At 32.7% G+C, this 72089-nt stretch overlaps 6 protein-coding genes and 1 long non-coding RNA gene across 9 annotated transcripts in view; 2 read left to right on the top strand and 5 right to left on the bottom strand.

Annotated features, from left to right (window-relative positions):
- Positions 1-18925: 18925 nt before the first annotated feature.
- On the top strand, positions 18926-20681 carry LOC122595009. The gene is made up of 3 exons (XM_043767291.1): positions 18926-19774; positions 19891-20448; positions 20580-20681. The coding sequence occupies exons 1-3, from the start codon at positions 18959-18961 to the stop codon at positions 20679-20681; spliced, it is 1476 nt and encodes a 491-aa protein (XP_043623226.1). The 5' UTR covers positions 18926-18958.
- A 2839-nt stretch (positions 20682-23520) lies between these two features.
- LOC122584980 (ABC transporter G family member 15-like) lies at positions 23521-31135 on the bottom strand. The gene is made up of 9 exons (XM_043757074.1): positions 30858-31135; positions 26873-26952; positions 26241-26705; positions 25921-26043; positions 25702-25836; positions 25328-25612; positions 24326-24598; positions 24075-24182; positions 23521-23988 (listed from the first exon to the last, which is right to left on the bottom strand). The coding sequence occupies exons 1-9, from the start codon at positions 31117-31119 to the stop codon at positions 23632-23634; spliced, it is 2088 nt and encodes a 695-aa protein (XP_043613009.1). The 5' UTR covers positions 31120-31135; the 3' UTR covers positions 23521-23631.
- Positions 31136-33768: 2633 nt separating this feature from the next.
- Positions 33769-34302, bottom strand: LOC122594998. The gene has a single exon (XM_043767281.1). The coding sequence runs from the start codon at positions 34300-34302 to the stop codon at positions 33769-33771; it is 534 nt and encodes a 177-aa protein (XP_043623216.1).
- A 7490-nt stretch (positions 34303-41792) lies between these two features.
- On the bottom strand, positions 41793-46464 carry LOC122600335 (ABC transporter G family member 15-like). Of its 2 annotated transcripts, none has more exons than XM_043773047.1 (9): positions 46102-46464; positions 45513-45592; positions 44963-45427; positions 44574-44696; positions 43356-43487; positions 42979-43263; positions 42603-42875; positions 42419-42526; positions 41793-42262 (listed from the first exon to the last, which is right to left on the bottom strand). In XM_043773047.1, exons 1-9 carry the CDS (start codon positions 46376-46378, stop codon positions 41912-41914), a joined length of 2094 nt encoding a protein of 697 aa, XP_043628982.1. In that variant the 5' UTR covers positions 46379-46464; the 3' UTR covers positions 41793-41911. The 2 variants fall into 2 exon arrangements, with proteins under 2 accessions (XP_043628982.1, XP_043628989.1); XM_043773054.1 differs by having other exon boundaries at positions 44966-45427.
- Positions 46465-47651: 1187 nt separating this feature from the next.
- LOC122610062 (exosome complex component RRP45A-like) lies at positions 47652-52035 on the bottom strand. 2 transcript variants are annotated; one of them, XM_043783046.1, is made up of 11 exons: positions 51912-52035; positions 51592-51740; positions 51306-51515; positions 50716-50811; positions 50504-50618; positions 49788-49868; positions 49487-49675; positions 49070-49305; positions 48456-48514; positions 48132-48364; positions 47652-48049 (listed from the first exon to the last, which is right to left on the bottom strand). In XM_043783046.1, the coding sequence occupies exons 2-10, from the start codon at positions 51726-51728 to the stop codon at positions 48174-48176; spliced, it is 1314 nt and encodes a 437-aa protein (XP_043638981.1). In that variant the 5' UTR covers positions 51729-51740; positions 51912-52035; the 3' UTR covers positions 47652-48049; positions 48132-48173. The 2 variants fall into 2 exon arrangements, with proteins under 2 accessions (XP_043638981.1, XP_043638987.1); XM_043783052.1 differs by having other exon boundaries at positions 48156-48364.
- Positions 52036-67666: 15631 nt separating this feature from the next.
- LOC122599235 lies at positions 67667-68268 on the bottom strand. Its single transcript, XR_006323894.1, has 2 exons — positions 68206-68268; positions 67667-68094 (listed from the first exon to the last, which is right to left on the bottom strand). It is a non-coding gene; the product is annotated as an uncharacterized LOC122599235 (long non-coding RNA).
- LOC122599224 overlaps positions 68001-72089 on the top strand; it is a 4604-nt gene continuing 515 nt past the window's right edge. Inside the window, exons 1-9 of the mRNA XM_043771696.1 lie at positions 68001-68585; positions 68738-68844; positions 68936-68998; positions 69080-69169; positions 69253-69418; positions 69488-69674; positions 69896-70707; positions 71025-71585; positions 71707-71772. Of these exons, the coding sequence (XP_043627631.1) occupies positions 68001-68585; positions 68738-68844; positions 68936-68998; positions 69080-69169; positions 69253-69418; positions 69488-69674; positions 69896-70707; positions 71025-71585; positions 71707-71772 (2637 nt within the window). The remainder of the gene's footprint in view (positions 68586-68737; positions 68845-68935; positions 68999-69079; positions 69170-69252; positions 69419-69487; positions 69675-69895; positions 70708-71024; positions 71586-71706; positions 71773-72089) is intronic.

The following is a 72089-nucleotide window of genomic DNA, read 5'->3' as shown; positions in this document are numbered from 1 at the left end:
TAGCGAAAGTACGTTTCAAAGAACTTATTTAGAACATTTCTAAGACGGTTGTTACAGTAAAGATTGAAACTTCCGTGGTGAAAGTAAAAAGTATAAAAAATATACTATTACTAAAAAAATATTATAGTTTAGTGTTAAAAGTGTAAAGATTGAAAGTTTTGTGGTGAAAATAAGTAGAATAAAAAGTATTATAGTTTAATGTTAAAAATGTAAAGATTGAAACTTATGTGGTGAAAATAAAAAAAATAAAAAAATATACTATTTTTTACACGTTTTTCTAGACTTTGTTTTAATATATATATATATATTATAATTTCGGTTTTTTGAATAAAATACGAAAATCTTCAAACATGGAACAATACCCACAGAAAATACTTTTAAATAAATTTAAATACTTAAGTTTTGCTTCTAGAAACAAATACTTGTCTCTTCTAATCAAATTAAATTTGTGAAAACATGTTCAATATACCATGTACAGTCATATGGGGAGAGATCCCCTCAAGTTACTCCAACTTGATAGGTAAAGTTAAGAGGATTTTGATCATTGATTTAAAATCAAAAGTTAGGATTCAAGAATGATTATTGAATGTTGACCTTTAATCTTAAATCAAGGGTTGAGATCTTCTTAACTTGACCCCTCAAGTTACTATAACTTGAGGGAACCCTTACCCCAGTCATATTACCTTTCGTCAATATAAAAATGTTTTAAATCTTTAACAAGTGTCTTGTGTCTAAGCTAAGATCTTTTTAGAAATTAAACTTGGAACAATAAATACAATAAGGGACTTTGTCCATAAATTCAAGATGACTAGGTTTAGGTTTAATAATAGATAAATTATAAATTTGAGATGATTTATATGCTTAGCATGTTATTTAATTATTTGTTATTCGTTATATAATTATTAGAAACTACTAATAACATGATGTTATTCGCAACCATAACTTTTCCTTATAAATATGTAAAAAAAAATCTCATAACTCTTTAAGAATTAAATACCATCATATTTATAAAACCACTTATATAATTATATCGGGTATATTTTTCTCATGAACTTATTATATTTTTAACCAAAAATATTATAATAAGTTGTGAAACTTTCATTACGTAGAAAAAAATCATGTAATTCACATATACCTCTCGGTTTACATTTGACGTCACCACTGCATCCTCTTGATGATGTCATACCAATTAGTTTCTTTTTCTTTTTTTATATAATCATGTGGCTGGTAACCTTATCTTACACTCCTCACTTCATTCTTCCACTACATATATACTACTTCAGCTGCCCAAAACCAAGTTAGTTCATTGCAGCGGCAACACGAACCGAAGGAGGATGAGGTTTTCGGGCGAGACTACACTAACAAATGAAGGGAAGGACCCGGTGCCACCACGAGGCGGGGTCATAAAACAGATTGTTAATGATATAGTTACTTCTTGTGGTGGTGGAAAAAACAACTAATTAATTAATGGCTAGTCCTACTAGCTAGCTAGTTGTCTACTTCATTACTTGTAAAATATGTACTCGCGCGTATCATGGAATAATATGGTAAACCATATATGTAACTAGATCTGGTATCTACTGATTTCAGGTTCTAGATTTGTGTGTTCTAGCACACGCTCTTGTATAGTAATTCTACTTTGGTTTCATGTTAAATAGCCTTTGTGAATATATTATTAGCTAGCTAGTTTTTATCTTTATTAAACCTCGCTTATTAATTTCTAGCTCGATCTTCTACATTTTAATTTTTGTCCCTTTCATTTTTAACCATCAACGAAGAGCTGAGGTATAGTGTTCGATCAATTCAGACATTATGTCTTCTTACAAAGAGGTTCCAAACTTGAAACTTAATTTCCTAGTAAAGATTGATTGAGGATGATCAGAGAAATGGTCAAGATGATTCCCCAAGACTATGTTGATCATCGATCTTTGTTAAACGGATTCGTCAGCCTAGGTATCTGATCGAACAAAACCTTTTTTTTTTAATATATCGATTTAACTACTGTCTATTCTTATATATATAATTATTTTGAAAGGGGAGATGATCGATGATAACTTTTTAGCTAGCAAGCTTAGAATAAGATCTATCACCGATCGATCTCTAACAGCCTCCATGGTGCCAATGTGAAGGCTAGCTAGCTCTTTCGCATCGGGATCCAGAGGTGAATTAAACGCAACTGGATCTATGACGTGAAAGTCGTCATGAACATGTATATCAAAGTGAATGGGTTCACATCCAGCTTTTAGCTAGCTGTTTATAACAAGTGTATTGTAATTATAAAGTATATGGTTATAAAGTTGAGCTTTCAATATGAATGATTAGAGGTAATAATGTTCGATGTGAAGGTCAGTATGAAAGTTAATGTTACATTTTAAACCGATGTAAAGATTGAATACTGTATGGTGATCATATAGCTTAGAAATAGATCTATAGCTTATAGATTGCCGTTAAAAGAAGAAAAATTAATTGTATATTCTAATACACTTGGATCGTATGCGACATTTGGATTTCATGGCAGAAATATATTTTTGTTTGAGTTTTTGTTGTGATTACTTGAAGATTAGGATCATTGTTATTCTAATTAAAGTGTTTATCATTTTTATGTAAATTAAGCTTTTTACATTAATATATTCGATAAATTGTCAACAGGGGTTAGATATTATAAAACAAGTATTAAAGTAAAACAAATAAGACAAGATCTTGACCTTTAGATCATTGGTAAACTGATGCACAAAGATTCACGAAGCTATTGGTGTACGATGATTTTCATGATACACGGTGATCTTCAGTGAAAAAAAACATGTTGTTTTATTTGTTTTATTTTAATACTTGTTTTATTTTACCTTAACCATGTCAATATATGTTTTATTCATAGTACATTATTGATTATTACTTATGAGTCATATGTCTGGCGGCGATGGTAGTATCTATGCAGGGTGGTGGTGGCAACCAAGGTTGCGGAACTTGGGAATCAAGATTGGATAGGCGTGGGGGAGATAGATTTTTTTAAAAATCGGATCGGTGAATAGTGAGTTTTTTATGTCTAAAATAATAGTTTTTGAAATTATATATAACAAAAAGATAAAAATATATATAAAACTTCAAACTTAAACATAACTTGATTTTTCAACTTAAACATAATTGTTTAAAAACAGTAAAAACTAAACAAAAAAAAAAAATGGTTTTACTTTGGTTGACCGATCCGATCCAGCCGAGTCTTGATCAATCCGGCCAAGTCTTGACCAAGTTGACCCGAGTCTTACACCTTGACCGATTTTCAGACCGAGTCTTAAAGTAATGAATAAAGGAAAAGTGTATTTTTGGTAGTTTGGAGTTGTAATTTCAGATTTGGGGAGGGGTTTCCTCTTTTCTATAAGAGTAAAAAAAAAGGGTAATGGAGGGAACCATATCCCGGTACCATAACTGGATACCCATCGACTCACCCTGTATGAGTCATATGATGCCGGTACAATACATCCATCCTAATCCCCATATGATCTGGTAACCCCGAAGGACCGAACCCGCGTATTTAAACTTCATATGTGAGTCTAGACTTCATTGGTAACGGCTACTTTAAAGGAATTATCAAGTGTTTTCATTACCACTGGGTTAACTCGTTGTTGGCCTTAATTTTCTACAAGAGTATAGATATAAATTTATTTATGGAATTTATAACTTAGATACTACAAATACAAAAAGTGTAATACAAATTGTTCAATAATTTCAAACATACACATATAATTATTTGTTATTGTTTATATATATATATATATATATGAAAAGTAAGTATGAGGCTGTTATGTACCCAACTTGGGTGAAAAACCCATCACATACTAACATTTTTATATTTTAAATAAATACATGGCCCCCCATGATTTTTACCTTTTAAAAAAAGGTATGTGAGAGGTTTTTCACCCAACTTGGGTGCCTAACAGCCTCATATTCCCTTCCCCCATATATATATATATATATATATTGATATACCAAACTTATGTGCTACTAGCATATATTACATGGTCGTTGAGCATTAGTTCAATAGCTAAAAGGCCATCCTCTCATTCAAGAGATATTGTGTCCAAGCCTTAGGAGGATATAAGAAGTCCTTTTATGATGGTTTGGCTTAAGTATACCAGGTTCAAGCCTGAGGGAGTAGCCGGGTAGGGTTTACCCCTATTAATCATCGTGCTTTCAGGCGGATTAGTAGGGGTTTTTTCCTCATTGGTTATTCGAAATAAACATTTTTACTTCGAGAGAGCTCTCTAGCGCGAACCCGGTTAAGACAACGTATACTAGACCTCCCGCTGTCAAATCACAACACGACGTTTTCAGTGAAATTCACCTTTTTTTATAGAGAAAAAAACATATATTACCTATCTTTTCTTATTCTTAAATCACTAATCACCTTTTTTTTTCTTTTCTAAACAATAACATGCTATTATCCGATTCAGATTTTAAGTTTTAAACAAATTTACCTTAAAGCATGATTAAGAAACCTTTAAGTCCTCTTACTCATTAACATACTTTAATTATCTGAAAATGATTCTAACATGTTAATTAGATATAATAATAATAATATTAATATAAAAGAAATCATAAATTTTTTTTTTTATAAAGTAGCCTAATTATTCTTTTAATAATTTGATCATGACATGTGTATAAATTAATGGATAAAATTAAGAAAGAAAATAAGTGGATAACACATGTCATGTTTCAAGGTTATTAAGATAATTACTAGATTATTTTTTAAATAATAGGAGAATGATTAATCGTTCTAATTCATTAGCCTAAAAATTCTCATAATTTATTGGATGGTGACATGTGAAAATTTAAGGGGAAAGATTAGAAAAGAGATTAAGTGAAATCCACTTGTCACATTCATAAAGTTAATTTTAAGAAGATTTTTAGACTAATGTTTAGGAGGATCAATCATTTCATAACTATGTCATCATGACAATTAGTGGAATCAACAGATGGGATTAGGAGAGACAATGAGTAGATTACACTTGTCTTGATTTTAAGATTTTTAGGAGAATTATTAGACTATTTATTAGAAGAATTTATTATTTCTTTTTCCATAATAATAATAGGGGATAACATATGTGTTTATTGAAGCATATATCATATATGCTAGCTTCCCTTCTCACAAATCATTTAAAAAATATTAAACATTAAATCATGTGATTAAAATCAATGTTTAAATTTTTAGAAAATTGTGAAGAGAAAACATTTGTGATACATGCTGCTAGAAACATATTCATTTTTTCCAAATAATAATGCTCACAAAAGCCCACCATTATATATGAATCAAGAAAAGTTTTACTATTTATATATATATATATATATATATATTTTCATGCTTTATTTCATTCCTTTCGTTAACATACTTTAAACATATTATAAAATGATTAAAATCTATAAAGATACAGCATTAAAGCATCATATATTGGCGTATCTGTTTTTACTTTTTAGCCTTATCTGTAACAATAAGATGAAAATTGGAACATGTTCCATTTTGTTTTCTAGCCTTTCTTGTGGATCTATTAGTGAATATAAATTTTTTTCTAGGTACTTGTGAATTGTGATATTAAACGTTGCGAAAATAATCCGTACTGTAGATTTTACATAAACTTAGGTACTGCCGTTATAAAAAAAGTTACAAGTTAAACATTTGAATTTGATAAACATACATAGTCCCCTAAATTTTATATAACCTCCTCATGAATTTTATATAATCACCCCTACTTATCTAAAAATAGGTACGTCATATTTTACCTAACATTTTCCCTTAATCATTTCTAGCTACTCTTTTCCAATCTTTTTGAGATTTTGAGAGAGAAAGTTCCCCTCTAAATAAATTATAGATATACAGATGTCGTGGATTCCTCCACTCATGGCTATTTGTAGATGGGTCAAACGTGTCCCTCTTTTGTTTGAGACCTACTATTCCAATTAATAGTATCCAATCATATTTATTGTGAGCAATTTCACTTTTGACCAATGAGATAGACAGAATTCAATATTTTTAAGGTTATGACATGTATTTTATTGTAGGAATCATAACAAAAACTACATAATAAAAAAAATAGAAATGCTAGAAAATATAATAAATGTTGTAAAACAACGATCTAATAGTTAACAAATGTAGATATATAATAACAATAGAGACTAAAAAGAACAAGGATAGATATATAGAATAAAAGAATGATTTTCTATTCGCATTAGAATACTCTTGATTACAACAATTATATATAGAGTTATAAAAGTCTATACATTAAGTACAATAATAATGATAGAATATGAGGAGCTTGGGAGGTAGAAATGTGGATAGCCACACAATAAGTATTTCATAACACTTCCTCTTGGCTATCCACGGGTCAAAAGAATATGCCTCGTTAAAACCTTACTAGGGAAAACCCAATGGGACAAAAGCCTAGTGAAGGAAAAAGAGTACATAATTCTTCGATACGCTTGAGATGTTGCCTCATTAAAAACCTTGCTAGGAAAACCCAATGGGACAAAACCATGTTCAAGGGAAAAAGAATGCAACGCGTATTTTCTCCCCCTGATGATCACATCACTTAAGCTCTTTGAGTCAATAATATCACGAACGAGCTTCCTTTGATATACAACTTCAAATGTTCAAAACAACCATGTTGCATTATCTTCATGTTGATATGCCGATTAACTTATAATATATGATACAGTTGATGCCAACATATATAAAGGCATGTCCGTTTGTAATCGATCATCCTGCATTATCAAAACAGACTAAAACCTCTTTGATAGGTTAGTATAATTATAATTTTATCGCCTCCAGGGTAATAAAATATATGTTTTACCCACTAATATATTATCATGGGATAAGATCTCTATCTTTACTGAAGGAACGAAAAATAATACATTGGAATATATGTTAATAGTGATTCGATGCTACTCAAATAAAGTATTTAATCAAAAATGTATCTCCTTCTTTAAAGAATGAAAGTGATTTTTATCAATACCAAATGACCATATATATAAAGTATTTAGTATACTCAATAAATACATATGACACACAAATATATTTTTCTCATCATATAAATTCGTGTTGAGTAACTTTTCATCATTAGAATGTTCGATTTCTTTTTTTCAAGATTTTTCATCTCACAATTTCAAAATAAATTTGCCATAGAGATCTTTTGCGCTCATAACATATTCAAGTATTGTATTTCTTTAATATCCTTGAGCAAACAAATTTCGTAACTCCAAATTAGATATTCAAAAAGACTTTACCAAATGTCTCTTATAGATTATATTTACTACATGTTGTTCTCAAGAACCTTTCAAACATGTTTGAAGCAGCTTTGGGTATTTAGACATGCTCTATGCATTTTATATACTTCAAGTAATATTGCAATTTAAAGAACAACGCATACTCTATGCATTATATATAACATCTCCAAAGCTCAAAATAATCCATAAGACACAGTTTCATATTATTTTATATTGCCAGAATTATAAGATATCAATATTATTGCATCCACCAGGTGAGAATAAAACTCATCGGAATCAAGTCAATATCTTGTACGAAAAATCCTCATTCCACAACAAATTTCACAATGACCAACTTATATCCATTATGGACAACCATTATAAATGTATTCGTAAATGCACCATCTTGGTTGTTGAATACTTAGAAGATTACGCAATATGTACCATACATGTGGTTTTGTCATTTATTTTTCACACTCATCAATTATATCATAAAACGCTACACTTTCAGGTATACGAACATGAGGTCTAACTTTTGCGTCTTTTTCTTTTCGCCAATCATATATATCTTAGAACTTTATTTTCATGCATGACTTCGAGATCCTCATATTTATCCATAGTACTTAGTGTTATATCAAAATTCGAAATCATTATCGACGTCGATTTCACTTATTCGATCGATTCCATAACTCTCTAGACATGATATTGTTTATTGAGATCTCAATGTTTAATATTCACTTTTTCAGGTACCTGGGGTTTCTCTAAAATTTTCATATCTAGTTTCATCAATAATCTTTAATGGGGTCTTTCATACCTCGAATTTGACCATCTTATTTTCTTGCTCCTTTTTTTTCGAGGATTTTTATTTGGAATCGACTTATGTACTATGCTTCAAACATATGTATACTCATTATCAATCGGAGCTTTAGCAGCTGTATATAATTTGATCACTCTCTTTTTGACCAGTCAACATATCTGACAATTACTAAATGTAATATATGAATTATCCCATGAACATCATATTCATTTATTTGATGTGAGGATCTTTAATAATTCATCTTTTGCTTATTTCAACTTTTAAGCTGCTTTTCATATCTCCCCAATGTTGAGAATATCTCCCCCTAATGTTGGGAAAATTAAATAAAGTCAATGAGAAACATAAACCATAAACAAATATCCCAATGATGGCTTTATTGACCACATTCGTCTCTATCAAGTTTTAACTCATACCCAAAGCAGTTATACTACTGTCTAGTTAGTCAGACAGTTTCGAACTGAATCAAAACATGAGCCTACACACTTTCAAGGCACGCTTATTTCCCAACATTATTTCCAACATTCTTTGAGGTCTCACATTTGTGCGTTGTGGTGGAGTAACTACAAATACCTCACAACCCATGACTCTTATATGAGACATACTTGGTTTCTAACCATAAACCAATTTCAATGGGGAGGAAATACGATAAACTATTGGCATGATGCGAATTCATATTCTTCATGCATGTTAAATAACATGGCCCCAAAATATTTTGTTCTCAAATGATCATTATAGAATTAATCATTATTACCAATACAATATGGAACATTCTTGCAATCCTATTAGATGAGCAATTATTTACGCAAACTTCATATTGCGATTTTAGTAACCATTTAGACGATGCATCGATTTTAAAAACTAAATAGTCTTTTGACGATGTATAGGACTAAATACATCTCATTTGTTCCATAAAACTAAGGGATTCTATCCCTTTTTAGCTAAAAATAATATACTTCCTTGTAGAGCAAACATTCTTATATTCGATAATCAATTGAAATTTTTCATATTTCGCATCATCATTAATCCGGTGTGGTCCAACCGGTTATGCCATATTTATATATCGCAAAATATTTTTCTCTAGTCTATTTTAGACTTCATGTAATTTTTTAAACCCGTATGTATCGCAAAATATTTTTCTCTAGCTCCTCTAGAGCTTTCACATATATTTATATACTCAAATAAATGTTGAATTGACCTACAACCATATAAAGCAATCATACCATGCAAATTGCACATATTTATTTCATACGACACTTAAGTGACATGAAGAAAACATTTCATACAATATCGTGTAATTCATCTATGTAAATCCATACATATTGTGAAACAATAACAATGTGAAGATGATAGAAACATAAACATATAGAAATTAGGAAATGAGTGTTCTTATTTAATTGATATTAGGTATTAACCAAGTTACGATGAGATAACTACAAGATAAATCTTATCTACTACAATAAAATACCATGTTCGTTTTCATGTACAATTAAACACATGAGAAATTTTATATGAAAATATGGAATAAAAACTTTTAATTATCTCCTGGCTTAAGGTTGAATAAGAAGATCAAGATATATTTTATTTCAATCAATTGAACAAGCAATTAAAGCAAACCTTAAAAAATTTATAACAGTCGACGCATTTAAGATTTATACCTCGTTTGCTTTAATTTGATTAGAAAAACCATGTGCCATATGCCCATATCAATCTTTAATCTCTACTAACATGTTTTATACGAGTAATTATACTAAACATGGATGTACTCCCTATTAACCAATAACTTCAATTCGTATGTAGGCCATGTGTTTAACTAATTTATTTCAAACAAGTATGATAATACAGTAATTACTAAATAAATATTAAATCCATGTGCACAAAATAAATATTTAACTAATTTATTTCAAACAAGTTAGTTAAAGTATTTAATCCATGTGCACAAAATCAAGGCAGTAACTTATGTATACTTTCAATTTTCATTATCTCCTTAACCTGCAAAAAAAAATATCGGAGGTATAATTATGAGGATAACAATAACATGCCTATATATACAACATATCCAACGATTTTTAAATAAAATTCTCAAAGTTTGTTATAAGTAAATAACTTTGACACGTTAAGATTGTTGACTAACGATACTAAATAAACAGCACTTAGGTTTTCTTTTTATTTGGGGATTGACTACTATCATTAATAAATGTCATATAACGGTATGGTTTTCAACTTTCTTTGAAGAGAAGAGAAGTTGGAGGTACATTCATCAAAGAAGATATATGTTGGAGGTACACTCGTCGGATAACAGTTAACAACAGTTTCATTCATGTATCATCGGAAACTTCGCCACCACTGCGTTATTACATCAATCGCTTATCAACGAGATAACGATTCTCTTATAATTATTAACATTATTATTATGATTTCGTTGAAGGAAACAGATGAAATATTTTTTGTTCCTATCAATATCACTATAGGATTAAAAGTTTTGGTTAATCAGAGAAGAAAAGAACACGTACGTGGAAGGTTGTAAGCAAATCAAATCTAACCATTAATTTCTCAATCTCATTTGTCTATCCTACTATTTCCATTTTTCTCTCTTATATAAATAGTAAAACAAACGTATATGTAATATGTTATTCATGCAATGTGATTTAATGAAAATTTTTGACTCTTCTTTATGTTTATATGATGCTAATTGACGGATTTTTGTAATTAGGAGATAAAAAATTAAAGTAGTTATAAATGAAAGGGTAGTGTGGCACATATATGATGGGCAAGGGTTTTGTAATTTCATTCCTATAAGAACCATGTTTGATATATAATCACCACGTTTGTTTTCTTGCCAGAAATGACAAATAAGTTCGCGAGTCGGTTTTATGTAATTGTCAAGGAACGGATAGATATTTTATCAAGGGTTCAAGAAATGAAACAAGAGATTGCACCAAGTCTAATTCCGACGAACAATTGTAATTTGTTTCGCAGTCAATGGTTTTCGTATGAGTTTAATGTTCTTTAATATCATATGATTATAGTGAGTATATTTTACTCTAATTTCTTAACACACGACCAATGTTTTAGTTACCGGTATTTACCGGTCGTTATTATCGGTACCGGATGATACTCTGGTATTTTCACTATTCATTACCGCCTATATTTTTCGGTTTTTTTAAGTATTTTCGGTATATTTAAACAGTTTTTTTTAAATGTTTTTAAATATCTTTTAAATTATTTTTATGTACTTTATTGTTATTTTTTTTATTTTTATACTTTAGAACTTATATTTCGATTTGAAATACATATTTAGTATTATATTTTAGGAGATTATAATTATATTATAATTATTTTTGTTGAATTATAACACATTTTTATACTAAAAATACTGTTATATTAGATACCACACCAGTACCACCACTATACCACGCAAAACTGATACAATATTGCGCACAACTGATGCGTTTGGTATTTGTGTTAATAACGTTATATGCATTCTCAATTAAGGAAAATGCACTAGAAAATGGATGAGTGTGTAAGTTATAATAATTTAATAAGTTATATTCATAATTGTCAGATTATCTTTTATATGAATGTGTGAATTATTCACATTTTTAGGTATCTTTTTCCCTTTTTTTTATATCATAATTAGTTTTATGTTGATTTTGTCTATTTGGTATTATTTTTAAGTTGTCTAAGGTAGCGTTTGATAATGTCTTAATTAAAAAGTCATGACTTAATCTTGATTGACTTAATTTATTAAGTCAATCAAATATGTTTGTTATTGACTTAATACGTAAAAAAACAACTATATTGAATTAATTTATAGAGACATTATGTTTCCATTCAGTCACTTTGTCCATCCAGTCACTTAATAAATAAACAAACAAACAAACAAGCCCTAATATATAGTTTACTATGATAATTATAACCCGAGCTACACACGGGTATTGTTTTAGTTTAAATGATTCTAAATGGTGGACAAAAATTCATTTAATTGGTCAATCAAAAGGTTATGCTTCACGTTGTTAGCCATTTAAAACTGAACGATATGAACTCGAAAGAAAATGAAACCAACTTATTTTATTATCTCTTATGGTTATTTTCTACCAAGACCCAATCTCTAATTTCCATCAGACAAATAAATTTACATATTACCTCACGGTTAATTATTTGAAAGAAAACAAACCTTTTAATTTCCAAAACGTTCTTCACCAAATAATTCTCATGTATAATCGATTCAGACCGTAAATTTAATTATATGGTCCTCTATTATTATTAGTCAAATATCCTCTCTCAAAATATAGAATAAATTAAAAATGTTTGACAATACCATGAACAAACACGTCATTTTATGGATTTCTAAAATTTGGTATTTGATCACGTTGATACAACCAACTTAATTTTGAAAATTCAACAAAATCAAAACAACATTAAATCATTCCTCATGAATTAGATAATTATAATATGCAACACAAAGGTCTTTCTATTTGTTGATAAAATATATACATCTAACCATGTATCATGCAGTTCAATTCAACACATTCTTTACTTATTGATACGAATGTTTGTACATCCATATAAACGCATGCATCATATTGTCATCACTAACATGAAATTCTTATTCATATATATATATCATGGCAGAATAAAGAACAAGGATGAGAAAGTGTATACCTGAAATTATGACTGAATTAACCCGCGTTACTTATCCGTTGTTTATAATTTTCCTTTGCTTATACAACAACCTAATGATACCACTCCATAAAATTACTCCTTTTCCAATCAAAATTTAATCCTTTCATAATTTATAAACGATCGTTGAATTGTAAGAATAAAAACAATAAGCAATTCGTGCTGATAACGTATTGTAAAACAACGACCTAATAGCTAACAAATATAAATATATAATAACAATAGAGAATAAAGAGAACAAGGATAGATATAGAGAATAAAAAAATGATTTTCTATTCTCGTTAGAATACTCTTGATTACAATGATTATATATAAAATTATAAAAGTCTACACATTAAGTACAATAATAATGATAGAATATGAGGAGCTTGGGAGGTAGAAATGTGGATAGCCACATAATAAGTATTTCATAACAATAAGTACTTTAAAAAAACACACTTGTTTGATATATATTATGCATATAAAAGACAAAAGATAAATACAAAAAATAAACAAAATTAATAATAAAAAATAACAAAAACTACACAACTTAAATACTTTATGATTTAATGAATATTTAAAGTAATACATTAAACCACATCAAAAGACGCAACATGGTTTGGATCAGTGGTAAACACCATGGTCTCTGAATTCAAAGGGCATGGGTTTGATCCCCATCTCATGTAAAGGTTGGAGGGCCTTTTCTACCATTTGGGTAGAAACTGAAAGCAGTCTTTCTACTTAAGTAGAGGTAAGATCTGCCTACATCATAACTTTCCCTATACACCGTCGAGATATTGGGGCTCAAAACCCACGGAAGGCGACACCGGATATTTTCTTCTTCTTCTTCTTCTATTAAACCACATCAAAACTAGAAGAATTTTCTATATATCTATATCTATACTTGTATATGAATAATCTTACCCAATGTTGAAATTTTTTTTTTTTTAATGTAGATAAAACATATTATCAAAATAATTTATATATCTTCTAGTTGGGGTGCTAATTTATACTTCTTCTTCTTTCTACAATCCAAGTTACTAAATAACACCTAAATTAGTACCCTAACTAGAAGATGTAATAAGAGGTTTGACAAACCAAAAAGAAATAAAGCCATCTAAACTATCACTTACATTATACTAATAATCATGCATAATTGCAAATGGCAGTTGCAAGAAAAAACCACCATGTTAAAAATTTAAGATTTTTGAAACATGTGAAATGATTATTCTAATCAATTTACATCACCAAGATTTCTTTTTAAAATATTTTTATTAAGCTTCCATTACATTAAATCAACCTACACTAGTCACCGTCGCTGCCACCACCAAACTGATGTCGCTACCACTGTCGTTATATTGCTTGAGTACCATGCTAGTATATCTTTATTCATTCTCATCTATTCTTTTCAATATATAAAAAAATGAAAATAGACACTATACTTCATCATCATCGTCGAAACATTATATGCGTGGAGTTAGTTATAGTTGCGTACTAATTTTCTTATTATTGCTCCATGTTTTGTTGGCTGTTGTTTTAATATGAGTTCCAACATGTTACATAAATGTATTTGCATTATAAATGATAATACTATTTTTCTTTTTTAACAATTCCTATAACTCTCTTAAATACAAATGAAGTCTTTTGTTTATTTTGAGATATTTTTTTTTGGTTATTTATTTATTTTTACATATTATGATTTTTATTTTATCGACATTATATTATATATTTGCATCCATGTTTACGGAGTTAGTTGAGACTATTATTTTTCTACAAGTAATCATGTTTGTATTTAAAACTTTGTTATCTATATATTTGCATCTATGTTTTTACTGAGTTAGTTGAGACTATAGTATTATATATTTGCATTTAGTTACTTAATCATGTTTGTATCTAAAACTTTGTTATCTATATAACATATTTCACTGCAATGTACAGATACAATGACTAGTAGATTCTAAATGTTTTTGGGTCATTTAATATTTTTTATGTATAAGTTCAACTTTTTACAATGGAGAAACTCAGAAAAGTTAACACCCTTTAGGCCTTTAATATATATTAGAGAAAATTACATTTTTGGTCTTTAAAGTTGACAAGATTTTCAGTTATTGTCCTTAAGTGAATTAATTACAGAAAAACCCCTAAAGTTGGTCAAATTTTTCACTTTTCACTCTGTAACTAATGACCGTCTATTAGGTCCGTAAGTGAGGGGCAGATTCGTTATTTCACCATGATTCTTTCTTCCTTTTCTTCCAAACTCAAACACAAACCCAGATCGTCAAGTTTTGAAAGAAAAAACGAAATGTCAATTGAAATCACGGCGGCCGAAAATTTGAAAATCACGCCGGAAAAATTAAAATATAGATTTATCTCTTGTTTCTTCGAATCGGAACACGAAACATGTCGGCTCAGAATTCAATTGTGCACGGACCCTAGCCAAAATAATCCGATCTAGACTTCGCCGGAAAAACTTGACCGCCGAAAAGACTTGTTTGAATTGAAAAGAAAGACAAAACAAAGCAATTGCAATTCGAATCCAACCAAATCTATCCAAAACCGATCCCAATCCAAGCAATTTCGAATACAAAAACCCTTGTTTCCGATCTCAAAGTTGTGTGTTTCGAGTGTGTGTTTGTGTGTCTTTCCGAGTGTGTGTGTGTGCTCGGTGTGTGTTTTCAGTTGACATTTCGTTTTCCGGCCACCGTGATTTGCAAAATCTGGGTTTGTGTTTGAGTTTGGAGGAAGAATAGAAGATATCATGGTGAAATGACAAATTTGCACCTAATGGACGACTGTTAGTCACGGAGTGAAAAATGAAAAAATTGACCAACTTTAGGGTTTTTTCTGTAATTAATTCACTTAAGGGCAATAACTAAAAATCCTGCCAACTAGAGGGACCAAAAATGTAATTTTTTCTATATATTATTTTCAAAACCAGTAACAGATCTCAGCCCAATACAAGCCTGCATATATGTGAAAACTGAAAAGTAAAGTAGTCGCAGATTTCAGCCCAATGGAAACCTTTCATGGGTGTGGCCCAGCACACTTCTGTCCCAAATAAGTGAATAACACATCCCAGCATCAAATTATTTGAGTTATTTTGGATTATTACATTATTTCGTTATAAGAATGAGAATTTGAATTGATATATGCATTGGCATGTTTAACCTTTTAAATAGATAATTTGCATTTTGAATTCTTTAGTATATATATTATTATATCATGATAAATTAACTTTACAAAAAAAGATGGATAACATAGACGAAGGTGGATAAAGAAGTTGTAACGATAGTTATATAATTTCGAATAATATAGACAAGATCACAAGATGCATAAATATTATGAGAGTTAGAGTCTTTTATATGTATGCAATAAAGAAGAAATAAAAGTCTTAAAAAATGTAAATCTTAAAGCTCTATTTTTACGATTCTTAATGTCACATGTATAATACATAATAAAAAAATCTTAGTCTGAAAATATAGTAGAGATTTTTGGATAGGACAAAAGTTGTATAAAACTCCTCTGAAAAATAGGAATACAACTTTAACTTAAAAGCCTATGAAAAGTAAAAATAACATGTACAAAAACAAGCAAGTTAATACGTAATTACAGATTGAAAGCTAGAACAACAAACAAAGCTAGATAGAAAAAACTTCTAAGACTATGAGGAGTAGCTCATTCCCACTCTTTTTTTTCATGCGTAACGCCCTGGAACGCCCTATCTCGATCCCGGGGGCTTTCCGCCCTCTTAAAAAGCGAGCCCCGTCCAAATTCGAACGCGTTAGATGGGGCGGTTTTCTGTGGGGTCTTGGCTGTTTGGGTGGTTAATTTGTGATGGATATCATATATATATATATAGAGTATATATATATACATATATGAATATCAAAGTGATTTTAATAAAAGGTTATGCTCAAAATTTGTTTTTAAAGTTGCAGTTTTTTTTTTTTTTTTAACTAGGATGCAGGTGGGAGCATGAAAAAGACAACACAAACAGATTCCAAACACAAACGGATTCCAATGCATGTATATATCTTTTTTCAGTTTAGTACCTTGACTTTCAATTATATACAAAATAAATATTTAAACTTTTGGAAGTTTTTATTTTTAATACTTATTTAAAATGTATTAACTTTATAATATATAATCTAAATAATATATTTTATTTTATATATGTTTTCAATTTAGCCCCTGGATTTATATATATATATATATGTTAACACCGACGACAACACTGATTAGTTTTATTTCGAGTTTGTATGTAATGTATTTTAGTGTGAAGTTTTTTTTTTTTAATAAAAAGTAGTATGTTTTTTTAAAAAAATAAAAAGTAGTATGTTTTATTTAAATTATTTTATAAATCAAAATTAAAAAAAATAATAATAAGGGAATGCCTCAAAGGGCATTCCTTCACCCCAAGGGAATGGGGGGAATGCCCCTTATGATTAGTAATGGACACATGTCAAGCAAGGAGTGGAGGAGGGACATTCCCTTAACTCTCCACTCCTCATAGTCTAACGAAATGAACCCACAAAAGCTTAACAATTATTCAAGAAGATCAAACCTATGCAAGATTTTCGCTATTTCAGCCTTCATTCTATACATTTTCTTAATATACAATAATTCTGAATCTTCTAACTGCATTTCACCCAATCACCCGTCACAAAAACATTTAACGAATCTTCTCCGTCTCCTTCACCAAAGCCCTCATCTTCATCTCATATGGGTGGCGGCGACAACGGTGACGGGTGGTGGGGATTACAATGGTGGTGAATGTAAAAGTAATTGATGTTAAAGGAGGTACTACTGTAGTTATTTGAAGGATATTGAAAGATTTATGTAGTAATTATTTCATTAAGAATATTATAGGTATATTAGTTAGAAATGTTTAAATTAGTGAATAAAAAAGAGAGTTATTTAGAGTAGTTTAAAGTTGTAATTTGAAAAAGAGGGAAGAGGTTGATACTTATATATAGAGTATAGATATATATAGATATAGATCATTTGCATTTTGAATTCTTTAGGGTATATATTATTATCGTGATAAATTAGCTTATAAAATAAATGGATAACATAGACGAAGATGCATGGATAAAGAAATAGTTGTAACAATAGTTATATAATTTTGAATAGTATAGACAAGATGCATATATATATATATATATATATATTATGCATGAGAGTTTTTTATATGTATGCATTATGCAATACAGAAAAAACAAAAAGTCTTAAAACATGTGAATCTTAAAGCTCTATTTTTACGATTTAACCTTAACTAGTTATGTCATTCGGGCATTGCCCCAGAAAACATAATGTCTATTGTCTATAGCAATTTTTATAAATTTTGTGATTTTTTTGAAACCGGGCAAAATATAAATATCTAACACATAGTATTAGAAAACCAAGGTTGTTTGACAAAGTATAAACTTGTGTATCATCAAATAAACTTGTCAGAATATGACTAAAAATTAAACACATATGTCACGAAATGGAATAACGCTAGAAGTGATACGAAAGGTGACTGAAATTGAAAGAACTGAAACCAAAAAAGAATAAAATTGTTAAAAGTAATCAATTTAAATACAAGGTACCAATAATCATATACTAATATGACCCGGTTCAATTTTGAAAACAAATTAATAACGAAATGTAAATAGCAATTAACACGTTATAATGGTGTATTTGAAACTTTACAAATTATCATATTTAAGAAGATATTAGATTAAAACTAAATATGTATGAAACTATGTTAATAAGAAAATAATTAAGTATATTAATTGAAGACAAAAATCTGTCCAAAATAAAATCGGTCAAAAGTTTTCGATACGTAAGCGAAATGAATAAAAAAAATCGTTGCACTTAAAGACAAAAATTTGTTTATAATAACATCTCGATCTCAAAGTTTGTAAGCGATATCAATGTGAACAAAGGAATAAAAAAAATGAAGGCACGATAACCGTTGCACGGCTTTTAGGATGTATATAATAAATAATGTCACATTGTCACATATAATAAATAAATAGATATTAGCCTGAAAATATGGTAGAGATTTTGGATAGGACAAAAGTTGTATAAAACTCGCGCGTCTGAATGCATATGAATACAACTTAAACTTAAAAACCTATGAAAAGTGTAAATAACATGTACAAAAACGAGCAAGTTTAATACGTAATTAGAGATTGATGAAAGCTAGAACAACAAACAAAGCTAGATAGAAAAACTTCTAACGAAATGAACCCACAAAAGCTTAACAATTATTCAACAAAATTAAACCTATGCAAGATTTTCGCTATTTCAGCCTTCATTCTATACATTTTCTTAATGTACAATAATTCTGAATCTTCTAACTGCATTTCACCAGTCACAAAAACCTTCAACGAATCTTCTCCGTCTCCTTGGCCAACGCCCTCATCGTCGTTGCTAGAGCCATCGACGTCCTTGTCAACCAACGTCAACCATTTGGTCTTTGGCATTTCGGGTTCTGTCAAGGCATGGCGTGACAGGAAAAAGTATTTCCGAGAATGGTGGAGGCCAAACGTAACAAGAGGTTACATCTTTTTTGATAAAAATCCAACCCCTGACATTCTCCCTTGGCCAGATTATCTCCCTCCCTATCGCGTGTCAGAGAACACCACAAAATTTGAGGTGTACTCGAGACACGTGAAGCCTTACGTTATCAGGATCGTGAGAACGATCTTGGAAACGTTTAGGGAGGGAGACAAAGATGTCAGGTGGTATGTCATGGGAGATGATGATACAATATTTTTCTTGGATAATTTGGTGGAACTTTTGGGGAGGTATGATCACACCAAATATTTCTATATTGGTGGTGTATCCGAATGTGTAAAGTCGAATTTTGACTTCTCGTTCGAGATGGCATTTGGTGGTGGAGGGTTTGCGTTGAGTTACCCTCTCGTAGAGGCCTTGGTCGCGAACCTTGATCGTTGCATTGGCATTTACCCCTTTTATTTTGTTAGCGACCAGATTTTGAGTGCTTGCATTGCTGATCTTGGTGTCCCTCTTACCCCCGAAAAAGGATTTCATCAGGTAATTCACCTTTATATATATATATATATATATATGATACCCCTTACATCATATATATTTGTGGCATACTCGCTCTAATATCCGTTTTGTCATATATATGATCGATGTGTTTACAGATTGATCTGGTGCACGACATATCTGGGTTTTTATCGGCGCACCCACAAGCACCGTTGATCTCCCTCCACCACCTAGACATTGTCTCGCCGATTTTTCCAGCCATGGACCGTCATAAGTCTGTAAGACATCTCATGACCGCAGCTAAAGTTGATCAATCACGCCTTCTCCAACAAACTGTTTGCTACCACAAGCAAAAAAAATGGGCATTTTCGATAGCTTGGGGTTACTCGGCTTACATATATGAGCAAATGATTCCTCGTAGCCTTCTTAGAAGGCCTTTCGAGACATTCACTCCATGGAGCTTGAAACGACGGCCACCAGATTACATGTTTAACACACGACTAGTCACTAATAATAATTCATGTGAAACTCCTCATACTTTCTTCTTTCATTCCATAAAAAGACTAACAAATAATGATGGTAATAAGACAACAAATGAAGTTATGATGACTTATGTTCGTTACAAGAACCGGCGGTTGCCCCCTTGTTCTGAAGATCACTCAGCCGATCATATAACGAAGATCCTTGTTTACTCTCCAGCAACAAAACTAGACTTTGTAAGTCCATAAATCCCCTAATAACCATATTTATATATAGTGTCTTTTTCTTTCCATCCTAGCTTTTATTTTAACAATATTATGAAAGATCATATAATTAATGATATAATGTACGTGATTTGATGACTTAGGTTGAAAATAGAGGGGAATGTTGTGATATAGTGAAAGTTGATGGCAAGAACACAGCAATACTCAAGATAAGGGATTGCGAGAAAACTGAGATTATAGCTTAATTATTAGACAATGAGATTTTATAGTTGTTTTTTGTTTTCTTTTAATTGTTTTTTTCTTATTTGTGTTGTAATAATTTTTATGTACGTGTAGTTATACAAAATGGTTAGTTATAATCTTATAGACATGATGTATGTATTTACGCATCTAGCTTGTAAATACTATGATTCACAGTTTCACACGTTTGTTGCTGGTAGTTAGAATGATGATCGATTAATTATTAGGTACGTTATTCATCAAGTTTAATTTAGCTCACAGTTTCGTTTTATATCTATAAATCTAGTAAATCCTTAAGAAAACTTTTTTTTTTTGGCTTTTCTTTACGCAAATGCATGATAGTCGTTTTTTTTTATAATAAATAAAACACACCGGGTTTATCATATTTATATATGTTTGATATAATAAATTAATATAGACATATCTACCAATATACTAAAACAGGATTAAAGGGTTCTTTCTACGACACGTGGCGTAACGACATGTGTCATTTAATTTATCAACTAGAATTTAGTTAGTTTTTAAATATGTGATAATAATCCTTATCTAATACGAATATAACTATAATATATCATTTAAAATAATAATTCTATCTAAATTAGGAATTCTATTCAAACTATGTTTCTAATTTATATCATAAAACTCATTATTGCCAATAGATGTACACACAAAAACAATCTCTGATATCACGTATATTCACCATTTCAATTTTAATGTGTTTTTATGTTTAAGTTAAATTATTAGGCATATATTTGCCTTTCGAACAAAATACAATTAAAGGTTTTCAATCATATATTCAAAATTCACAAACCAAAATCATCATAAATATTAAGTGACGGATTTGTATAATTATAATTAATCCGTACATCGTACGGGCACTAAGACTAGTACATCGTACGAATCACCAGTCATCAACTTCCACATTTTTACCCTTTTGAACCGTATGTAATCTGTACGAATGTTATAGGCTACACACAAGTGAATGCATCCGTCGATAACCACTAAACTTGAATGAAGACGAGTCGCACGGCCACTTGGAAGAGGTGGAAATTGTATCATCCTGAAGTCCTCCGTGTTCACATCAAAACAAATAATGTATTCATGATGATGCTCAAAGTGTCTTACCCAAAAGTAAAGACTATGGTCGCAGAAGTAACACTCGCCAATGACAAATTCAATCTTTCTCCACGAATTCAATCTTTGGGAATAGATATAAGCACCCCAGAAAACCATATGTAGAAGCTTATAGTCATTGGAGGAGTCGGAATAGAAACCAACGAGACTGCTATGGGGATCATAGAGAGAAAAAGAGCCTTTGTGGTGAGGCGGCAGCTCGTAGTAGGCACGGGTTCCATAAAGCTAGCTAGACTGCTGAAGATATTAATTGCCGTCGAGGCTACACATACCAATCCATCCAAAGCAGCTAAAACCAAATCAAACCTGCTGGGATGAGCTTCTTCCAGTGGATTGAAACCGGCCGTAACTGAACCGTTCAGGTTGAGGAGGGGTTGTTCGCAGCTGGGCTTGTCAAGTAAGAGAAGTTTATAGGTCTTGTTGTTTATGTGATGGAGGCGGTGCATCTTTCCAAGAATATGTGTGGACAGAAACAGTTTCCAGTGTTTGGAAACGGACTTGAAACGACATATGGATTTGGCTGGAAGTTTTGGTAATATCTCGTATTTTATTATATCATTATCAAGTGCAAGTGCAAGCAGCAGCTCATGATCATCATCAGCCTTCTTCTTCTTCTTCTTTTGGACCCGTAATTCATCAAACTAGCTGGCTGCTCCGCTTATCGCCATAGATGTTATTGATCAATCTGACTTTCGATGGTGGCCGGGTTATTTTTTTTAGGGCTATATAAGGGATAGGGATGGATTGATACGTACCCTAGCTTTTTGCAATTCATCGATCGTATCTATGCGAACGTCTTTAATCTTTATTTATAGGGACAATTTCCTATATCCTACTGGATTAAGGATTTATGGTAACTTTATAATTATACACTTATATCAGTTTAGGAAACATATATATTGATTTACTAGTTTAGGAAACATATAATCTTAATAGACATGCTGGTAGTCAGGGCCGGATATGAGGGTGTTCAACATGTTCAAACGAACAGGGCCTAGTTTTGTTTAAGGGCCCAAAAGTTCAATTTTCTTTTGCTAGTATTAAATATTCATATCATAATACTCAACGATTACAACGTGATATTGTGTTTCTGTTTGGAATTGCTAATTATAGAAGGTATTTTTTTTATTCTATAAATTGAGAATATGTAAATGATATGGATAAAGGTCCTTATAAATAATACAGTGTAGGGCCTTTAAAATCCATGAGACGGCACTGCTGGTAGTTAGAATGATGATCGATTATTGGGTACGTTATTCATCAGGTTTAATTTAGCTCACAGTTTCGTTTTATATCTATATATATCTAGTAAATCTTGAGAAAAAAAAATTAAAAATAAGGGGCAAAACTAAATAATTTGAAGAAAAAGAATAAAAAAGAGGTCAAAATTTGTAAGGAATGCTAGATCTACAAAACAGCTTACAAATAAATGATTACAAACATATGTGACATGTGGTGTGAACCTAACATGTCTCTTTATCAAAAGGGGACTAATGCTTGATGTCAAAATACAATTTCAACGACACATTAGTCCCCTTTTGACAAAACCTCTTGTGTATGGGAGAAAATTTACGATCAAAATCATTATGGGTCATGTGAATTTGATTAAAAGAGGTAATGACATATGATGAAGGTTTGATGTAATTTACAACAGCCTAATATACTCGTATGCAAATACTTCCAAGTTTAATAATCAGAAACATCGATCTTTATATAAGTATTTGACTTTTTTGATACAAGCTTAAAGGCACATCATATAATATTGTAACCATGCAAACTTGAACACCAATAAGTGAATCATTCTAACAAAACATGATTCATTTAGTGTAGTGGGGAGTTAAGCCCTTCTTGAGATGATAATGGAAGTGCAGGTTGGTGCCTCTTTGAAGGAAATGGTGATGTTTTCCTGAAAGATGCTCTTTTCTTCAAATGGTGCAGGGTTCTTCTAGTATAAATCTCTCTGACCATCGGCTTTGCTCGTTCCTTCAGCTTGAGTATAATGAAGAACAACAGACGGTATAATATAACAATCGCCACAACTGCTGCTAGATCCCACCACTTTGAATGGTCAACTGAAATCCCAAGCACTGATGTTAGTATGAACTCGCCTGGAAGCTTTGGCGCACCTTCATATTCAGAGTCGAACTCCAATCCAATCATGTCGTTTTTGTATGCCCCCTAAAGAAAGTGCGCAGAAAGGGAACAATTTGTGAGGAAAAAAAACTATACTGCAATGAGCAGAAGTTGGTACTAATTGTTGTTACCTGTAATGCCCATGACATATAATTGACATATGAAACTGGGTATCGCCAGAATATCTTTGGAAGATCAGGGAGAAGACGGAAGAACCCTGCTGTCATCATCATCACACCCTGCAAATCATAATTTTATGAATCATTGGATCATGTTCAGGCTTAGCAGAATGCATATATGCATTTACACATTAAGGGTTTTTTATTCATGGAGAACTTAAGAAACAGCAATGCTAGTGATCGAAGAAAGTAATGGATCGTACAATGAAACCGGCGCCAATGATAATTCCCAACATGAAATTAGGAACAAGTGAAGCGATAACCATCATGGAGCTTTCAACTGCTGCAATTGACAATAAAAGGTCAAGGCAAGCGTACATCTCACGGTCAAAGCCCGGATGAAATTTCACCATGTTGTATGTAATTAATGCGGTGCTCAATGACATTAGTATCAAGAACGGCAATGAAGCTACGAAGTTTGAAAGAATGAACACCCCAACACCATAGTGCCCGTTGAGCCTTTCTTTATTAAAGATCTGCACAAACATGAACCAATGGTTATAACACAAGTCGTCTATGAATATTGGGTCGTCTAACTATAGTATACATGCAGAGAAATTTGAGCTAATAATAGTTTCCTTTATGGTTTTGAGTATTGATCTAGATGTCATTGGGTTAATCTACAGGATTTGGGGAGCTACAAATGGTATGAGAATAGCGAATAGAAGCCTCTAGTGGTAATATACGTCCACTAGAATGAAAACCAGTCACTTAAAAAACATACACTATGGTTTTGAATTGTACATTGATGCAGCTTTTCACTTTGAGCTTGGATGTTAAATTTAAGACTGGAAATATAACGGTACGATCCGAAACCATCACACAGATGAACGGGGCTATGGTTGTGTAATCCTGACCCACCAACTCAATTTTTTCAAGGTTAGTTGGGGTTGGCCATTTGGGTAAACGGGTCAATTTACCAACCTGAAAATTTGTTACACAAATAAGATGTATAAATTCGTATGACCTGAAACCTATTTGACTTGTTTGACCTGAAATTTACTCATTTGACCCAAAATTAACTAGCCAACTTGTTTGGCCCAATTTCTAAAGACTCATATGGGCCGTGTCCGGGTTAACATGTTTCTGGTTAGGGTTGATTACCCCAACATGATTTACTAATAGGACAAGTTCAGGTTCGTGTAATATCAAACTTGCGAACCCAAAGTTGACCCAATAACCACCTCTAGTTAAAATATGTATACCTTCATTTCTTCAATGAATGAGGGGAAGCCTCCGATGGACATAAAGATCATAAAACCCGAAATGAATCCACCACAGGCTCCACGGGCTAACATCGCATGGTAGTTTGTTCCAATGTCATAAAAAACCGTACCAACGCATAGAGAAACAGCAATGTACACCACTATCCTCAACCAATAATACCCCACATCTCTAGACATGTTTACAAATGATCTCTTTGTTAATGTTGTTAGCTGCTTCCACCAACTAGCCTTGCTCCCACTCTTTGGTTCAAATACAAGTCCTTCCTGCAATTTTGATACAGTTTAAAAATATATATATCAAACTAATATACTGATACTAAGCTATACTGGCTAGTATAAGAGAGTATAACTACGATGTTTGAAATTTCTTTGATTCTGCTTCTTGCAGCTGCTGCATATTTCGAGGATTTGTATTTGTAAACAAGCATTCCTTTAACCTGAGCTGTTGTCGAAAAGGCTAAAGTAGTAGTGCAGATGATTTTTGTGTCCTGCAGTATATAAGATAACATTGATGCTTAAAAACTTAGATTGTGGCTGTTTTTTGATCAACAAATTAGGGCCAAATAATGTACCCGTAGCCTTTGAGAACCCTGCAATGTTGCGTTAATCCTATCAAAATCTGAGTTGACACAACGAAGGAAGTGATCTGAAGGGTTCCTTCGACTTGGACATGGTATCCCCGCATCCGAAAAGAACTAAATTTCAATGAATCAGAATATCCCTACAACAAATATATGGTTGCTCTACTATATATGCAAACACTTCACACTTATAGATGTGTAGAAAAAAATCGAGGCTGAATGGAAATATATCTACGCTTAAAAGTGTATGAAAGGGTGAAAAAACATGTAAAGTTGGCTGATCACGACATAATGTTCACTAAAAAACATACCTCAATGGCCAATTTAGCTTCACCAAAGAAGACAGTTTCGCCACCAGATAGCAAAAAGAGATCATCAAAAAGTGCAAAAACTTCACTACTGGGCTGGTGTATGGACGACACCACTGTTCTCCTACCTTCTCGAGCCACACTTCTTAGAGCCTGAACCACAAAAAACGCAGAGGCGCTGTCTAGTCCACTCGTGGGCTCATCAAGAAACAAGAGGGTTGGTTTAGTTAGGATTTCGAGTGCAATACTTAGTCTTTTCTTCTCACCACCACTTATGCCTCTCAAATGCCAGTTGCCAATGAGTTTGTCTGCACAATCTTGCAGACCCATCTCCATTATAGTCCCTTCAACGATTCCGTTCACTTCCCATTTGGTCAAGTGACCAGGTAGTCTCAGTTTTGCAGAGTATGTGATGGTTTCTTTGACTGTAAGTGTTCCCAATAATATGTCTTCTTGGGTCACATAAGCCTGAGTTTGACATATTTAAATATAAGTTACACTCAATATTCACATCAGTAAATATCAAGATTTTTATGCATATATGTGTGTAACATCTAGGATGGTTAATTTTCGTTAATTAATATAGTTGGCCAGCTTCAATGCGAATAAACTTGTTACGATATGATTTTACTTACAACAGCACCGTAATCTAGCCTCTTTTTCTTCCCATTCAGAAGAACGTTTCCGGTCATTATTGCATTTCCAGTTAATCTTCCTGCATTAGTTTTACACAAAATTACCCAACAAGAAAATAAAAAATATCAAAATATGATAATCAGATTAGTGGCCTTAATTTCTCATCTTCCGAAATTCATATTTATAGCACACTAACTAACAATTCAAACAGATTTGAACCCATATTTTTTATTTTTGTTGCCTGACCAACACAGATATTGTTATGCTGGAAACTCTTTCGTTATATATGGCCTAACATTTTCGAATAATTACTTAAACTTCTACGTATATATAGTCATTTTGGCTAGAGGGATTTCTTTCATTATGATCATTTTTATTTGGTAAGATTGTAAGAATGATTTTGTACATTCACTTAACATCAGATACAAGACTTTTGTATTTAAGGTTCTGTTATGATAATATAAGTCTACCTAGTTCGTAAAAAGCTTAACAATTAAGTTCTTTTTAATCAAGAACAAAGAAAAAGGAAAAATGAAATTCAAGTACTCTTTTTATCGAGAACAAAGAAATTAAAAGGGAAAAAATAAAATTCAAGTACTCTTTTTATCATATCAAGATCAAAAAAAAAAAAAAAAAATGCAATTTATTCTTCAAGAAAAAGTTGAAAAGGACATATCTGACTGGATCATTTAATAGATGACCAAAACTTATCACTATGAGATAAAATATTCATTTTATTTAACTTTATGTTTTATGTCAAAAACCATTAAAACATTATTGAAACAAAAAGGATAAATAAAATCACACTGATAATTATTTTTTATAATGACATTTGTGACGATTATTGAAATATATTATACTTGTAATGATGTTATGGTATTCAAAAGAAGATTATTCGAAGTATTTTACCGGACAAAATACCATACATTATTGGAAAATTACAACTTATTCAATCCACATCTAATTAAATCGATGACGATTGATTGTAAAAATCAAGTACCACACAATATTAATGTATATTGGTACTTTTTTGACCGTCGCTTAACCATCTGTAACATGGTTATTGGAGTTGTATTGCTAAAAGTGTCATGCATTTAATCATATAATCATTTAAAGGAAAGTAGGGGTACGATTTATGTCCGTAACCCTCTGAGAAGCATGCGTCACATTCCTACATATATACGAGTCATAAAGGTTTGATCGTTCAAAAAATAATGTCTCGACCCCGTGTGCCTTTTGAACACTAACCCGCCGAGCCTAAAAGGGTCAATCTCATTAGACCACTCTCAACAATAACTTTTTTTTTTTCTTTTCTTTTCTTTTGTGTCATTTTTTTCCACATCATCGCTTCTAAACTGATTCTTTTGTCGAATGTACCTGATCATTTTCTTCCTCGATTTATAGATATACACATGACCCCACACCCTCTTCATCTTTCTCTGTCGCCTAACCCGAACTCTCCAAACCCAAAAGCCTAAAAAGTCATGCCAATGGACTCTTTAAATTAAAGAGACCGACAATGCTATCAAAATTGCCGTATAGTAGGCACTGCTCGTATATATTGGATACAATTTTATGGAGTTAGGTCTAACCTAATTAAAAAATCGTACTGCCTTAAGATTTGAACCCGACATTTGTTTCAAATTAATCGGCTATAGTGAGGTGACTCAACAATAAATTTATTTGTTGTTGAAGATATTGTATTTACTTTTAACCTAACTAGGATAAAATATTGAAGTTTATCACTATAAATGCCCAACAGATATTTTTCTAACCTTGCAACATATATTAATTGAATGGCACATTAATTTCTGTCACCTAGCCAAACAACCAACCCAATTAACATTTGGGTTCATTAAAACTTGGTTGTTTTACACAGGCAATGCTCATGTGGTTTAGGCTTTTAGCAAACCCCTGTTTGTGTATATTACGAGTATATGGCTGACCCAAAATGGTCCTTCAGTTTCAATAAGATCTTTGCAATTAAAAAATTTAAAATGGAAGAAGTATATATGCACCTTGTTACATAATACTTCCAAATTACTAGATATTGATATATTATTTATATAAACTAAAGTAAATCTATTGATATAAATGTCTTTCTTCAGAGATATTCAACCAAATTTATTTTGCGACAATCTGAATGATTAATTGGTTCCACGTTTTTCGAACCAAACATTACGTACATAATTCATCATGTATGCTTACACAATAAATTGCAGCTTATATGAAATGCCATATTGTTTACAGATTAAATAAAAAATAAAAAGGAAATTCTACTACTTGTATAAATATTTTAGAAGTGCAGTAGTAATGAATGAAGTCTGCCGACCAACCCATGAGTTCAAACAACTACTCTGCCAATTAATTAATATTAAACATTACTAGCTACCACTCATCCACCTATTAAGTTTTTTTCTGTCACTACTTCAAACTAACTGTTATTTTTGTTAAATACAATACTGTAGAGGAATATAATTAGTATACATGCAACATATAATTCCAAAGGAAAAACTGTGTATAGTACCCCATATATATAATAGCACATTAAAGTAAGCATGTGGCACAACATGATGAAATCGGTTAAGGGAGGTACAAAGAGGGTGTGAATGAATTAATGAATGATCAATTGGTAATTAACCTTGATTGATTTATTTTGAGTATATATACACATACATTAATATATTATGAGAAAAGTTAATATAAGGGTGTTATGTATCCAACTTGGGTGAAAAACTTTTCACATACTAATTTTTTAATTATATTTTGAACAAATGTATGATCCCCATGATTTATATGGGTTTAAAAAATATATGTGAGGGTTTCACCAAACTTAGGTGCCTAACAGCCTCATATTCACATCCCATGTATTAAACAAGACAAAAAGTTAAGCATGAAGGGTAATTTAATATTCGGTCTCGATAAGCTTTAACGATATTAAGTTGGTTATCCATGTTTAGGTTGTTTCGAATTCAATTCATGCCCTAACGGGATAAATGTCCTTATCACAAATATATAGCTATCTTTTTCCAATTATATTGTTAGTATGAAAATAATATTATTTTGAGTGACCATCAAAAAACAATGGTGTCGGATCAAAGCATAAACTATCAATTAAGTAGACATTGAAACATAAACGTATAATTGTGCAACAATAGCTTAGACCTTATAGTATTATACTTTGTCAAGAATATAATTTAATGAGGACAACGATACTCTCCAATTTAATAGGTCATCATTTTATTTTCGTACAAATTTCATTTTCGTTGCCTTTTATTCTATTTGTTTACAAAAAAAAATTAGTTATATATATATGATATTTGATACAATAATAATATCTTCAATAACATGCATGATACAACTAACTATTTCATGCTTTTTGTGTGTATGAAATCTAAAAGTTCATTTGGAAATCAGTTACATTTTTCTGTTACAATAGAATTAATATGTATCATGCATCGACTATAATAATGGTGAAAACTTCATCCTATATATCCGCTTTATGAGCGAAATTGATGCTCTTAAACTTTGATTAGTTAAATATTCTTATAATATTATATATGTTTTATATCCAAATATGAAATATATGTCTATGTTTTATTAACTTTAAAATATAGGAAGGGGGTAATTAAGTACTGTTGTATATATTGGGAGTAATAATATTAAGCTAAGTTCTTAACATGATGTTTTTTTTCATATATATATCTTGATACTAGCAGGACATGTTTATGTTCAGCCCGTAGATATATTTATAGATATTTGTCAAGTCTTTGTAAACCGAAGCAAAAATAATGAGAGATTTTATCATTGTCAAAATCTAGTGTAAATTTTCATAAAATTAAAAACAGGAACATATATATATATTAACTTTGAAAAAATATGTATATATATAACTTTAGTTATGACATAATATAATGATCGATCGAGAGTACTTAATTGATTATAATAATGATGACATGATGAGAAAAAAAAAATGATGCATACCTGCTAAAGAATCAAGAAGTGTAGATTTTCCGGAACCAGAAGGGCCCATAATGGCCATGATCCTAGAGGGCTGAGCGAAACCAGTCAGCCCATTTAATATCCGTCTCGTTGGCTTCTTATTACTAGTATTCGGAAGCACCACACTCAAATCTTCCCACACCAAGTAACCACCACCCTCCATATCATCATTCACAAGCTGCTTACCATCACTCTCAACAATACATCCCATTTCCTCATTATTCCCTGCCACCTCTATCTCCATCACTGCTATATGTATGTGTATGTGTATGTGTTGTGTGTTTGAATATATATTTGATTGATCGATATCTAATAATGTTAAAAACTTATTTTATGTTGCATGAATATATATATATATATATATATATAGAGAGAGAGAGAGAGAGAGAGAAAGGGCCGGATGGGTGGGGGGCTAGATTGGATGATATATATATGATAGGGTGATTAAAGAGAGGCTGACGAGTAAAGGGCTTTTTGGTCTGGGAAGATGTTACTGCTAGAAAAAGAAACCAATGTATAGCTAGTGTTATTTTTCACTCAGTGGATAGTATTGTAGTAGGATAGTAAGTAGTTTTAATGCTACCATCAATTCGTTTCAGAAAGTTGGTAATATGTGTATCAATGTGTAATACACTTTCTCTGTATATGTAAAACTGTATATCTATTTGTGTGTATACTTGGGCCACACTGAGATTTGTGTTCAAACTTCATAAACTTAATTAAAACATCTGACATATACATACATTCAACACACACCACTACCCTTTGTGTTAGGGACGTAGCCTGAAAATTATTCTGTTGACCCGCACCCATTTGACCCGTATTTTTTAAATTACCCGCTTAGACCCACACCCCTTTCGACCAGTACCCGCTTCGATCCGTTACCCAAACCCATCCATTTTGTCGGGCCTACGAGAAATGTATATGTACGATACACGATAGATGGTTTCTAGAGTATTTAGATTCACATATTAGCCAAAATTGTAATGTATTTTGATTACCGTTACTCTATAAATTCAAAGTTTTTTGTTATCGGGGATAAGAATGGTGACAATCAGCTTTGTCGATCACCGACGTAAGACCATGATCGACGATGGTTGTTGTAATTATATTAATATATATGGTAGAACATAAATTGCAACTTTTAATATCTAAATTCATAAACAAATTAATATAGGCATTTGAAATTAAAAGTCAACTTGGACTATTTTAGATATGGTAACTTTGACTGTTTTAGTTTATTTAATAATATACTAGCATGGTACCCACGCATTGCGGCGGATACCATGGACAGGATTTCTCATGTCATGATTACTGAAAATAGTCTAAGTGGGTTGTGTTGGTCGAATTTTGTTTTTGTTTATGTTTTTGACTCTTGAATTTTGCTCATTTTGTGTATTACTTCCTTCCTCTGGAAAATGTGTATTCAAGGGATGGATTGGTCGAATATTGTATGTGAGAAAAACTATTATTGTTAAATTTTGTATTTTTGAGATTATTAGTCGAAAATGAATGAGATAATGTAAGCTTTGCCTTTGTGGAACACTAATCCATCTCATTGTTAACCAATGCTTATAAAACTTAACGGGCCCGATATTAAAGTAAATCAACTTGATCAACATAGACCTCCACTCAACTTGCCAAAACAGTAAAACCCCACAAGTTTTGTGACTTAGTATTGTGAAATTACCAAAACTATTTTGAGATATACCAAAACTAAAGGGTCCGACCTGAATTTGGGGTTTCCTGTGTGATTTCATACAACAAAAATACATCAAAATATTATAAAACAACACGTAAGGAGCATCCAACAAAACCCTGTCTATTGCTTTATGACCCAAAACTTTGGGAAGCTAAAATTAAAATGAAGAAGAGTTCATTAGAAAGGGCCCAAAAGGGCCTAAAAACAGATCACAATAGTACATGTTGGACATCAAAAGCCACTTCATCTGATTTGGATATACAAATCAACAAAAGCTAATCTCCCTCCATCGTAGCTGCATACTATAGTGTTTTGTGACACCCAATCGCTGTAAATTCGATGTGAGTTTACTTAGCCTCTGCTCCTTCATCTCATTAGCGTAAATTATACCTAATAAGAGTCAATTTATGTTACAAGGAAATGAAATATGGACAGCTACAGGGTTCCAATATGCATCAAATTGACACACAACTCTAAAAGATACGTGTAAGGGTCAACCAATACATGCATATTTAAGTTGAAAATATAAGACACAACTTGATGCCTAAGAATTAAGTAATTGCTTAGAAAGAGCATACCAGTGTTCTTCATCAGAGCTGCAATATAAGTTGTTTTACCACCAGGAGACGCCCTGCAAACAAAATGTATTTTAGTAAGAAAGCAGCATGTATGAGATGGGATATACACTGAATGTAGGGAGTTTAATATTTACGCCATGTCAACAATCCGCTAGTCTGAATGGAAACTAACCTGTTTAGTCTTGTACGCATGCCATACAAACTCTCATTCTAGTCTTGTACCTTAAACAACATACATGTTTAGTCGTTAGCTCATCATGCTTGAAAAATTAAGCCATTGCCTATTTAAAAACAAAGTAACAAGTGTATATGAAAGTTAAGAGGACTCACATATACGAATTATGCGTCATGTAACACTTCCCTGTACACTACATTTGTCGTGTATACTCCTGGTCGGGTGAAGTCTTTCACAGGTCTAACTAAAACCTTTGTCTTTTCCCGTGATATTCCTCTAGATAGTGCCACATAAAGTTGGCCATGTGAGAATACCGATTCTGGCAGATATATACCCACGTTTGGAATTGTTTGGCCTTGAGCCTTGTTAATGTTCATCGCAAAGCTAAGGCAAATCGGAAATTGTTTTCTCTTCAACTTGAATGGGAACATATCATTTTCAGACGGACATAGAGGAATTCTCGGTAAAAAAAACCCTTTTCCCGGCATGTTTACCAACGGCTATTTCTGCATCGATGACATTACGTTGAAAAGATTTGCATATCAATCTTGTGCCATTGCATAATCCATTCGATGGATCGATGTTACGTAAAAGTATAACCAGGCATCCAACCTTGAGTCGTAGACAATGAGGGGGCAAACCACTAACATTGAGCGAATTTAAGAATTCGATGGGATAATGGTTGTGTGTATCATCTAATGCCTCATCAAAACTGAAGTAGATATGTTCATTTCCAGGGAATTTATCGATCAACTCATCATTTATTTGGTCAACATTCTCATTTTTAGTCGATAATATTTCCATAGACGGGAATATTTCACTAATCAAATCCTTTCTCGCTTGATCAAGATTGGTATATGGTAAGGTCATATCCCCTGGTATACAAATAAAATTCTCATCAATGGCTTCTTCATCTCCATCACCGACGCGTAGTAAAAAATCTGAAAACCACGGATCTGTGAGTGCTCTCATATTTATAGTTAGATGCATCTTTCTAGTCACCGACCAAAGAGGCTGGATTCTCTATTATGGTAACTTTCACATGTCAATACGAAAAGCGGAAGATATATAACTAATCTGACTTATAATGGTAACTCGCAGATTCTGATTCACAATATCATGCAAATTGGAGTGTCTCCCAATCCTGAAACCAAACAGGCCCATGCATTTTCCATATACCTTGTCCAACCATTGCTTGCAACTTCATATGCTGCTTATTCAAAATAAAAAGACAGTGCACTGACTGGTTTGCAAGTCATACACATGTACACATAAGTGACCTCAACAACATAACAAAGCAAGTAAGGATACTTGACGCCAAAAAGAGTTTATTAAAATCCCGATAGGGTACAATAGAGAATCCCGATAGCGTAAAATAGAAAATTTAAATCCCTATAGGGTACAATAGAGAATCACCAAACATAGACACTTAAAATAGGTATTCAATAATATAAGAGACATATTATGAATATCAATAATATGATATCACTTATGACTTGAGATAGAGATGATCAAGGTGCTCTTTCTGACGACGAATCCTTTGAAAAATCGAGGTCAGTTCATCCATACTATCTTCCATTAACTGGATATCATCATTGATCTGAAAATAGAGCTCGTCAAAAATCTTCGCGCGACCAGCCTGACGGTTGTACTCCTATAATAAATATTAATATATATGAATATGTGAGATTGCCTCAAATAATATGAGGTACAACTAAAATACAATAACATTGGCAACAAAAATATAGTAAATATGTAGTAGATGTGGCGCATATTTACCTCCCAGCCAAGCACATGCGGGTCGCGGGTTGGAGGGCATCCACTATAAGGTGGCAAGACTGATATTTCAGCATGCTGCAAGATAAGGTAACATATGTTAAAGTGAGGTGTTATGTTGTATATTGAAAGTTTTGTTTTAGTTATTAAAAGTGCTGTAATAGTTACAAATAATAGTTTTCTTAAGTTTTTAACAACAAATTATCTACATGAAGTATTAAATATATAGATTACCTCATCAAGAATGTTTACCATAGATACATTGAAAGGGGCGGGAGTGGTAATGTTTACCATAGGATGTGCCAACAGTGGCTGAAGCACCATTGACATTAGTTTTCATTGGCGATTTGGTTGGAGTTGGAGCGATGGTGACACCAGCACTTTGAACGGGTGAAACGGGGGCAGTGACATCAGATGATGGAGATTTCATGTCTATGATGGAAGAAGAAGTGGGAAGGGTGTAAGGAAGAAGCAACTTGGTGGTGAAAAAAACTGAGAAGATTAGTTTTATTGGGTTCATGATATAAACCGTTCACTTGTATTTATATATCCAAAAAATACTGAAAATAAAAGGGTTATTTAAAAAGTTTGATTGATTAGTTTTATTGGGAACTAAATGACTTTACTATTAGAGCATTAAATACGAATTTGAAACTAAAAGCTTTAATACTCTTAATATTTACTCGTAAGACTTTGAAACTAATAATATACTCCACTTTACTAAATAAGAGCATTAAATACGGTAAGCAGCCATGTTTAGTATTTGTCTTGGGATAAATACGAATTTGAATTTTAAAAAGGAGCATTAATATCAATCCTCGTGTATCTATCTTTCTAATATTTGGAATAAGCAGCCATATTTAGTATTTATCAAGGGCAAGTTAGTAATTTTCCATCTAACAATTTTCTAACTATTTCCTAAAATAGGGGGTGGATAATCTTTATATAGGAGTAATAGATATGCTTTTATAATTATAGTTATTTAAAGAAAACATTTTTTAAAAAGACTTTGTTACTTGGCGTAAACTCATACAGATTATACATTCAAACATTTGAAGGTTAATAATTTGCCGTTCAAAAAAAAAAATACTGTAACATGAAGCCATTTTTTAAATATACTAGAGTGCTATTCAATTTGGATATCATTATCATTATGTCATAAAAGGAAAAAAAAAATGACATGACACACCTTTTTTCCTTATATCATCAAATCCATTTACATTAATAAACACATGTTCTTTAAATAAAATAAAAATATACCAAAACATTGCAATTTCGCAATTTCATGTTACCTGAGTTAGCAGGTGGAAAGTAAACGAATTGGAATTATGCCAACCCATAGGCATCTCATATACTCCTGGGGTTAAAAACTCGATAGCACGTTAAATGGGTTGTTGGGTTGATTCGGGTCACATGGGTTGGTGGATTGGCATGTTAAATGAGTTGGTGGATTGACGGGTTGATTTCTATTCAAATGGGTGTGGGTTTTCGAATCAAATAAATTGGTGGATCAACCTATTAAAAAACGTTATACATATTTGTATATTTTTTAGTTAGCGGGTTTACTAAATGACCCGAAAGGTCAACTCAACCTCGACCCATAAAAGTCAAGTTAGTGGGTTTTCGTGTTGAGATTTTACAACCCTAACCTAGTTTTCCGAATCGGTTTCAAATCGAATTTCAGGTAAGATCGAGTATTGATAATCTTAATATATATATTAAACTGACTCTATATATATTATATCAAAAAGTGTAGAAGATTTAAGACTTTATTTTTATATTATGTTCGATGTCATAGTAACTTGATTGTAGATAAAAGGCCTTTAAGTTTACTTGGTAACCCGGTTAAAGATTAGGTATTAATCTAGTATAAAGCTAGCTATCGGAGGTGCTTATAAAAATATTTTATATTATTTTGCTAATAGTTTAGTTTAGTGTGTGTTAATTAAGTTGCCAAATTAATAGTAGTTGTTACCCTAAATGGTTTACATATAAAAAGTTCTTAAATGAATTCAAAAATTAAGACATTGTGCTCTGTCATCTATAGACGAAAGAAAGGTACATGCATGTTGCGGCGGTGGAGGTGATGGTAGGGTGGTGATGTAATGGCGGTGACGGTGATGAGGTGATCTACTTGACAGGCTCCGCCCACGGATTTAAAAATTCGTCAAAACTATATCGAATGAGGTCTCTAATGAAAGAACGTGAAATTTTAAGAATACCCATATAATTTTTACGAGTATAGTTTATCAATGTACGGTTTTTGAGATAAAAGATTTTGAATGAATTAGATGAATAAAATGATTTATGTATGAGAGAGAGAAAAATGAGTGGTTGAGATTTAAGGAGAAAAAAAAGGTATTATTGTTATTTAGAATAGATAGAAGACGCATTTTGGGGAAGTAAATGTTGAAACTTAAAATGTTAGACTAGTGTTAATTGCTTTATAGTGTGTGTATATATATATATATAAGTTAATTGCTTTATAGTATATATATATATAGAGAGAGAGGGGAGACAATCAAATAAGAACAGTCTTAAAATAAGAACGGTGAGAACACTTAAAAAAACATCATTTTGATGCATTAAAGGTCCATAAAACTAACATAGTGCATAACTAATTATCATTATTGAAGTGTATAGCAACACATTGGCCTGTCAAAATCAAGAAAATCATGTTTTTTGTTTTGTGCTTCCATCTTGAATGCATATTCTTTAAAATGATGCATTCACAAAAAAACGTGATTTTTTTTATTTTAACGGATCAATGTGTTGTTAAACACTTAAATGATGATAATTAGTTCTGCACTATGTTAGTTTTATGGATTTTTAATGCATCAAAATGATGTTTTTTAAGTGTTCTCACCGTTCTTATTTTAAGACTGTTCTCACCGGAGTGTTACCCTATATATAGATATAGATAAATATATATAGGAAGGCACTTTAAAAAAATAAATGTTGAAGCTTAAAATGTTAAACATGAGTTATTTACTTTATAATATATTCTAGTAGGACATATTATAGTAGGAAATATATTCTAGAATCTTGTAATGTAACAAACTTTGAACGAATGTCTATAGTAGGAAATAACTAAAGTTGTGTGTATTGTATGTAAACAACTCAAATATAATGTTTATTGTATGTAAGAAAATGTATTCAACCAATTAAAATCAGACAAGTGACACCTCTATATGGTTGCCACGTATGTTTTCTTAGATACAATAAACATTTTTTAAAGTTGTTTACATACAATACACAAAACTTATTTCTTACTATAGACATTCGTCCAGAGTTTATACATTTCATGATACTTATCCCTATATTCTAGTAGTATAGATAAGTAAATAATTAGTCAACTTGTATACGTATGGAATTGGCTATTATAAAATAAATATTAAACTTAGAAAGAAAAAAGGAAAAAAAAAACATTTTAAAATCTTGACCATTCAATCACAATAAACCTGATGCATGAAAGAAATTTATAGATCACAAGTATATACACTTTTAGTTAACATACAAAACACACACCACCTTATGAGTTAAAGTGTATACATTTTCATTTTAGATACTTATACTCCTTAATAGAGGAGATACCTATGTTTAATAATGTTGTGGTCTAACGATATCAAATAATGTGATCGACTAATCAGGAGATTATGGTTTTAAGTCTTCAAAACTTAACTATGATATGTTATATTAATCTCTTTAATTTCGGGTTCTAAATGTTTGGAGCTGGACATCAAGCAATTGATAGAACAAGACATTCCCGTGTTGTTTATCAACAATGTCTCAAACGTACGTTAGACATTATGACTCACATGGAGGTCGTCGTCATCTCTACGAGTAAAATAACGTACAGAGGTATGTTTGTCTTTCTTTTGATCATTTGTACCTCATCCTTAAAAATGATGATTCATTATTGGACCATTTTGGTCGTTTGTAATTCATTTATTCGATCATTCATTATTATTATCATCAATCAAAAAGGTGGTATGGAACTTTGACGTGACTACGCATGATCTAGGTCACCATCAATATCATATCAATATATTCAATTCTCTTGGATAGTTGGTCATCAACTTGAAAATTGTCTAAGCAAATTATCGAAACCTTGATTCTTGATAATTCGTTGGGATCAAATGAAAATTTTATAATGCGCAAAAAAGGGGGAAAAAAATGATGCGTGAGACGATAGAAGATATAGGAAAGTGTTTTTATATATATACAAGGAATGATTAATTGGTAGTACAAAAATCATTTAAGATATGATTGGAAAAGTTGGTTTATAATTTTTAAACAAAATGTCATTTGGATTCTTAGAATGAAGAAATTCGAAAAGATTGAGTCACATTCAATGGAAGATTCAGAATGATTACGATTTAGGGAGTCAACTGACCATGTGTCGAATGTGAATGTGAACAAAGATCCTCAATTCCTCATTCAAAATTTCAAATTACCATTTTAGTTAATAATGGATCTATCTCAAATAAAAAAATAATCACAAATTATACCATATAATTAAGGAAGGGACATGCTCCCAATATAGTTAAGTCAAAAGAAAATATTATATCAAATTCTTAAAGCCATTATGGTTGAGTCGAAGTAAAATATTATATCTGGTGAAACTAATACTTAAAATTACAAAGTACATTTGATATTTATATTTATATATCTATATATGTAAAGTTAAAGGAAGGGACTCTGCTCCAGTATTCTTTAGCTTTGATACCCTTTTATACAATCCTGTAAGGTTTTGAGTACCATTAAAACACATTTGATATTAATAAGTTAATGATTAATTAACTTAAAAATAAACCTAAACATATTATATTATCAATTAATATATGCCATGCTTTTTTTTTTTCACTCTCCTCATCCTTATCCTTAATTTTGCCACATATGTTCATGTTGTTTTTAGGTTTACTTTTTGTTCAATGATTAAGCCTATTAATCATTTTGCTATTTATAAACTTCATTGCATATGTATATAGGTAATAATTTTTTCTCGATGTATTGCACACACACTATGTTAATTAGTTAAGTAATAGAGTGATCTAAAATTTCTTCATTTGGTTTTGCTTTCTTAATCTAAGATATATGATATTCATTATTCTGCAGAAATGGTTTCTTTTTCCATCAATCTCAACGTATTGACGGCACTTGACTACATGTAAATTAATCAATTATTAATAGAGTAAACAATACTTATGACTTATGAGATTCATATATTTAAATGGGGGGATATAAACGACAACCAGTTAAAAAAAAATTTCTTTTAACTCAAATTCTTAACAAAAAAAATCCCAATGGGCTCACACGAGCTGACGGGCCCAGTTCATAACTTGCTTAAATAGAAAAACTAATTAATGGGTTTACCTACGCCAAAACCATAGCTTAAAAAGTTAAAATTTTAAATTGACACAATTACGACCAGTTTTTTGTACTGTCTGAATAAATTAATATTTTCAATTGATCAGTATTTTTGATTATTATATTTTGAATAGAACTATACTTCAATGACTCAATTTATAAAGCGATATATGTATTACTTGTTCATCATTTTCTACATATTAATTTCAAAACCAACACACTTACATGAATTATCGTATTATGGAATTTACTCATTAAATCCAATAAGATCCAAACAGACACCACCTTTGCATTACATGTTATATGCTGTTGGAAATTATCTGCATAAAAACATTGATAAAACCCACAAACCCAACCTCTATAAAAATACTAAAAAATAGAAACCATCAAAAAGATCGTTTTTGAAGTAGTTCCAAGTGTTTTGTAGAATCATCTACTTAAAACTTTTTTTTATCAGTATTCTATAATATATGATAATATAATATATGTATTAGGTTGAATACTTTGTTGGGTTTTGTTTTTGCCGGACCATCTCGCTTGGCCCTATTTTTTCATGTCTTCGTGAAGCCCATTGGATTAGGGCCTTAGAATTTGGGAAAGTATTGGGCTATTTTGGCGATAAAACTTTTTTTTGTAATTTGTGTTTCCAAACTTTTAGCAAGTAAAGTCTTAACACTAAAAGCTTCGAAAGCCTTGAAAATAAAACTTACTCAAAATAATGATTAGAAAAATAAAACCTTCACTTTTGTTTTAATTACAAGCTTCTGGCAAAAGATATCAACTTTAGCCTAAATTATTTTATTTTTTTAAGGACTTCGTGGTTAACTTGTCTTATTTAAAATAATTCACTACAAAGTCAAAAAGTTACCAATGGGCCGCCAACACCATTGGTTTAAGTGTATTAACATATCCATTGTCCGAAGAGAAGAGAGTTCAAACTGGTACATATACTAAAACAATAACTAATAAAGTGATTGTTGATTCATATAAAGTATTAGGCTATCTCCAATGGGGGTGCCCTTTGATATCTTTTACCGTTAAAACTTGGTCAAAACTAAGGATTTTTTGAATGATGTCTTACCTAAGGGCATACCATTACTTGTCCTTACCTAATATATTTTTGTTTTTAGTTGGAGGTAAAAAGATATGTAAGGATATTTGTATGGTTGGAGATAAAATTATAGGATTCGAATGATTTATAAGGATGTATAAGGATTTGTAAGGATATGATGTGGCAGCTCAAGGACGCCTAAGAGAGTCCTTAGCATTAAAGATAGCCTTAAAGATCGATGTACATATTCATGAACTATCATAGGTAATACAAACTAAAACAATATCTTTGTATAAATGATGTGTATATGAGTAGTGATTTGGATATCACTTTTATTACCATCAAGTTTGTATAGTAAATAGGTAATGTTCTATACGTTTAAAGCTACGAAATTGGGGAGTTGAGGCCCTCTTGTGACGACAACGACCGAAGGTTTTTGTATCGTCTTGAAGATGGGAACTTCACGAATGAGGCTCGCCTTTTCAGACGATGTATAGTTCTCTTTGCATACATGGACTGGAAAAATGGCACCGCCTTTTCCCTCAGCTTGAGAATCAGAAAGAAAATGGTTCTGTAACTCACAAGAAGCCCGAATATTGCAAACAAGTCCCACCATTTTGAGTGACTCAATGGCAACCGGAACAACTTTGTTATAACTTCTTCCCCTGTGATTTTCGGGTCTCCTGGGGCTAATCCATCAAACACTAACCCTAACAGATCATTTTTGTATCCTCCCTGCATTCGGTTTAGTTACTTGATCACATTACTTAAGATCTTAATAAAACTTGCAAATTACTTTTTTTAAAGACAAATAGTCTCACTATTTACAAGTTTTTCCACAATAAGAAAAGATAGTTGCACTACGGAAATGTTGTTACTTGCAAGACTTACTTGTATAGCCCAGGATCCATAGTTTAAGTAAGAAACAGGATAGCGCCAAAATGGCTTTGGAAGATCAGGAAGTTGTCGAAAGAAACCAGATGTCATCATCATAACCCCCTATTATGTTAAACAGTTAGCGTTTTGTAGCGACAAATTAAAAGCACGAATGCATATATTGATGGGGTAATCTTACCAAGACTCCTGCCCCAATAACAAGTCCAGTCAAGAAATTGGGAACTAGAGCAGCCACGATCATCATACAACTCTCGATCACTGCAATCGAGCCAAAGATGTTGAGGCAGTAAAAAGCATAGCGTGAGAACCCATCATTGAACTTGACCATGTTCCATGCAATTGTCCCCGTGATGAAGGAAACCGCGACCAAGAATGGGAACGAAGATAGGAAGTTTGATAATACAAACACTCCAACCCCATAGTACCCATTGAGTCGTTCACGACTAAACATCTATCAAAACACCAAAGAGATGAGCAAAGAATTGTCATATAAGTATACAGCAGTTAATTAGTCCCTTTTACACCACCAGGTATATATATGATCAATTGCTTACCTTCATATCTTCGATAAACGAAGGGAAGCTTCCAATGGACATGAAAGTCATGAAGCCCGTAATGAAACCACCACAGGCTCCCCTGGCTATTATGGCTGTGTAACCGGTTCCAACGTCAAAGAAGATTGTCCCGACACATATTGATACAACTAAATAGATAATTATACGCAACCAGTAGTATCCCATGTCTCTTGACATGTTCACAAAAGATCGTTTGGTCAAAGTCCTAAGCTGTTTCCACCATCCGGCTTGGCTTGCACTACTTGGCCCTGTGTCCATCCCACTCTACAAACCAAAAACAACACTTAGTGGTCGCAACTCGCATGGATCCTAAGCTTAATTAATGGGTCATAGTTTGGACAAACTAATTAACTTACGATTGCAGAGAGCTGTTTCATCTTTGACCGGGCTTTTGCAGCTTGTTTTGACCACCGGTATTTCTCTACTAGCGTTGCTTTGATCTGTGCTGTTGCCAAATTCATAAATGGGTCCGATTCTTCTTGCTCTTGCTGCAAATAGTTAAAACAACAATAGCACAAAATGTAAAACTATATTACTCCAATACTTTATAAAATGTAGCTTAATGGGTCATAGTGACTTTTTTTTTACAGAAAAGTGTACGTATTACAAAAGAGACTTTATGGCTCTCCGGAGCAAGGCCTACTTTTCCCGGTGACACATGGCTAAGAGGTGTTTCTCACTTTTCAAGGGAGCAAAGTCTTCTATTTCTTATAGGCGTTCCTTACTTGAATATATTAATATTATCTATACTTTTTTATAAAACAAAAATACCTGTCAAAATTTTAAGTTTTAACATTTATTGTCTTAAAATGCTCCCCTTATCAATCCTTTATTTACCTAAAAACTATATTACCCTTTCTCTCTCCTCAGATATCGACCAATCATTTTTTTCTCTTTTCTCTATAAATCATTTATTTCTCTAATTCATTTAAAATCTTTTATCTCAAAAATCGTACATCGATAAATTATAAAAATTATATGGGTGTTCTTAAAATTTCATGCTCTTTCATTAGAGATGTCATTCGATATACTTTCGACGAATTTTTAAATCCGAAGGCAGAGCCAGTACGGTTAAGACATTTGGCTATCACACTCTATAACCTATCATACTTTATGACCTATCACCTCTACCATCTCATTGCCGCAACGCGCGGATACTTACTCTCGTATGTAAAAATGACAAAAAAGTAGACGAAAGGAGTGCTTTTTGCAGGTGGGCACATTCCCAACTGCTTTTTTCTTCTTCATATAGAGCTTCAATTTTCTCATGCCACACCCTCTTTCTCTCCAGAACGCCCTTCAATGTTCCGGGCATTTGAACAAAAAAAAGTGATATATGGCGGCTTGCTCCAGATAATTTAAGTATGAACAAATTTGTTGTGAACAATGGGGCCGTTGAGGCGTTGATGAGTTTGGGGCGTTAACTTGTTTTGAAGGACCACATTTTAATGTTTGCACATGGCCTAAATTTTTTTTGCATTTTTTTATTTTTATCATATCTTAGCTACCGATCTAGTGAATAAATCTTGTGTACACACTTTTTATAGTAAAACAAAAAGGAATACTATACTTACGAGCATTCTTGATGATCCTTTGAGTGTAGCTGTTACGACGTCAAAATCTGAATTAATACAACGTAGAAAATGGTCGGATGGATTTCTCTTGATTGGACATGGAAACCCCGACTCTGCAAAAAACTGTACGTACAAAGATACTATCATCTATACATGACTTTAATATAACATCATTCTATTGATCTTCTTGATTCCAATTTGGTGTTATAAAATCTTTGTATCGCAAACCCATAAAATATATAATTCTAGATTTCTTTCTAGATAGGCGAAGGAGCTGTCCTCGCCTATCACTAGAACTTATCATTAGTTCATGTTTTCTTTTCCTTTTCATTTTTACATTCTAAGTAAGGAATTAAATCCATAAATCAAATGGGGAACAAAAGAGTTACAACCTCTATAGCTTCCTTTGCTTCTCCAAAATAGACAGTTTCGCCTCCAGATAAAAGAAATAAGTCATCAAACAACGCAAAAACTTCACTACTCGGTTGATGAATGGAAGAAATGACGGTTCTTCCATCACGCGACACACTTTTTAGAGCTTGAGCCACAAAAAACGCAGAGGCACTATCAAGACCACTTGTTGGTTCATCCAAAAACAAAAGGCGTGGTCTCACAAGGATTTCAAGCGCAATGCTTAGCCTTTTCTTCTCGCCGCCACTTATACCCCTCAAATGCCAATTTCCAATCAATCTATCCGCACAATCCTCAAGCCCCATCTCCATTATTGTCCCCTCTATCGTGTCATGGACTTCTTCTTTCGATAATGTCGTAGGAAGCCTTAAATGGGCTGAATAAGTGATCGTTTCTCTAACCGAGAGGGTTCCCATTAGAACATCTTCTTGTGTCACGTAGGCCTACAATTATTTCATTTGCCTCAAATTAATGTTGCCATTTTTACAAAAAGAGCAAAAAACCATACAAATTGATCGAGTCACTTACGACAGCACCATAGGTTAGTTTCTTCTTCTCTCCATTGAGTAAAATATTTCCGCTCATCACCACATTCCTTGATAGTCGACCTATATCAATTACGTACAATTCAAATCACACACAAAAGAACATTTTTAAGTGGACCAACCATATATGTAATTATGTTATTTCTAAGTCTATATAAATTAATAGCTAAACATAACAAAAGTTGAAGTTGGATTTTAGAGTCTAACAGTACAAAGAAATAAAGATCGAGTTAAAATATTTCACATAATTTGGTTACAGTTTCCACAACTTTTGGTAAAAGGAACTTGCTAATTAACTTTTTTGTACATAAATGTTGCATTTCGCAAACGTTCTGACTTTTGTTTCAAGTACGCTTATAAAAACGTCCTAGTTACTAAAAATAGCCACAAATCGTTTAGGTACAAAATTCTTTCCTGTTTTTGCTATACTATATGTTCAACAAACATTCTATAACCCGAGATATGAAAATCCGTACCTGCCACGTAGTAAATATATATAAAAAAAAAAAAAAAAGTTGTAAACAAGACTTGTATATATTCATATTCAAGGAGAGAGAGAGAGAGAGAGAAACCTGCTAATGCATCAAGAAGTGTGGATTTGCCTGAACCAGAAGGTCCCATGATAGCCATGATTCGACCTGGTTCGGCAAATCCATTAAGACCGTTGAGCAACCGCTTGGTCGGTCCATCACCAGCGCTCGGGATCATTGCTCTTAAATCTTGCCACACCAAATAACTTGCTCTTTCTTTCATACTTCTACTCGGACCTATACTTAGTCCATTATTACTGTCATCATATTCATCTACACGTTCCGCCATTCTACCACTACCCCCTTGATCTATTTCCATATTCAGTAAAGAGATATCTTCAAAGAAAGAAAATGAGTATTAACTGATAGAGCTAAACTTGCGGCATGTTGGAGATATTTCATAATTCTTTTTTTTTTTAGCTTTATGAAGTAATTATTAGTTGATATATATTTGTGGTGGGGCTTGATAGTATGGGCCTGCATTTATTTTGAAAGCACTAGTTGGTTGGTTGTTGTAATGACTTCTAAAATTGATTAGTCAGTACCTTACTTTAGAATTAAATCAAGAAATACTTAGAGAGTTAGAGCCATCAGGTGTCGTTGAAGATCGTAAAACTACCTAAAATATAATCTTTCATCATTTTTGGGTCATTATGGATAGAAAACGCGCATAACACCATGTATTTGGTTTCTACATTTAGAATAATACATAAAGTATTTTCAAACTAATTTCATTATAATAAATTAAAACATACATTAAAGAATTATTAGCAATAAAGATATACTAGTATAAAACTAATATAAAATGATCCAAAACTTTTTAAGAAAGTTATTGTTCTTTCTTTTCAATACAACATAGAACATACGTACAACATATAATTCAAGTGCGTAGTTATAAAGATATGGTGACCAAAATTGCAATATGAGAGAATGCATCGCCGGCATATCATGTGAAATGATGCCTTTGTGACAACAAATGAGGTTTACCCCTGTTTTTATAACGCATATATTTCATGCATTAATTCCTAGTTTTCAGTGTATTTATTCGTTTAGTTATCTGTTTTTATAACGCATATATTTCATTCATTAATTCCTAGTTTTCAGTGTCTTTATTCGTTTAGTTATTTTGCAGCAGGGCTTCTTATCTTAACATTATTAAAAATGGAGAAGCTATTCCTATCTTCAAGTTATGCGGGTCGGGCAAATTTTTAAGTCAGATCTATGTGACTTAATCGGATATCTATGTAACTGTTTTCCAACTTTGTAAAGTTTATTACTGTATATCTTAACATTTGTTACTGATGACTGATCAGCAGCTAATATGAAAATTTATATATTAGATATCTTTTTTATGGATGTTATAATGAGTTTTTGACAACCCTTAGCAAAATCTTTAAATGTTATACTTGAGAACAATAGCATTATCGGGTACCAGATGATGACATATGTACACTAACTTGGGTTGAGATCACGGAGGCAGCCATCAAAGACCGAAGATGTAGAGCGTACACATCAAGATATGCCGATATATAACTGATTAAGTATATGCCATCAGTCAAATTGTGAAGTGGTTTGTGGTTGCACCTATCTCATCATGCTAATTAAAAGGATCATAAATTCATCAAGGGTCCTCATACGGTTCACTATCAAACATTCAAACTTGTTTGTTAACCTGACCCATATGAGATATGACAACTTCACATAAACTAATTCATTTAATATATTTATAAAAAAAAAAAAACAGTTGCACATACAAAGACCGCAAAGGGTCCAAAATATGTGACAGCTTGTGTGAATCCATTGTATATGACATATTCGACCTATTCCTTTTTCAAATACTTATCTTTGTTTTAGTCCGTCAACTCATTGGAGCTCAGGCATAACACAGGTCGAAATTGTACTCTAAGAATCGCCCTCACTTGATTTTAGTTCCCTTTAGGCTCGTCTTACCACATATGTTTCATTCAATTTTGCACAGATATTGCTTCCTCTAAGCCACAAAAAAAAACGCTTCAGTTAATAGTTAAAGCAAATTGGAAAAAACTGCATGAATATATTATATAGTTTCATACAAGAAAAGCTGGTTTTAATCTAACTTGTCATGTCACTGAGGTCTACTTGTTTTTCCTCTTGTGTCTTGGCTTTACCGCATCTTTTAGCGTCTTCGGTTGCTTCTTTTCTAGTCCAATTTCCATTGGCTCATGCGCTGAAGCTACTGAATTGGTATCAGAAGCTTGTTGGCTGGATTTGGTCTCATCAGGCTTCTCTTGTCTTAATTCTTCACCATCCTTTTCGACAGGTGAGGCTACAACATTTGCCCATAAATGAACTTTTAAGAAAATATCTTGGCGAGGGAATATTTTGTAGTCATTCCAAATTGTTACGAAATTACATACCACGGCCAGCTAGAGAGGATCTCAATGCATCAGCATCAACACCTGTTGAATATGGATCCCTGGAAAAAGGAAACAATGAGACATAAATACACCTGAATTCTAGAAAGTTACATGACAAGGGACTACATTAAGGTAAAATCAATCCACTTCTGCTATTCACCCTTACTGATGACAAAGCCATCTGGCAGATTTACATTGTATTTAATAGGTGGTCCGACAAAAGTAACTATGAAAACCAGTCAACCCAATATTGAATTTTTTTCAGCTGATCTAGATTGGGGTGGTTATGGTTTATCTGGTTAAATCCGACAATTATATAAACGGGCAAGGGGTCAAACAAGATGAGTTGAACATCACCCGCAATCTATTTTTTTTAATGCGTACCACCTCTTTTTATATAAGATACCGTTTTTCAGCCATACCTAAGACTATATAAATTAACTTTATGCAATAACAAATTTTAAAAAGTTGATGAAAAGTGATCGAGGATCTACCTGAATCTAAAATTTTAGACATTTCAATTCAAAGCCATTTTGACCCAAAACGCCCATCCAATCTTAACACCTCTAAAAACAAAATTTTAGATTCATTTAATTTAACCAGATAAAACATACCAACTTGAAGGCCCGCCACTAAAGGCCTTTGCGGTGTTGTTTCTCTTGTTAGTATTAGCATCTGCATTTGATTGGCTTCCAATACTAGATTCATCTAACCCCAAATTTAATCTTTGTATATGATGCTTGGCCGAATCACTGGAACCATGATGATCAGGTTCTCTACCACTCACAGCAGGTGGAGGATTATGACGTTTAATTTTCCGTAACGATCTTTCTGTATTATACGACTCAACCTGAAAATTCAAAATTATATTTGCATATTGATCAGTACTGAACAAAAAAAAAATTAGTTACATATGAGGTATCACTATTCAAATAGCTATTTACAAGCATACAAATCAAACTTTACACATATATGGCAGCAGAATATATAATTCACGTATTTAGCTCTAAATTCAAACTAAAGTGACTCACGGCATTCTTTATTTTGCTTGTTATATCACCAGCCTTTACAGAGGCAATGCGCAAACACTGCATGATAACACTATGCATGACTCCGTCACCCCCAGCTTTCTGAATAGCACAAACATCACCATTTGTATTAAGTGTAGCAGTCATCGATCCTCCCATAACAGCCTCTTCATAGTGTGTCGGGTCAATCACCTAAAACCACCAGATAAAATTAATGGAACCCATATGTGAAACACTCAACCCAATTCATACAAAGTAGTATTCGATTTATGAGAAAATAGATTTCAAGATTCAGCTTGCATACCACAATGTTTTCTTTACCAATAAACCCAAATGTTACTGCCACCGGAAGATGGTGAATTATCAAAGGAAGTGGCTCCCTCACCTGTTAATGTACACATAACAATTTACTTAAGAACACAATGGTTATTCGGAAGCAAGATCACAAGAACTAAGATATATCAACTAAAGGTGGATCAGGTAACTGGCCAAACAGATTCAGGTTAACAACCAGCAATTCCTTAGTTGGTCCATCAGGAAATATTCAAATTGGATTGACCTGTGACCACTTTTTTACCCATTGTTATTTTTTAAGATAACTCATGCCCTAATTTTATTAACAAAACCATAATACCATATTATTACGATGATAATCTAAATTGTTTAAAGAAGTTTACAACAATTTAAAACTTCTTATGCATAAGGCGTATAAATCAAGCTAATTTAAATGCATTCTCCTTTTAGTTAATTAGTTTATTTGACCCAGTTTCCCTTATATATAAGAACACAACCCACTACTTACTAAATGAAAACCACAATTAACAACCAATGCTTTTGCTGAGCTTGAGAAAACACAGATTAATATGTTACTATCGCAAGGACAGTCTAATGTCAACAAAGAATAAAAACTAAAAACTGAAGTTAGGGAGCAGCAGCAACAAATATAGGCAGTCCAATGTCGACTATAAACGTAGTACAAACACTAAAAACTTATATAGAACAAATACAGAGAAGACTCACGTCAGGTGAATGTACTATCAGTTCTTGACCATCTTCCCCTCCAAATGTACAATCAGGCCTCCTGAATGTTGACAGGGCAGCCAAAGCAGCAATGTTGGCAGCATCAACAAGATTTCTGTTTGCACATACAATATGTTTAATGAAAAATAATAAATCAACTTTATTAAACCTTCAAGCGCTTAAGCTAGTAGTATGTGCTCTTTCCAACTTACCCTCCATTATCTATAATGTGAAGGTCAATCCGAATCGACCATACCATCTTCCCTGCAATGACACAAAGTGATTCCGTGTCCACGGCCCTGCTTTCCCTGCAAGATCGGTCTCACCAAATTAATGTAGAAGGGACGATCCAATATATTCCAGTCTAAAAGACACCCTAGAAGTAATCCATCAAATATACTAATAATGAAATGATTAATAACAGTGGTTTTCCCCTTTGGTTTCAAAGAAAGCTTGAGGCTTTCAGATATAGAAAACCTCACTAAGGTACTCTATTAAAGAGATGACTGGTTGTGGCTCTAATGTTTGAAGTTGTAAAGTTGTAATGGATGCTATAAAATATGATGACTGATTATTACCAATTGGATATTTAGATAAGCAAAAGCAGCATATGGTTACGAAAACACTAAAAAACTTATTATTACAAGTTCAAAGCACAATACTCAAATAATTGGTTCCAAAGCACAAATCCAAACATCCCGAAAATCACATTTGAGAAGAGTACTAAAATAATAGGTTCACATAGGATGTAAACCAATCAACATATAGAAGGCTAAAAATATATAAATAAATAAAACGATACCTCAACCCACGATCAACAATACGTCCCAACTCTATCGCCGAGTCTCCAGGACGACCCGGTTCAAAAGAAGGATCAGCCATAGGTGAAAACTCAGTATAAATAGCAAACATCCCTTCATTCGGCCTATCTCTATAAGGCTGAACAAGTTGACCCGTAACAAAACCGATAACTTGAGTTTGACCAAGTTGCACTTCTGATGAGCCATCTTCACTACACTCATTATATTAAAACAATCAACAAACAACCTAACTAATTTTTCTAACAAACAATAAACACGAAACCGTACCTGCCAAACTTAATAGTTAAGTTTCGATAGTCGAATGGACGTCGACCGTCAACCCTAATTTCGGAAACTAAGGCACTCTCAATAAACTTTTTTTCATTTACTGTCATTATTAGGGAATTAGCTATCCTTTGTTCCATTTTTACGGCCCCCTGCATTTCACATTTTTAACTTTAATGATTGATTGTAGGCGTTTTATGAGAAACAGTATTAAAAGAATTAATTTATTGTAATTAGATATTTATAAAGTGATTAAAGTACATTAAAAAAGTATAGATAAAACTAGATATAAGATAAGAAATTAGAAGCTTAAGGAAACTTGCCTGTAGACGGTGGTGGACGGCGGCCGAGAAGTTACGATTGTGGTGGTGGCGACGGCGGAAATCGGAAGTTGGGGAAGGAGGGTTTGGGGAAGGGTTTTTGGGGGAAAATTTGCACTACAGAATACTAGTGTGAGAATGTTTACATACACAACCCTGTAAATACACAATTGTTTACTTTTTCTCTACTTTTCTATTAGATCAACTAAATAAACTTCTCTCATACCAAAATTACTTTATTGTCTTTATCTTTATCTTTAATCTTTAACCCCTCACACCAAAAAAAAAAAAAAAAAAACTAGATTTAAGATTTAAGTATATTTTTTTTCCTAAAAAATCTCTTTCAGCATATTTATGGTTGTTAAAATGCTCCTCTACACTCTACAACACTAGGAATATCATATTTATCCTTATAACAAATTATCACTCCTAAAACAAAATGACAGCCAAATAAACTCACAACTTTGTTACCGTAAAATCATACTCTCTAACCAATATATTCATCAAAAAAAAGATGGTTATAAAATTCCGCCGCAACGCGCGGGTATTATGCTTGTTTAAAAAAAGAGATTGATTCCTAATTTATTTTTATTTTTTGAAAGGCGTGGATCATTTGTTCGCAACAGATGATCTAGCTTACGTTGCTTAATTGGGTTCACGCTAGAGAGCTTTTTCACCCTAACTAGTAGGAAAAGAAACCCCCAACTAAACTTTCTGAAGGCACGACATTTAATTGGGATAAAACTTTGTCTCTTCTGCTGGACTCAAACATGTTTCATTATAGAACTTTATTTGTGAAATTTTTTCATATGTGTTTCTCATATGTCGAACTCGAGATCTTCAACATATAAAACTGGTGATCAACCATTATAAGTACTTATTTCCTAATTATTTGAGTCCTAATCAACTTATATTTAAAAATAGTTATAGATGTTTATTTTTTATTTATGATAAGGTGAGTTAGTGGTTTTTCATTTAGGAAGTTAAATTGGAAATCTTTTACACGACAAACAACTGAACATATACAAATTTAATTTTTAATTGAATATTATTTAAATAAAACAAATTCAATATAATTATTATAAAATTAAAAAAACAACAAAACAAATACACATAGATATTTCTCTAAAGGTGAATATATATTAAAATCAATCAAACAAATTACATTATTACTTCTTAGCAACTATTTGGACAGGACCAAATAACTATTCAATCCGTAACTCCGTAAGAATACAAACTTTACACCTAATCTATACTCCTATATAAAGATTATCACCCCTTTCATTTTTAGAAATAATTACTCAAATGTCACAGGGGAATTTACCAAATTGCCCTTTAATAAAAACCCACTATGAAAAGTGTTTTATAAATTACCAACTTTGCCCTTAATTAATTAATTTACATCATAAACCCTTATTTTAATACTTAATACTTTAAACCTTTGTCTTCTAAAACTTTTCACTATCACAATTACATCAACCTACACCACTTGACACCGCCACCACTACCAACAGTACCATCACCGCCACCACTAGACCATTTTCCACACCACCGCTGCCGCATTGCGCGGGTACCATGCTCGTTCAAGAAAATAACAATTCATACTAAACAAAATTATTTATTGTTTTCTTACACAACAATTATAGACACCGACATAACAAACCGACGTTCGACAATGCCAGTCGCCATAAACATTATACACTACATGGACACAATTTTATTTCTTGAAAATTAATAAATTATGGTTAGATTGTATTAAATATCTGTAACATTCAATATTTATATTTATAAATTTATAAGAAATTTAGAAAAGAAAGGAAATAACTCCATGACGGCCCACTTTGTTTGGGGCTCGTTTAGGATTAGGCAAAGGAATGGGCCATTACTGGCATAGGCTAGAGGTGCACGGAAAAACCGGTTAACCGAACCGATTCGAAAATTAACCTATAACCGTAACCAGTTAGTAACCGATATCATACTAATCGATTATAGGTTTTTAAAAACCGCCAGTTACAAGTCGGTTAGGATTTTCGAAATCATTAACCGATTAATAATCGGTTAACCACAAACCGATTAATTTTTTGGAATTAAACCGGTTAACCGGTTATGGGGTAAACAATATAATTTATATTTCGAAATCAATAACCAGGCTCCCTTGCTCGCTGCTCCTAGTCGAATCCCCAATCGATCAGTATACCCTAACAAATCCAAAGTTCTGTTCACTTGGTTTCTCCTAGTCGAATCCCCAATCGATCAATAATCCCCAATTCTTGAGTCGATCAATAACTGCTCGCTGAGTCGCTGCTCCCTTGTTCAATAATCCCCAGTCGATCAATAATCCCCAGTCGATCAATAATCCCTTGTTCAGTCGATCAGTATACCCAATTCTTGGTTTCTAATAGTCGATCAGTATACCCTAACAATTCTTAGTTTCTTGTTCACTTGTTCACTTCATCATCAATCGATCGATTAAAAGTTCTGTTCACTTGTTCATCATCAACCGATCGAGTAATCCCCAATTCAGATTAAACCTAACAAATTATAAACTCTTATTTTACAATACACATGGCTACCTCTAGTGCTCACGATTCTAGTGAGGTTGGTGCTTCCACAACAAGTGAATTAAGTGTGGTGAATATCCTAGCAACCACAAGGAAACAAGAAACATGGGTAAATTTTGATTTATGCGAGATGTCGAATGGAAAGCAGAAGGCCAGATGCAAACATTGTAAAACTTTTTTGGCTGCAGGTGCCAATTCTACTTTAAATACCCATATTAAGGACCATTGCAAGGTATTAAAAGGCACTGCAAAACCCGGTCAATCACAGATGTCGAAAGAGAGGGGTATTTTTAGTTATAGTGTGGAAAAGGTTCGTAAGAGGATGGCTCAGTTTGTTATTCAACAGGGTTTGCCATTCAATCACTTTGACAACCAACGGTTGACTTCGTTGATTCGTGACACGCTTCAACCTTCTTATACTCATGTAAGTCGTAATACCCTTAGAAAGCATTGTATAAACATGTGGAAAGAAGCTAAGGAACAGTTATTTTGTGTTTTGAAAACTTAGAAACCGTGTTAATTTAACCACTGATGTTTGGTCTGCCCCCCATGGTTTACCGGAATCGTACCTTTGTGTTACAGCACATTGGGTCGATCCAAAGACTTGGCAATTGATGAAAAGCACAATTGCGTTTGAGATGTTTGGATATCCACATACGGGAGATGCGTTATTTGAAATTTTAGATGAAGTGATACAAACTTATAAGTTGGAAAAAAGATTTTGTCAATTTCTTTTGATAATGCTTCAAATAATACTAGTGCGGTTCAAAAGTTGAAGATAAAGTATGAACCTATCTGTAAGGGTGTGTTTTTTCATAGTAGATGTGTTGCACACATCATTAATTTGGTTGTGCAACATGGACTAGAAGTTCCTGCGATTAAGAAGGTAAAAGATGTTTTAAAGAAATGTTACAAGATGTTTTTTCAAGTTCTAAAAGAAGACGTAAGGAGTATGAGAAATTATGCAAAGACTTAAATAAACCGTGTCTTGGTCCTAATTGGGATGTACCGACTAGGTGGAATTCTACTTGGAAAATGTTTGATAGTGCTATCCAACAAAGACCTACTTTAGAATTGTTCCATGACGGTCTTGTTTCAAAAGATTTGGCACCTCAATTTCCTACTGTGGGTTGGAATAGTATTGTAAAATTAACCGAGTTACTTGAAGTTTTTAAAACTTCAACCACTATTTTGTCCAGAGTTTATTATCCCACTAGTAGTTTGGTACTAAAACAACTATATTTGATGTGTGGAAAGATAAATGACTTTCAATTTGGGGGTAACGTTTATGAAACAATGATAGCTCCAATGAAAGCGAAGTTTAAAAAATATTTTGAAGAAATGCCGCCCGTAATTACTTGTGCCGCCGCATTAAACCCGTGTTTAAATGTTGCGGGGGTGGAGTTGTTAATAGAAAACATATGTTTCGATTTGGATTTGAACGATAATGACCCCAATTTCTCGGATAATGCAATTAAAATTTTTAAAAAATGTTTAGAAGATATGTTTGATGTGTATTTGGTTAAATATGGTTCGACATCAAACATACGCCAACAAATGGCTTCGGAGTCGTCAAGCTCACGGGCGAACCCCGAGCTAAATTTGTATAACACTTTGAGAAATGTTAGTAGTAAGCGGTCTCGGGGTAGCACCCCAAGTAGTGAGCTCGGAAGATATATAGGAACCGACTTTTTGGCAACAATGCTTCCCGAAGAATTTTCAAACTTTGATATTTTGGCTTGGTGGAAAGAAAAGGAAGCCCACTTTCCCGTTCTAGCTGCCATGGCACGTGATTTATTAAGTGTCCAAGCTTCCACGGTAGCTTCGGAGTCGGTTTTTTCTCTTAGTGGAAGGGTTTTATCAGTTAGAAGAACAAGGCTCACTCCAACTTCTCTTGAAACGTGCATTTGCTTGAAAGACTACTTGGACGCCGCTGAACGTATACAAGATGTGACTAGTCTTGAAGATCAACTTGCCATAGAAGAACCCATACATCTCTATGAAGTATCACAAGGAAAGGCCACTCCACTTTCTGACGATGAACTTGACGAGTAAGTTTTGTTTTGCTATTTAGTTTATACTTTAGATGTTTTCTGTTTTTTGTTTCTCTTTTGGATATTACGCATCTGTTTTCTGTTTCTGTTTTGAGTTGGTTTTCGTTTGTGATGCAGCTGATGCTGCTCCTGTTGCTGTTTGTGTTGCTGCTAAAACTGATGCTACTAAAACTAAACTGTTCTGTTCCAGTTCTGTTCTGTTCCAGTTCTGTTCTGTTGATCTGTTCTGTTCAGTGCTGTTTTCTGTTCTGTTCAGTTCTGTTGATGCTACTAAAACTGCTTTTCTGTTCTGTTTTCTGATGCTACTAAAACTGATGCTTTTCTGTTCTGTCCAGTTCTGTTTCTGTTCTATTTTCTGGTTCTGTACTTCTGTTCTGTTCTGTTTTGCTATATTAGTTTTGGAATATGCTAGTTTTATGTGTGGTTCTGTACTTCTCTTCTGTTCTGTTCTGTTCTGTTTCTGTTCTGTACTTCTGTTTTGCTAGTTCTGGTTCTGTATTTTCTGGTTCTGTACTGCAAGTTTATGTTTTATGTTTTGCTATATTAGTTTTATGTTTTGCTATATTATTTTCTGGTTCTGTACTCTGCAAGTTTATGTTTCTGTTTAACATAGCCAAAACCCTAAAAGCTACTGTTCTGTTTCTGTTTCTGTTTCTAGTTTATGTTTCTGTTTTATGCTACTGTTTCTGTTTCTGAATATGCCATAGTAATCTGCAGGTTTAAGAATATCGGTTATGCTGCACAGGTCTAGTAATCTGGTTCTGCAAGGTTATGTTTCTGTTCAGGAATATCGGTTAACTGGAATAGGTTAACCATTTCGGTTAACCGGTTTTTATAAACCGTAACCGGTTCCATCAGTTTCATATTTTTTATGGATTAACCGGTTATTAACCGGTACCGGTTAACCGGGACAGGTTAATTTTTTTTTAAAAAAAAACCGATTACGGTTATTAAATTAACTAACTGAAACCGGTTAACTGGTTTTGACACCACTAGCATAGGCATATTACCATAGTGCCAATGTGCCATACGTGATAATACAAACACAAAACCAGATCCACTATAAACAAATTAGCCAAAGTCAGTTTCACAAGAAACCTGAATGATAACCAAATAACATTAGCTCATTCATATTCGGTTACGGATCTGAGTGTATGGTTTGATCAAAATAACTAGATATTTTCATTAGGGGAAAACTCTTTGATAATCGTTTGATCTGAGCTTTGGACACATTTTAACTCCATTTTGGACATGTGTGATGTGTATCAATCTACACTTACATATACTACACGGTACACCAACGATTTATATCAAAAAAGTCAAGCAAACAAGTAAATCAATGTCGTTAAATGACTTTGACTTTGTAAGCATATGTTTCACTTTCCATTAAGTAATAGTTAGAACTTGCGAAAGAAAATCCTTATCCGAATATGTGTGATAAAAAATAGATCAGGTTAATTGGCTTGCTATTGACTGCAGACTTTTAGGCTATTATATATATTAATGGCTACCATAGCCAAGAGAAAAAAACATTTTAAGTTTTCATCTAAACCATTGAAAATATAACAAAAATCAATCTAAACCATTAAAATACAAAGTTAAAAGTCAAAGTTTTATAAATAAGGAAATTTAGAAGTTATATAAAAATACATTAAACATGATTGCAAAATTAAACGTGAATGAGTCGTTTACAATATACGGTCAAATGGCTTCTTATTAATATAAGGCAAGTATATTTTTAGTTACAACATTCATGTTTTCCAACCACTACAAACAATATTGCATTTGTTCACACTTTCAGGTGAGTGTAAGCAAATTAAAAATTTTGTCACGCTTTTTAATGTGTAGAAATATATTGAATTAAAAGTGTATGGAAATTTTTCCATACTAAAAAGTGTGTATAAATAAAAGTTCACACTTTTTAGTGTGAACTTTCATAGTTATTTTGTCACACCTCATTTGTTCACGGTAAGTTTTTTAGTTACCGTTGACAAATGGAGTATGACAAAATAATTATGAAAGTTCACACTAAAAAGTGTGAACTTTTATTTCTACACACTTTTTAGCGTGGAGAAATTTCCACACACTTTTAATTCAATATATTTAACGTGACAAAATTTTTAATTTGTTCACATTCACCTAAAAATGTGAACAAATGCAATATGATTTGTAGTGAACCAACAAAGTGACAAAAAAAAATGCATTTAACTTTAATGAGTACATCTTGAATGTTGACAACAACTTTTTGAAGAACGATAATTCTAAACAAGAAACCGAGGGTGAGGCAAACCTCAAATCAATGAAATTGCATAAGACTATCAATGTTAATAATCTAGGCGATGAAAAAGTAACATTACGTAAACTAATACTTTTTGTAAAAAAGAATAATTTGTAACTATTTATTTTTACCCTTTTTCATTGAAGGATGAGGTTGATGGTGATAAGCTTTTAGATGATGCTAAGTTGCTAAAAAATGACATCTATATAATGAAAGATCAAGCATATATTCAAATCAAAATCATTACATACATCTAATATGTTATAAATTTGCTTATTAATATGTTTATCTAAAATGTATCTAATTCTCTATTATCTCAATTTCTTTTGTAGGATGAATTTTAACTGAGATTGATGATGATATTCACTTTATATATATAGTTTCGAACCTGGTCAACGATCGAGTATAGATCTAGTTTGTCTTGTTTTCGGTTTTTGGTTTTATTTTTTTCGTTTTTGTTGGTTTATTCTTAAAGTAATTATTATGTTTTCAGTTAATTTTATTTTCTAAAATTACGTAAAGTTTAGAGAGAATTTCATATATGTCCCATATTAACACCCTAATTTCATATTTACCCAATTTAAATTAATAATTACATATATATCCAAAATTTATTTAGATTATATCATATTTATCAATTATGTTATAAAATGATTTATAATCAAGTTTACTCAATAAATTCTCTATTTGTCCTTTCTAACTAACAACCAGTTACATTTTAACTGAATTATATAAGTAATTCACAAAGTGAACCCTTACAAGATCTAAACACATCTCGAAGCTGCAGTTACACATATGTGATCGGGTATGAATTAGTAGAGCAAAAGACACACACATTGTAAGAAAGCTTTTGTATATCCAACTATCCAAGTAATAATAAGGATGGCAACGTGCAAGAAAATCTTGTAATCAGCGGATACCTATTTGTCATGGACTGAGAAATTTTAATAAATTTATCTGTAGATACGATACGGATATAAATATGTAACAATTTGCGGGTCGCGGACGGATAAGGGGTACACTATATCCGTCATGGATAAATCTGTGAACTCGTATTTTTTTAGCAAAACTTTAGTTTGAAGTTTTAAGGCTACTCTTAACGATTGGCATAAATTTATAATGATCCATTTTATATGCAAATTTATGTAAATAATGTCAATTTATTGTATGAAATATTATTGTGCATTATAACAAGAAATACAAGCAGTTAAGGGTTAACTAAACAAATAATAGACATAATCATCTTTTTGAAAGTTTGGATATATATGTAATTATTAATTTAAGTTGGGTAAATATGTAATTATGGTGCTAATATGGGACATATATGAAATTTTCCCTAAAGTTTATACGTTCACTGCGTTTTCATATGTTATTTTTCTGCAATTAATTGTGAAAATAATTGTCATATTCTATATTACTATAGGACAGTTAGTCTGGAAAACACATGGTAAGTAAGGCACGGAGCAATCTTACTCGTTTCAACTTAATTCTCCATTCGTTTTATAATTCTTCTTAATTGGTATGATTATGTCTTTGGTTTTTAAAAGTTCTTTTGACCCTTTAACCAAAATATTCCTATTTACTCGGGAAAAAAAAGAAAAAGTTGTTTTGCAATATATATGAGTATATGACCACTTTAAAGTTCGGTTGTGGTGTATATGGTTATAGACAAATATAATTTGCAGAGTGTGAGTTTGTGAAGTTAATTATATTATTCATGTTATTGTCTACCCAGCAAAAATATAATAATAACAATCAACAAAATAAGTAAACTGAAATAATAAGGTGTGTAGATGGGCGTGAGTATGATGGCGAAATGGCGATTGCTCCTTTGCCTCGTTGGAAAATAATAATAATAATAATATTCTTCGGTTCTTTCAATTTATTTAAAATTTCATACTTTGACTTTTCAATTTATTGTAAATATTTATGTTTGTATTATATAATTATTTGATATAAAATATATGAATGACTCAGGTTCTGAATATATTACTTCATATTATAGCTCAATGGTTGAGCACAAGCTTTATATGTTGGAGGTCTCGAGTTCGAGACATGAAAATGACATTTGAAGGAATTTCACAATAAAATCCTCCAGTGAAGCAGATTTGAGTCCTGCATGAGGCATAGTTTTATCTCAATCAAATATCGTGTCTTCGGACGGTTTAATTGGGAGTTTCTCCTTCTACTACATTGAGGGTGAGGGGCCTCTAGCGCGAACCCGATTAAGACAATGTAAGTTAGATCATCTATTACGAGCAAATGATTCACACCTTAAAAAAAAAATTAAATATATTTTTCATTGCTTAACTTTCATACACTACTATATAATACAAATAAAATTTTTACGATTAAAATTAAAATAAAAAGACTTTAAGCTACGATAGAAGGCGACAAATGGAGTAATAATTTGCAGCAACCTTCGGTTGACATATGGAAACAAGCAAAGCTACCCATTAAAGACTTTTTGAGATAAATTTCTCCCTTCATACGCTACTACGGAGTAATAAGAACATACTTGTAGACTTGTAGTATGAATTTTGTATAATCTGTTTTAAATATTGTACAACTTCATTCCTAAAAGTTTTCTAGATTATTTTGTGTTGCGGAAGTAACCATCCTAAAAAATATTGACCAGGACTCATGTAATTATGTTGTCAGTGGCGGCTTAAGTTTTTTAGAGGCTTTAAACGAGATTAATTTTGGAGGCCTAGTTCATTACCATATAAATTAAAGTAAAAACAAAAAAAGTAGCTCGTCTTTTGTTATTGAACTACAAATAATAAAAATATATGCAGATGTTGATGCAAAAGTCAAAAAGGCGTTACTGCAATGCAAATTATATAATGATACTTAATCCAAAATTCAAACACTAAGTCTAATATACAAGATTTTGAGGCCTTGAAAATTTAAGGGCCTAAAGCAATAGCCTAGTTCCATAGTACTGTTGAGCCATCTCTGTATGTTGTAGTAGAAGTTCAGTGTCTTGGACATTAAAACTTTTCTAGATTACGTGAAGTCCTGAACTGTTTAATCACTGATACTCAAAGTTGTATTTATTGCCTTTCTTTATCTTTCAAATTCAGCTTGTAACTTTTTAATAAGAAAGTCGCATGTTTCATGATTAATACAGTTGAATTTAGTATCCAGAATTTTGTCTATCTCTATATTATTTTTTATTACTCGTATCAGTTAATTTCTAAACTTGTATCTATATAATAATGCCTGAAATTGTATAGTTTTTAAGTTTAAAAAACCAAAATTTTAATGAATATACAAAGTTAAGAGCGCTCGAAATAGTGAAGGATGATGTAAGAGAGATTCTAAATTTTGAAACCTTTTGCCATAATAATGATTATGTGTATATAAGTATACACTTTATACTATTAAATAAATGAGTTAATTATAATTATTAAAAGTTTGAATCTTAATCTCAATAATAAAATAACATATGTCCCACCAGACGATTCTTTCAATATTCTTTGGAGGGCACCCTGTTTAGTGGATCTAATTCATTGTGGTCTATTTCTTCAACCATTTTTTTAAATAATGTTTACGGTTCATGGATCCGTTTTGGGCAGTGGCAAAAAACACCGTCTTGTTGGCTTAAAAGTATTGTATAACTGTATAAGAATAAGGGAAAAGTATTCGTGTATGTATGTAACTTCTGACCAACTACTATTGTATGAAAGAAACTTTAATCGGGTTCATTGTATGTAAGTAATCTGTTTAAACTGAATGAATCGTGTAAACAAGCTGATGTGAAGGTCTCTCATTGGGTCACGTATCAGATGTATGGTGGTGTCACGTTGATTTCTTACACGATTCGTTCAGTTTTGTAACACCCCAAATATTTTAAGGTAAAAGAAATTAACCATTTTTCGTAGTTTTGACATTAATTAATTTCCTAGTATTTTATTTTTGGATATGAGGTTAATTTAGTTGGAACTTTAGCGGATAGCGGGTAAAGTACTCACAAAATGTGGGATGGGTCGTGGCATCTCCAAAGAGTGTCAGCCATCCATATGACTTATGAGTCACTTCCCACTTCTTTTTTTCTCTATCTTTTCATGCATTCCTTCTCATTTCTTTCAAAATCAAAGCTCAATTTCTTCAATTCAAGATAGAAACTATAATAATAACCATCACCAATAATCCTTATCAAGCAATTTGAAAAGTTAGGGTTTGTGGGTTTTGTGGTGGTGACTGGAAATTCTAAGGAATTTGGGGAAGAAGAATTTGTAACTTAAAGTCTTGAATTAGTTCTTGGAAGATTGAGGTATTGATTCCTTAACCTAGTTTTATCTCCTTTTTCTCCTGAAATTAGGGTTCTTGGAGATTTTCAATTTGGGGGTTTTTGCTAGAAATTTATTATGGATGAATTTTTCCCAATTCCTTAGCTAACCTAGTTGTCATTTAGCTATATGATGTGTTTGATTTTGAAATTGATAAGTTCATGTAATAATTTAAGTTTATGAGAAAAGATGAGTTTTTCTAGTTATTGAAATAGTGATGAAAATGGTAGGTTGAACTACCTTTTGTGATTGTTGGAAATGAAAGTAACTCAATGACAAATGAGTTGGGTTGGGTTTAGAAAGGCTAGTGATTTAGTATGACTAGGTTGAGTTAGTCAAGTTGTGAATGTAAGCTTATACATTTCATGATATGATCATAGGTTGAAGCTTGTTGTGCGTAGTCGTTTAGCTTTATTTTTCAAGTTGCGGAGAAGGTGAGTATATTTGCATACCTTTATGTATATGTTGGATCAATTGACCACACATGTTGAAGCCTTTTGTCCATGGTGGTGTCGACCACCATGTTGAAGTTTATTTGTCCATGTGTGGTAATTGATGTGGAGTTAGCCCATGTGGGGCATAGTATTTGTTGAGGCCTAAGAACCTTTGGGGCCTAAGAACCCCGATAGTTGATCTTTTGAGGCCTAAGAACCTCCGGTGGCCTAAAAACCCCGATAGATGATCATGATTATGTTGTTTAGCTTATATGGATCCATATATGTGATGTTAGTGTGCAAGGTGAATATGTAAATGTGTCATGACGATGCCATAGGTTACATGTGAAAGTCCTTGTACTTTGCCCTCCTTCGTATTCGTAAATGTATGCAAGTATATTCACTAAGCCTTTGCTTATATGTTAGTTGTTCACTCTTTTATAGGTAGTTCCGGAAGAAGGAACTAGTGTGGTTGATTTGAAAGATTTGATAGAGCTTGAAGTTGAATTTTGCAAGACTTGAAGGTATTAGGTCATTCATGGATGAATGGCTAGCTTTGGCTTTTAGAGGCTTAGAAGTCCCTCACCTTTTGGCTCTTGATACATTTAGTTTTGATGGTCTTCCTTTGTTAAATTGTGTAAATGGGCAGGTGTAAGTTTCAGCAAATTATGAAGTTGTATTTGGACGAAAATAGCGTCAAATGGGTAAATGACCCATTTATGGTGTTCATGAGTTTTGAAACTAGCCTAAGTTGTAAATATGTCGTTTGTAATGTTGATGGTAATCTCTGAAATGTGTTTTGTAAAGTTCGTTTTGAAATCTGAATGTCACAAGTTTGGTTTAGCGTCAAAATGATTTTAGGGTTGCTGATATGCTGCCCACTGCGGCGCAGTGGGGGTGATTTTACCCACTGCGGCGCAGTGGTTTTCCTCGTCCAGAAATGATGTTCTTCCCACTGCGGCACAGTGGGAGGGTGTCAAGCCCACTGCGGCACAGTGGGGCTTTGTCACTTTCTTTGCCGAGGCTTTCCACTGCGGCGCAGTGGGGTGTAAAAAAAAAATTTCAGTATTTCGGTTTATCGAGCTTAGTCCTTTCAAGTTTTAGCCGGTTACTTACATACAATGAACCCGACTAAAGTTTATTTCATACAATAATAGTTGGTCAGAAGTTTTATATACACACCAAAAGAATAAATCTGTAGTATTAAATGACTAATGAGGATATAGATGTATGTTAACACATTTAACATGTTATTGTTACCTATTTCATTAACATAGACCTTATTAATATACTCTAGTTTAGTTTAAGCCCGCTCTACTTATTTATACTTCTATATTATATTATAAAATGAATATCACTTTATTTTTGAAAGTGTTAAAAAATATGTAATATTTTCAATTAGCACCCTTTAAATGTTTTTACCAACCCCCCCCCCCCCCCTTAAAGGCCTTAACAAATAATGATTCAGTTACACCATCAATCATTTATCTTTTAAATTATCTCTATTAACCATTAAATCTAATACTTTTACATCAATTATCTACAGTTCTACACCCCTAATGCCTCGTCTACCACCAAAAGTCGTCCCCACCACCACATTGTCGCCGTCACGACCACCGCCGCATTACGCGGGTAATGTGCTAGTTACAATTTTATATGCTTACTTTTTTTTAACGACCAACAAACGAAATGGCTTAGGTATTTCGTGCGAAGTGACCCATTGGCGAAAGGTCATCATTAGCTAAGCCAGGTAAGTCGTACGAAGCTCTTAGGTGACCCAAGTTACTCTAGATCGATCCGGAAAAAATTAATAATTTAATTGTTCGTATGAACAACAACAAATTATTAGTAAAACTCGTATGCCTCAAATATCAAACTCTGCTCTCCAAGAGAGAATGTCTCCTATCATTGGCATCCATGCCAATTAGGTTAGTAATGCTCAATTGACCGTTTTATATGTTTTCTATTTAAACACTTGTATGTTTAGTTGTAATTAAGTTATAGCTTTGAATAAACCCCTTTATGCAACTTATATACTTATATTTGATATCTACTGTAGTACTGTGTAAATATAAATAGAGAAGATAACAACCAACAGTTCAACAAGACACGTCGTTAACTAATGCAGTTTTGTTTCTACTATATTATTTTATTAAAAAGCATTTCTCTATATACGAGTATATGTGATGAACCAAGTCAACTATTAGGTTAAAAACTAGGTGAAAGTCATAAGATGTAGGTAAGAAAAAATTTACCTCTATAAATAACTAATTAAAAATGATACTTCCTACCTTTCAAAAAAAAGTGATACTTCCTTTTCAACAAAATACGTCTGATTCTCAAAATCACTAGAATGAAAGGTAGAAAATAACACACCTACTCCCTTAGTTGATGCAAATTAATCAATTGAATTGTAATATGTGATGATGCATGTATAGGATAACCAATTGAATTGGTTATTCGGTTTAGGGGTTGAAAACTAAATATTCAAATAAGGATTTGACTTTTGATAATAAGATCTATGTGTCGATATTTACGAGTAATAAAAAAAATCAAATTACTAAAACACTTTTAATAACTTACCAAGTTTTTTGAAAAGTTCGTGATTCGACAACGGGAGGTCTAGCATACGTTATCTTAATCAAGTCTGCACTAGAGAGTTCTCTCGAAGCAGAAATGTCTATTTCAAATATCCAAACAGAAATATCTATTTTAAATATCCAATGAGAAAAAACTTTCTACTAATTCATGTGAAGGCACGACGATTAATAGGGATAAACTTCTATCTTCTCCAAGATTCAAACTCGGGTTACGAGGCCCAAACCCCTTTCTTGGGGGCTACCTTTGCCTATGAGGTTGATCAAGGTAAATAAGAAATAATTAAAATTTTATAACATCATTATAATCCTAGAGTTAGAATTCACGTTGACAATATATTTAAAGATAGTTTTTTCAAGTTCAAGTTATTTGAACAGTTTGGGCAACTGCCTACAAGATATTCACCTAAAAATGTCAAACTGAAAACGTCGTTTTGTAAAAATATAAGTCGACATTGATAGTCAAAAAAAAAGTGACTTTGCTCGTTTGGAGATTGTTACGAGTTTGTATAACTACAATTCTACAAATACTAATTACGGAGTATGTCTTTGCTAGAGGTGTTGTCGTGGGACTTGGCGATGTATCCAATGCCATCATGGAATTGAGACTACTGCCCATTCATTTAAAAATTGTATGTTCGCGAAGGAGACTAGAAACATGATTAGTACATGGATTCAACTCGACATTTTTTTGCCTCTCTTAAAAGAATTCTATCATGGCTTGATGATTTAGATATTGTTCGAAGGTCTGCTAGTATCCCGGAAGCTATATTCTTCATGTAATGGTGGTAATTTTAGAAAGCTAGAAATAATTTGGTGCATAACTATCTCTGAGAGAGGCCTAACGACACGTTTAATGCTATTGTGAAGTCTTCATATTTTTGGAATCGTGACAGAAAATTGCATTCCTTGTGGATCGATCGGGTAGTGAATCCGATTGCTCGATGACCATTATTTCTTTGGGTGATGTATGTTCATACTTGTGTTTGACTTTGTTCTTTTCGGTTTTGTTATATGTTGCGTGAGGTTTGATGTGTTTGTATGGTCGATGTAACTCGTTTCATACCACCCGCCCAGGGTTTCTTTGGGAATGCAACAAAAACATCACGGAGTGAAAATTAGTAGCGTGAATTTAAAGTTCTTTTCGTTTTTATTCTCTCGTCTCGGTATTCCGTATTTGGCATAAGTTTTTTTTAACCGATTTTGCATTCCTTGCAGTTAAAGTTCGGAGTTTAGCGTCTAGTTTGTGTTTTTTTGTTGAATTATAGACTCTGACACTCTATTATTGGCGATCTCTAGCGACATCCTAGTTGATCAATTCCATAGGATTCGTTTCCTTTTCAAGAACTTTGGTCCAAATAGGTCCACACTATTTAGTTTTGTTACGAGTTACCTTTTTATATTATTATTCCGACGTTAAATATGTAAATATATGTATATAAAAAAAAAGTTTTAATAATAAATTATTTAGGCCCTTTTGTCATGATAGTTTGATGATGTGAGATAAAAGTACTGAATGTGATTTAAAGCACTTGTAAGTTGTAACAGTTTTAATAATATCTTCCAAAGCTCTCATGAAACCCCACACCTAATCTCACACACACCCCATCATTCTCTATCTATCTACCTTCATTGGTTTTTGTCATATTATTTGGGAAAGATTCAGTCTCCAATATATGTGCATATCTATGAGCCATGGCCCATGTATACCAACAAAGTTACAATCCAAACCCTTCTTTTCTTAAACCCCATCTTCATTCTCTGTGTATTGACTGACATATATGCCAAGATATATATATATATATATATATAGATAGATGGATGCATGTTTTTGTGTCTAATTTAAGTTGTACCCTGCTCATGCACATACACCATGACAAGATTCTCTCCAAGATCATTTACCATATATGTCATCTTCATCATCATCCAATCTCTTTACTCTTCCAAGATTCTATCTTGTGCTTGTTCTTGTCATGACCATCATGTTCATCAACACACAAATCAAAAATTCGAACAAAAAACAACCATCTTTTGGGAATATGATGAGAAATCCAAAACTTGGGTTCAGGTGAAGTTACCTTATGATCTAGTATCCTGTGTTGATAATAACTGCACAAAAGTGGGCATCATTGAATCAACAAACGACGATCAAACACAAACCAAATTTGATCAAGAACAAGAGTCAAACAAGGTTGATAGTCAAAGAAAAAAGAAAGTCACAAGAGATGAAAGAAATAGTGGAGGTTTAGGATCAAGAAAGAGACTTTCATTAATAAAAATGGCAGAGGATTCGATATGGGTCACCGGAATGAGTGGTTCGATCTACGAGAGGTATTGGAATGGAATTCAATGGGTGATTGCACCTCATGAATTGCCATTACAAGCAGGCTATGCAGTTTCTGTGTTTTTGGTCAATCACACAGTTCTTGCTCTTTCTGAGGCAGGAATCTTGTACCAGGTGCTTCCAACTTATATCTTGATATTACCTAATCTTCTTTCGGATTCTTTTAAGTTAGTCAACAAACGTATACAGTTAAAAGTCATTGAAAGCTACTTATCTGATACCATTAAACCAGTGGGCCTTTCTATGCTAATCTTATTACTTTACAGATGCAACTAAGTGAAAATTCAGTTCCAATATGGGTCGAGTTCCCACCGATTATAGATTCCAGCTCGCCAACACGAATCAAATCTGGAGTTATTTCACAAGATAGGGAGTAAGTATGCCTGAAAGTAAAGGTGCCAATTGCAACCTGTTTATCTAAGTTGAGTCTGCTCATTTACTTAATTTGGGCATAATGGATACAGGAAGATCTATTTCTGCTCAAAGGATGGGCTGCTGATAGAGCTCAGTGAGGTTGACCCTCCAAGGTTTCGTCTTCTTTCAATTTTTTTTCCTTTTTAAGTCTTCTTACAGAAAAGGGTATTTATATTTTTTCACGATATAAGCAGATGGATGAACCATGGAAAGCCTCCAGGTGCAGACGTTGCAGCGATGGTTGATGCTGCTGGAATTAGACTACAAGTCATATTCACTATAAGGTCACCTCTCTTCTCTCTGTTTTACCTATAACCGGTGCTTCAAGACTCGAACCCATGATGGTTATTCTCATTACGAAATGCAGCTCAAGCGGTGATCTATACGAATTCGACAGGTATGCAAAGCCATTGTGGAAGAAACACATATGGAGTAAAGGATCGTCACAAGACACCACTTTGATACCATCCAACAGCTGCATAGTACACCGAAGAACAGGACCTCATTCCGAGTCACTCTTTCTCTTAACCAAAGTACACAATCTAAACACTTACATTTCTTGAAAATCGACGAGTTTTATGATTAAAATTTACAGATTGCAGGGTGGGAACCTGGTTGAGAGAAGACTACTTCAAAGAAAATGGAAATGGATCGTCCATGGAAGCCCTGAAGATCAACAATTCACTTCCATGACACTTGTGACTACTGACTATACACACACAAATCCATTTTCTTTGTTTCTAACAGCAGCTTCCGGATCTGTTATTGAATATAACATTTCTGTACAAGGTACGTTTACCCCTTATTTTTCAGTCATGTAAACTACAAGTGAAAAATTAACATTACCAACATAAGGTTGGTAATCCGGTTAGTAAGTTTACATGTATATGATTATATAGCTAATAGTATCTAATTAGCAATTTTAATTTAGTTTTAGTAATATGATATGATTTTCTTGATCTTAAATACCGAGTCTCATGGTAAAATGCGTACTGACCGCCTATGTAAAGATAGGCAAAGGACATGGGTGAACCATATGCATCCACCAAATGCCAAAGTAGCCAAAGGCGTTGCTGGACTGCAATTTCAAGTTGGGCGGATCATATTTCCATTGGATGACGGTCGGATAGGTGAACTGCATCAATCAAGAACTGGTGGTGACAATGTGGGACCGAGTCCACCTGTCAATCGAAGACGAGTTTCCACAAAGTACACGTGGTCAATAATTGATGCTCCCGAGAGTGAAGGGTGGAATGCAGAATACTGCACTGGAGATCGTGGCCCCTTGAACTGTATTTCAGGCATTAAAGATGAGCTCAACAACGAAGAAATTGCCACAGGACCAGTATCAAGAAGGCGAAATGGAAACAAAGGGCATGATAATTACTATTTAGCGTCGCCAGGAATTAAAATGAAAGAAGAGAGGGACATTGATCAGAAAAGTTCGGCTAATATGAACTGCCGCATACGAGTCATGCATGAGGGTAAATCGTTCTTTCTTTTAACTAAAAGTGGGCTGACTTACGAGTATCTAAATGTAGATAATGTGTGGTTTTGGCTTCGTCATGAGTATCCTACGGCCATGAAAGGTGCACTTGGAAATTACAATGGGAGCTTGTTTCTGGTGGATGAGCATAACAATCTGATTATCAGAGAAAGGTCTGATAACAAACTCACATGGATAAACTGCACTGCAGTGAAGAAAGGAAAACAAGTTATTGGAGGCCCGCCATGGGACAGACCTCCAGGAATATCTCCCAAAGTTACACCAGAAGACTCTCTCTTCTTCGTTAGCAAAACCGGAGGGCTGCTTCAATTAACGGTAACTTAGCAGCTTAATAGTTTTATACAAAAGTCAGATGCTAATCAGAGACGAGCCCATTTCGAGCAGTTTACAAACTATTTAATCAATCTGGGTTGTGTTTTAACTACACCGGTTAAACTACCTTAAAAAGGTCAAAAAAAGACTGCAAACAAACCTCCTAAATCATTTAAATCTTGACCTGATTTTAATTTGTAATAATAAAAGACTGTATAAACAAAACGATAAGTAGCCCAAGTTAAACTGGAAAATTTTGCAGAAACCATTCCTAAAGTATCTTTCCACCGCCAATTCTAATGAATTATGAGTGTTCTCAGGTTGCACTACGGAAGTTGAAATGGAAAGATTGCAAAAGCCCTTCGAATATAAAGATTGCATGTATTGTAGACCAAGAAGGGTTTAGAGAAAACATAGTTTTAGTGATTGGAAGGGATGGTCGATTGTACCAGTACAACAAAGTGACGGGCATATGGCACAAGCACCACCAGTCACAACACATGGTGCTATCAAGAGAGTCTGGAACTGCCATTAGAGGTACGTCACGGGCATTAACTGGATCCCTCTTCATGATATCAGAAGACGGCATGCTCATCGAGTATCATTGGAACCCGATTGATGGTTGGAATTGGGCAGAGCATGGTTCGCCATACCACGGGGTCACATTGGTTGGGTCTACTGGGCCATGCCTCGGAGAGAATCAGTTGTTTTTGATTGGTTCGAATGGGAATGTCTACTTAAGGTATTTGGACCAAGCAACTTGGAAGTGGAATAACTACGAGTTTCCATCTAGGGAAAAAATTGGTGGTGAAAACTGCCAGGGGGAAGATGTTCATATGGACGAGAGATGTAAGGAAGAAACCGAAAACTGTGATCCGAAGGTTCGCTTTGATATATATATATATATACACACACACACACATATATATGAATGTTAACGGCACACTATATTGTATTTTCTCGCACCGATCTGAAATGCTCCATCTCATGTTGGTAATGCAGGTGGCACCCACACGGCCAATTCCATTCACGGAAAACTCGGTGATATTTGAGCTACGAGATGGCAGGGTAAATGTGTATAATTAAGATACATATTTAATCTTGCAAGTTCAACTCATTTACTTCTTGTCAATGAGTCAACTTTGGTTATATTTGATTTCTAACGGCCAACAGATTAAAAGCTGGGAAATTAAGCATTTAGTTAAGAAGGAAACAGGTCACACGGGTTGAAATGTTAAAAGAACTGAAAATCACTGCACATGTAAATTATACATATAAGCTCGAAAAACGCATTACTCAAAAAACATCATAATATTACTAAAACAATATAACATTTGTAAATTACCCAATATAGATACATTTTTGTGAATCACTAAAAAGAAGTT

This window comes from Erigeron canadensis, chromosome 1 (assembly GCF_010389155.1).
Source record: "Erigeron canadensis isolate Cc75 chromosome 1, C_canadensis_v1, whole genome shotgun sequence".
NCBI classification, from domain to species: Eukaryota; Viridiplantae; Streptophyta; class Magnoliopsida; order Asterales; family Asteraceae; genus Erigeron; species Erigeron canadensis.
This window is presented reverse-complemented; position numbering and strand designations above follow the sequence as displayed.

Excerpts from the sequence above, each read along its gene's own strand:
- LOC122595009 (XM_043767291.1), top strand. The coding sequence starts at position 18,959 with ATGAACCCACAAAAGCTTAACAATTATTCAACAAAATTAAACCTATGC. Across the intron at positions 19,775-19,890 it reads CCGAAAAAGGATTTCATCAG|ATTGATCTGGTGCACGACAT; the intron begins GTAATTCACCTT and ends ATGTGTTTACAG. Across the intron at positions 20,449-20,579 it reads CAGCAACAAAACTAGACTTT|GTTGAAAATAGAGGGGAATG; the intron begins GTAAGTCCATAA and ends TTGATGACTTAG.
- LOC122584980 (XM_043757074.1), bottom strand. The coding sequence starts at position 31,119 with ATGGAGATAGAGGTGGCAGGGAATAATGAGGAAATGGGATGTATTGTT. Across the intron at positions 26,953-30,857 it reads ACTTCTTGATTCTTTAGCAG|GAAGATTAACTGGAAATGCA; the intron begins GTATGCATCATT and ends AAACTAATGCAG. Across the intron at positions 23,989-24,074 it reads ATATGTCATGGGCATTACAG|GGGGCATACAAAAACGACAT; the intron begins GTAACAACAATT and ends CACTTTCTTTAG.
- LOC122594998 (XM_043767281.1), bottom strand. The coding sequence starts at position 34,302 with ATGAGAGCACTCACAGATCCGTGGTTTTCAGATTTTTTACTACGCGTC.
- LOC122600335 (XM_043773047.1), bottom strand. The coding sequence starts at position 46,378 with ATGGAAATAGATCAAGGGGGTAGTGGTAGAATGGCGGAACGTGTAGAT. Across the intron at positions 45,593-46,101 it reads ACTTCTTGATGCATTAGCAG|GTCGACTATCAAGGAATGTG; the intron begins GTTTCTCTCTCT and ends TAATTGATATAG. Across the intron at positions 42,527-42,602 it reads TTATTGGGGCAGGAGTCTTG|GGGGTTATGATGATGACATC; the intron begins GTAAGATTACCC and ends TTAACATAATAG.
- LOC122610062 (XM_043783046.1), bottom strand. The coding sequence starts at position 51,728 with ATGGAACAAAGGATAGCTAATTCCCTAATAATGACAGTAAATGAAAAA. Across the intron at positions 49,869-50,503 it reads TGATAGTACATTCACCTGAC|GTGAGGGAGCCACTTCCTTT; the intron begins GTGAGTCTTCTC and ends GTACATTAACAG. Across the intron at positions 48,365-48,455 it reads ATCCTCTCTAGCTGGCCGTG|CCTCACCTGTCGAAAAGGAT; the intron begins GTATGTAATTTC and ends CAAATGTTGTAG.